Raw genomic sequence first — 72,089 nt, forward strand, 5'->3', positions numbered from 1 at the left:
GTCTGTGTCTCTCTCTTTCCCTCCACACTGCTCATTCTCTCTCTCAAATAAATAAATAAAAGCTTCTTAAAAAAGTGAGATTACATGAAATATTTTATTTCTCTATGCACTAAATAGAAAAGAGATATTTTCCCTATTGATTTTATTATACAATTAGGTCATAAATCAGTGAATTACAGTTTTGTAAACTCAAACAATAGGAACATCTGAAGCAACATCACCCTTGCCATCTTTATTTTATTTCTTACAACAAAATGTAACCACCAATTAGTGGCAATGATTTAAGAAAATGACAAATCAGGAATAAGAAGACCAGTTTCTAAGATATTGTAATAAGTCATTTATTAGAATCAAATTAATAGATAAGTTACTAAGCACAGTAGACATTGTACATTAACTGATTTATGACATACCCATTACCACAGGTGCTCTTTTCTAACCTTAAAAACAAGCAAAAACACATGTATAATCTCATGAGAAGGGCCACTGTGCTCATTTTTATATGGTAAAGATGGATTTTGCCAATGGAAAACATTTACGTGAAGTACATGTTTAAAGTACAATTATTCAAGTTACGTAGTGTGTAGAATATATCCTGTGTAAATACGTGAATTGTTATATCGCATTTATTTATTTATTTATTTATTTTAAAGATTTTATTTATTTATTTGACAGAGACAGCCAGCGAGAGAGAGAACACAAGCGGGGGGGTGGGAGAGGAAGAAGCAGGCTCCCAGTGGAGGAGCCTGATGTGGGGCTGATCCCAGAGCACTGGGATCATGCCCTGAGCTGAAGGCAGCTGTCGAATGACTGCGCCACCCAGTCACCCCTGTTATATCACATTTAAATAAAGATATATTTTGCTACTGAATAATGTATTTCTATAAGGTTCATGTTTAAAGTATAATTATTCATGTAACAGACTATTTAGAATATATGCTGTATAAATATATAGTTATATTTTGTACTTGCACTTTTAATGGAGCTTTCTTTAAAAGAGAATTACTGTTTGCATTTGAAATATTTTATTTGGTTTTGTTATGGAAACATTCCTGGGGGTGATGAGAGAGAGCGAAAGCAGAGTATATTTACCATACTTCCTTCCACAAGAAACTTTCTTCCATGTAGAAGTTAGACTTAAATTGAGTAAATCATCTTCCTTACTTCCATTTTCTAGGTTCAAGGGCATAGGCTTTAACATAGTTCAACTTCATGGACATTAGCGTGAAAAATGTGTTCTTCCCTGAGGCTGATGAGCCCTGTGGAGGCTGAAACCTCATTTCTGGCTGGATGACTACTGGCTCCATTTCACAGTCTTAGATGGAGAACTCAGAACGTCTACTTGTCAGGGTAGGTTTTTTTGTGGTATAAGTTGGGTGTGGTCATGTTCCTACGTAGGGGCAGGAATCACTGGAAATTGGCTAGAGACATGTATCAATGGAAATCCAAATTTATGAGATAGATAGATAAATAAATATGTAAACAGAATAAAGAGCTTATGCCTGGGAATGACAACTGAGTGGCTAAAAAGTAGATTGTATACATTGAAACAAGTAAGATATTTGATGATTGTAAGGTTTTGTAGGATGATGTCCTAGGTTTTAGGAAATACACACAAGTATTTATGGGCAAAGGAACATTATATCTGCAACATACTCTAAAAATTTTCATAAAAAAATAATATATGTATATATATGTGTGTGAGTTTGTATATGCATGTGAGGGGTAAAATAATATAAATGTGATGAAGAATAACATTTGAGAAACCTGAGTTCTTTGACCCCACACCGAACATGCAGCCCATGATGGGCTTGACCCCACGACCATGAGATCATGAGCTGAGCCAAATGAAGGTGGGACACTTAACTGACTGAGCCATCCAGGTGCCCCATGAATCTCTGATTTTCTGATTTTAATGAATTTATCCCAAAACTATTGGCATATAGCTACTTGTATTAATTACTAGATCCCACTGGCTTGTACTTTAGTGGATATTGCTCAAAGAATGCTTGATATAGAAATGTATAAATCTTAGAAGTGAGAGGATATTGGGGCGCCTGGGTGGCACAGCCGTTAAGCGTCTGCCTTCCGCTCAGGGCGTGATTCGGAGTTATGGGATCGAGCTCCACATCAGGCTCCTCCGCTGAGAGCCTGCTTCTTCCTCTCCCACTCCCCCTGCTTGTGTTCCCTCTTTCGCTGGCTGTCTCTATCTCTGTAGAATAAATAAATAAAATCTTAAAAAAAAAAAAAAGAAGTGAGAGGATATTAACATAGATGGGAGATAGGAATTAAAACACATGCTTACCATTGAAATTTTCATATATTGGAAGTGCAGTTTAATAAGTCCAATGCAACTCTGCTGAAAAGTAGCCTGTTTTTGTAGCAGACTTAGACGAGAGAAAGGTTTTTCCTAATCCAAATCCAGTTGATGTATATTTAATTTTTTCTAATTCTTTTGAATTATTTTCCACCACCACCAAACACATGAACTGGTATATATCGGTTATAGGAGGAATTTTTATAAAACCCCTAGAAAATACTATTTTTCTAATCTGTGTTTGCTACTAGAATGTATGCTGTATTTACACATAATTTTATCTCTCACATCCCTCCAAAGGTGATGATGATTATGATAATAACAATAATAATAATATCATCTATAGAGGATTTACCACATTCTAAGCTAAGTGATAAATATTTAATGTGAATTGCCTTATATAGTTTTTACAGAAACCATGCAGAGTTAAGTCACTTGAGAAAATTGAAGTTAAAATGGGTTAAAGAACTCGTCCAATTTCACAAGGAAGATAAATGTTAGAAACAGAATTTGAATCAGGGACTTTTAATTCCAGAACCTCTGTTTTTAACTACCTTATCCTGTTCCGGCTTCTGGCCAAAAAATACATTGTATGGCAAGTTTGAGATTGTTTAATGCTACTTCTAAATTTGGCAGTGATTCCCATATTAGATTTACCTTCAGAGTCAGATTTGCAACAACTTTGCACATCTAAATGTTACTTTGTATTTTGGTTCAAACTTAAGTTTCAAATAACTTAATTCTTGAAAAAAAATGTGTTCATGTTTACTTAAAAAATATTGTTTGGGGCTCAGGAGAAGATATTACATGTCAACATGTAACAATTTTCTTATCTAAGTATGTTCTCCAAATATAACATGAACATCTTTTAATCAGTTAGTAAACTTAAGATGTTATTTAATAAATATTGATGTAGATATCACTTATAATTCTTGTGGTATTTTAAAAACATACATACTCCAATTGGATAAAAATCTCCCTTTGTATAGGATATCATTACCTATTCGTGAATCTAATCATAGCTCTTTCCCAACATATACTACCAGAGATAATATGCATGTTCTTTCCCTTCAGCTTACAGTGTTTTATTCAAGATGATGGAGTTAGACTCAATTTTCCCATCTCTTAACTCTGCCCCTGGGGAATCTGTCTACTTCCACTGGAGTTCCCTTTCTGTCATTCTATTACAGAAAGTTCAATGAATTGCATAAAAATACTACTAGTTTTCATTTGCTGTATGCCTACTAGTTCTGGAGCTCCGTTGAAATGTGAAAAATCACTCTCATAATGCTACAGTGCATTTAATTACTGTCTTGCTGGTATAGTTTTTTTTTTTTTTAATATATACTAGAGTTAATCATAGTTTTAGGGTTTATAAAAAGTTCATTATGGAGGGGTGGTTAATGGTTATCTGCTAGCATTTTTAAATGGCATAGTGGTAATCAGCCCTCAAAGGACTGTGTCTACCTAAGATTAGCTGAAAAACACAGCAGCCTGATTAGCATCCCAAATCACCACCCAGCCATCTGTTATCTCTAAGCAAAGCAGAAGAAAATGTAAATGTCTAGGAAATAAGGGCTCTGAGTGAAAAGTCCAGATCTTTAATTTTTAATTTTTTCCCATTATCCTCATAGTATTTGTACAGTCTTTGTATGGCAGCATAGTATGCTGCTGATGAAAAGTTTTCTTTTCTGATAGCCTTCTGTTTTTGACAAGTGCGTATAAGGAAAGGTGTCAGAGATAGCAGAGTCGGGGAATCATAACACACACATATCACTTCAGTCTATTTTTAAAGATCAAAAATAGGATGCAAAGTAGGTGGACAAACAGAATTTCACTCCCTAGAGCTGCCATCTGACACCTTGTGCTGACATAAACTCATTACAGAAATGACACATTTTTCAAATAGGTGACATAGTTTGTTACAAGATTTGAAAATTACACAGCTCTTATCTTACCAGGAACCGCTATATATATTTTTCACACACAGTTCAGTTTACATCAAAACAATCTGTTTTGATAAAAAACAAGTGAATGGTGTTACAATGTTCTGGCCTTTTGGGGGAAAAAATTCTTTTTTAAACCCAGTATTACTCTTCGTTGTCCTGCCGGGTTTCCCTGATACCAAAGACGAACCTAAAACTTCATTATGGCTATGCTAATGAAACATTGGAGATATAAGTGACTAAGCGGTACACAAAATAGCTTATAATGACAAAAAGGTAATACAACTTAAACCGCTCTCAATCTATTTTCCTATCCTACCAAGGCAGCTACTTTGAACATCAAAACCATTTACAAACATTCTATGCTGCATCTCAAGAAAGTGCTATGATTTGATCTAGATAAGAAGGTCATTTCGATCTTTTAAGGTACATCAGAAATACACATCAATCAGTTAATAGTTAAAATATTTTAGATAATGTAAAGATTCTGTTGTCCAAGAAATTATATTCAAATACAGCTAGAAATCTTATGCTATTATATAGTCATTGTTATGTAACTTGGAAATGACCTTGTTCTTATGCATTGTATCGCAGCAATGTATGATAATATATTAAAATAAGACTATGAGAGAATAAAATATATCTTTATTACAAATTTTAATACTGAACTGATAAAATATTTTATTGTTTTAGATTACCACTTACTCTCATATTTTATTATTCTGGGGTAGTAGTCTGCATCAGACTTAGCATAATAATAAGCATTGAAATGTACTTTCTTTTGCTGGCTCACTTACTCATTCAACAACAGATTATTGAATACCTATTAAATGTTAAGCAGCATCTTATAGACTAGGAGTATATAATTAGTCAAACTTCTTAGTCCCATAGTGTATTAACTAGTGTGTGTGAAAGATAATCATCAAATAATGACATAATGGAAGGAAAAACACAAAACAAAGCAAGTAAATCTATGTGGATCTATAATGGAATCTGACCTAGCCTGGGGAGAGGTTGAGATTAGACATAGGAGAAAGCAACCCTTGACATGAAGTCTGAAGGATAAGAAGAAATTAATTGAGCAAAGAAAAAGGGGGAAAAGATGCCTGGGAGTATGAACCTCACATGTAAATACTCTGTGTTACGGGAAAGTACAAAATGTTTATGTAAAAAAGACCAGGGAAAGGAAAAGTAAGTTATACAACATGAAGCTTAAAAGATAGTCAAAGGGAAGTTCATGCAGTGTGCACTGGCCTCAGTCCTAAAAACACTGGTTTTATGCCACAAAGTAATATAGTCAGGTGTGTAAATTTTGAAAAGAACTCTATGGCTGTGGAGGGCATCTACAGTGATGGTAATGAACATGGTCTAGGGGCTACTGTGCTAGTCTATAAAGAGATCATAATGATTTGGACTGAGTTGGGAGCACTGGATAATGGGCCGAGTGGACGGAGTTAAAAAGTTATTTGACAGAACTTAATAAATTGCCACCTGCTTGGTAATTTTTTCAATTATATAACCCTGTAGAGACTTTATTTCTTTATACATAAAGTCACAAATATTAATAATCCATTTAAATATGATGGCTTGATCAGATTGATCAGTGAAATATGATAGATGATCTTATGGGTTTATCCCCTTTCCTTCCAAACACATTCTGTTAGTCATCAGTGCCCCTCCCCGTCCCATGAAAATTAAGCATGGATACATGATTTATATCAACTATGACGAGACTAGAGATGGAGGTCATGGAAATCTTTGATGACATAGCAAGGAAGAAAAGGGAAACCGGTCCCATTGCAACCATGCAAATCCAAAACCATCTAGCAAGTTAAATTTCATTTGATCTTTTTCTTTTTTTTTTTCTCTAAAGAAAATCTTTTTTTCCATGAAGGCAGTCTGTTTACTCAGCCATCAGCCATCTGGGGACTGAGTACATTGCAGAGTCAGAAAGAACACTTTCCCTCAATTCAATATACCCCTCCTGTAAGCAAGCAAGTCTTCACTCGTCTACTTAATCACATTAGAATCTTTCAAAAGATCGTTTAATGCCTTGAGTGTCCATTAAGATCCTTTTGATGAAAACTCATTTGATGTTATGGCTCCAGAACAATCTTTTTCAGTTCCCTGCTCTGCCCTCCAGGCCCACAGGGGTAGCTGCAGCAGCCCTCTGTGCTCCTCCCATGGCTCTGCCACTTCAGCTCTCCTCCAAGGCCCTGCCCTCCGAAACTGAGACTTGCAACCTTGCTCCTGGGGCCTGTGGTGGGAGTGATGCTCTCTGAATCACCCTCAGGGTGATTTATCCCTGTTCTTGTTAGCAGCCTTTCTTCATTCTGTCCCTTTGTCTCTATTTCTTTTATTCCCAGTGAGCAGTGTTTCGACTGGTACAATTCCAACTCCATCCCTGGCTTCTACTGACACAAGGGATTACATTCCCAGTTTATACTCATACTAATTTCCCCACCAAATGGTTGTTCAACCACACTCTCAGTGTCCTCCTCAGAATAAGTCTTCTCATTTTTTGCAACATGGACAGGCTGAAAAATGTCCAAATCTTCAAGCTCTGGTTCTTGTTGCCTAATATTTCCTTCAATTTATCTCTCTCTTCTTATATTTTAATGTAAGTGGTAAGGAGTTGGTCCTTCAACACTTTGCTTAGAAATATCTTCAGCTAAATATCCAATTTCATTGCTTGCAAGTTTTATCTTCCACACAACACTAGAATACAATTCCACCCAGTTTGTTGCCGCTTTATATCAAGGATCCCCTTTCCTCCACTTTGCGATAACCTATTCCTCATTTCTACCTGAGACTTCAACAGAATGGCTTTTAACGCCCATATTAATGACAATATTCTCTTCACAATGATGTATCTATTTTCTACAATGACAGAGGCTTCCTCTGTAGCTCTCCTCTTCTCTTCCAGAGTCCTCAACAGAATTGCCTTTATTGTTTATATTTCTGTGAACAGTCCCTTCAGGGACTTCTCGGCTTTTTCTAGCACCTACCTCTAAACTCTTCTGTTCTTTACCCAGCACAAAGTCTCTTTCACTTTTCGTAGGTATCTGCTATAGCAGTATTCCACTTCACAGTACCAAAATCTGGATTAGTCTGCTTGGACACCATAACAACATACCATAAATTAGGTGACTTAAACAACAGATACTTGTTGTCTCACAGCTCTAGAAGATGTAAGTCCAACATCAAAGATGTTGGCTGATTTGGTTGCCTGAAGAGCTATCCTCCAGGCTTGTAGATGGCTACATTCTTCTTGCACCCTCACATGGCCTTTCCTTGGTCATATAGAAGGAAACAGAGCATGCATCGCTCTCTGGTATCTCTTTTTATAAAGACACTGATCATACCAGCTTAGGCCCCCACATTTGTGATTTCATTTAACCTTAATTACTTCCTTAGAGTCTCTACTCTAAATACAGCCACACTGGGGTTTAGAACTTCAACACTGAATTTTGGGAAGAATCTCAACATTCAGACCGTAACATCTGGGTTGCTTCTATCTCTTGACTATCACAAATAAGGCTGTGATCATGGGATACAAATATCTGGCTCAGTCCCTGCTTTCATTTCTTTTGGGTATGTGGATCATATAACAACATTCATTAGTTCTTTCCAACAAATATTTAAGTACTTATTATTCTACAGGCATTGTGCTGTGTACTGAGAACAAGTGACTGCCTTTAAAATTGATCTCAGACTCCTCTAAGCTTGTAAGGTCAAGGCTATCCCCTAAGGCAAGAGTACCATATATTTCAATTTCCCCAGTAGAAACTGCCCAGTTTAAAGTAACAACACATTTTACTCTCAACAGTGTCCCTCTTTGGGTGATAGGCACCATGGTCACGTTACCTAAAACCAATTCCTAAAACTCAGGTCCTTGAAATGATTCCACCTAATACATATGCTTATAACTCTTTTTATTCAAAGAAATGTTTCACCATCAGAGTGGTATTCCATTCTTTTAAATGATTATTCTACTTTTATCCTCTTTAGTATTTCAGAGATTTTTTCCTATTAATTAAAGATCATTAATGCTGACACTCTAAACAGGAAGTTATAAACTACAAATATAAGGAAGAAGAGAAAGTCAAAAGCAAGAAAAGGGGCAATGATGCCCATGTGATTAAGAAAAGTGCAGCTTGGGGCGCCTGGGTGGCACAGCGGTTAAGTGTCTGCCTTCAGCTCAGGGCGTGATCCCGGCGTTATGGGATCGAGCCCCACGTCAGGCTCTTCCGCTATGAGCTTGCTTCTTCCTCTCCCACTCCCCCTGCTTGTGTTCCCTCTCTCACTGGCTGTCTCTATCTCTGTGGAATAAATAAATAAAATCTTTTAAAAAAAAGAAAGTGCAGCTTGAGCATTCCCCCTCATCTGTCACTTCCTTTATCTTTCTACTTTACTGTTGTGATAAGACTTAAGAGAAAAGAGGGGCGCCTGGGTGGCACAGCGGTTAGGCGTCTGCCTTCAGCTCAGGGCGTGATCCCGGCGTTATGGGATCGAGCCCCACATCAGGCTCCTCTGCTGTGAGCCTGCTTCTTCCACTCCCACTCCCCCTGCTTGTGTTCCCTCTCTCGCTGGCTGTCTCTATCTCTGTCGAATAAATAAATAAAATTTTTAAAAAAAAAAAACTTAAGAGAAAAGAATCAGAAACATGATTTTGGAGGTTTAACATCATCTTTTCACATTATCAGTCATGAAAAAGAAATGAGAACTTCACTTTACTCCTACATCAATAAATGACAAATGAAGAAACAAATTAAAAGCAGAAAAAAAAGGCCAAAAAAAAGAAAGAAAAAAAAAAAAGAAAAGAAAAGAAAAGAAGAAAAGAAAAGAAAAGAAAAGAAAAAAGAAAGAACGAACAACGGTACAATTGCGCTGGGAAAATACCCCTCTAAACTTAGAATCAGTTGAAGAAATATTGCTAAAGAATGAAGATATGTGGCAACATAAAATTAGTTAAGAAGGAATAAAATAATATTCATTCATGATACCAGCAGTTATTGGACTCTGTTCTGCACCAAGACATCTTCTCTTAGAGGTGAGAAAAACAAAGATAAAGGTCACAGCCCTGTGTCATAGCATAAACTAAAGGGTAGCAGACATGGAAACAGCCATGTCTGATATCATGTGATGAGGAAGAGAAAGAGAATTACATATATCTGTACCTATATTTATATTTCATAAACACTTCTCACTGTAACTTCAAAGCAATACATTATTAAAAATGATGTTTAACACACAAACTTTATAGCTCATTCAAACTGCTACCTTTCAACAGAAAGGATATTTCCAGTTCTTTAAATAGATTAACTCTTTCTGACCACCATTTATGGATTAGGTTCTTGGTTCATCCCTCTATACATAAAGTCTTAGGTTTCAACTACTAAATACCTCTTCATTATAAGATTCCTCTTGTGACTTCAGTAAATTTAATGATATTTTTTCTTTCTTTTTACTATTTATCTTTTTAATGGAAGCCATCTCAACATTTGATTTGCATGTTATCTCTTTAAATAAGTATTCTTAAATATTCTATAGAAATAAGAACAGGTTGATGCACATTTTTAAGATTCCTTTTATTATTAAACTACATTCTTGGTTTTATATACTATAGTAATAAAAGGTGACTGTGATTTTGTTGCTTTTAATGCTTTTTGTTTCCATTTTGCCTTGTTATTGGAGGCAATATAATATAATGAGGAGAACTTTGTCAGTACATAAAAAGACCACACTTGAATTTTCACTTTACAATTTTTCACTGTTTGTTAATACATTTGATTACTTTTCTCTTACACTAACGATTAATAAAACAATATGGGTAACGATATAGTTATGTGCTCAGAGGAATGATGGTATATAAATTCAAATAGGTGATATTATTATTATTATTTTCCATTATGTACTTTTTAAAATAAATGCAATACATATCTTTGCTCTCATGATTTATCTTGCAATTCCTCCAAGTAATGTCTATAGCCGGCCCAATATTATAATGTGTTTGTGTATACGGCATATCTTCCGTGAGGGAAAATTTTTTGGCAACGCTGTTTTCCAAAACAATTCCTTCTCATGTAATCTGTTTCATATTATAATGCCCTAGACATATTAACCTGTATTTGTGCAAGTTAATCTAATTTTGTTCAGTTTATCCATATTTCTAGATTCCCAGCACCTTTAGCAAGAACTCCCAATGAAATAGCATTGGCAGCATTTCTAAATGGGTAATAAAAGTTCAAAAAATTAATTATCCTCAAACAAAAGACTTAGAATACTTTCAATACAGATGCATCTACTAATCCACTTAGCTTGTTTTCTTTAATACTTTTATTCCCAAATAACTTGATATTTTCAAAACAATATTAAATATTTATAAATATCAAGAAAACTTCTTCTCTTTGGGTTAGCTATTAATCTATTTTGTCTTGGAATGTTCTTCATTTAAAGACATATTTATGTTTTATTTTTGTTTTTGTTTTAAGCATGGAGTCTAACAAGGGGCTTGAATTCATGACGCTGAGATCAAGACCTGATCTGAAATCAAGAGTCAGATGCATAATCGACTTAGCCACCCAAGCGCTCCAAGACATATTTATGTTTTAGAGGCAAGAATATGCAATGGGGAAAAAAAGTCTCTTCATTAAATGGTGTTGGGAAAACTGTAGAGCTACATGCAAACGGATTAAGCTGGACCACTTTCTTATACCATACATAAAAAATAAACTCAAAATGGATTTAAGATCTGAATGTGTGACCTAAAACAATAAAACTCTGAAAAGAAAAAAAAAGGCAATAATCTTTTGGACATGGTCTTTAACATTTTTCTGGATATGTCTCCTCAGGCAAGGGAAACAAAAGCAAAAATAAACTTCTGGGACTATATCAAAATAAAAAGTTTCTGGACAGAGAAGGAAACCACCAAAAAAATAAAAAGGCAACCTACTGAATGGGAGAAGATATTATAAATGATACATCTGATAAAAGTTAATATCCAAAATATTTTAAAAAACTTATACAACTCAACACACACACACACACACACACATAGACACATATCCAACTAAAAATTGGGCAGAGGACCTGAACAGACATTTTTCTAAAGAAGACATACAGTGGCCAACAGACATATGAAAAGATGCTCAAAGTCACTAGTCATCAGGGACACACAAATGAAAACTACAGTGAAATATCTCTGTATCTCACACCTGTCACCTCACACCTGTCAGGATGGCTAGTATCAAAAAGAAAAGAAATAACAAAATAACAACTATTGGAGAGGTGGAGGAAAGAGGGCCTTGTGCATGCTTGGTGGGAGTGTAAATTGGTATAGGTAGACAGTATAGGCAGTTCCTTAAAAAAGTAAAAATAGAAATACCTTATGATCCAGTAATTACACTACTGAGTATTTACCCAAAGAAAATGAAAGCACTAATTCAAAAAAATATATGCACCCTATGTTTATTGCAGCATTGTTTATAATAGCCAAGATATTGAAGCAACCTAAGTGTCCACTGATTGATGAACGGATAAAGAACTAGCAGAATGTTACTCAGCCATAATAAGGAGATTTTGAACCTAGAACATATCATGAACCTAGAACGTATCATATTAAATTAAATAAATCAGGCATAGAAAGAGAAATAACATATGATTTTACTTATATTTCAAATCTAAAAACAAAGCAAATGAAAAAAACACTCACAAATAAAAAAATACTCAAACACTCATAAATATGAGAAGAGGGGGAGAAGAGGATGGGAGAAACATGAAGGGGATTAAGAGGTATAAAGTTCCAGGTATAAAATAAGTCACAGGGATGAAAAGAATAGCATAGGAAATACAGTCAATAATATTGTAATAACATTGTAAGGTGATTATACTTATTGTGGTGAGCATTATGTAGTATATAATTGTTGAATCACTATGTTGTACACCTGCAACTATATTGCATTGTATGTCAGCTATACTTAAATAACAACAACAAAAATTAAAAAGAATTTTAAAAAGGGGCACCTCGGTGGCTCAGTTGGTAAGCATCTGCCTTCAGCTCAGGTCATGATCCCAGGGTCCTGGGATGGAGCCCCACGTTGAGCTCCCTGTTCAGTGGAGAGCCTGCTTCTCCCTTTCCCTCTGTCCCTCCCCCTTGCTCGTGCTCGTGCGTTCTATCTCAAATAAATAAATAAAATCTTTAAAACATATTTTAAAAAGAATTTAAAAAAGAAAAAGAACATATTTATATATTATATAAAGTTTTTCTAATTGCTATTTGTATATGATAGGACTTTTTTAAATTTGAAAATAACACAAATCCACTCCAATAAAACTTCCTCAGAAAAAATGAAATTTTATTAGAAGGTATTAGAGATAGCTCAAAAAAAAATTAAAGAAAAATGTAAACAGCAAGACTGCAAAAATTAAGGCAGTGGCCATAACATCAGTCACAGATGTCAGATGTCATCATCCTTTACTCTGAAGTTTTAGCATTAACGTGACTCATGTCCTACCTCCACTTCTCTGTATCTCACTCTGAATTCTCAATAAAGAAACTGTTAAGCTAGATTAGATCCCCTTATCTAATCAAGCAGGATCAAGAAGGAAGTATCATTTGAAAGACATTTATAGCCCAGGAGTTCTACTTAATTGAATAAGTATGTGAGGCTCTCAGAAAAAAGGTCCTGGCAACACTATCACATCAGGTACCAACAACTCTCTCCCAACATAAACGTACATATGACATGCTTGAAAAATGTCATGTAATTTTTTTTCAACAAATCTGGGTTGAATGTTTTCTATGGGCCAACTGCTATGAGTGAGCAATGAACAAGATCTGATCATCTTTAAATTCTAACTAACAGACTGTAAGGGAGTACCCAGATAATTAAATGGGATAATTACCTATTACAAGAAGTGCTGTACAAGAAATGAGATCTAGAGAACCTAGGTTGGGGACTTAGGTTTCCTTTAGATAGGTTGTCAAAAGAGGCCCCTCTGAGAAATTGACATCTATTCTGAGACATGAAACATGAGAGGAAGCCAGCCATGGGAGAGAGAAGTTTCTCAGGCAAAGGCAATAGCAAGTGAAAAGACTCGGAGCAGAAAAGTGAATTGTGTTTTTGCACAGAAAGGAGGAACTGGCCACAGCAGAATGAATGCCAAAGATAGAGGTAAAAAGAGTTTGGGAAGGTGAGCTGAAGAAAGATGGTGCAAGACTTGTATATTTATGTCAAAATTTTAGCCATAAATCTAATGAACTATGCATTGAGGGAAGAATTTGAAGCATGTTGAGGTGGGGAAGAAGGCTAGGTTTCAAAGAGTTTTTTTCTTCCTAAAGTGTAGGGAATTAGAAACAAGATATATGTGTCTATTGCCACAGTCTGGATAAGAGGTAATGGTGGCTTTACCTAGAGAAGTGACTGTGAAGATAGAAATCTTTAAAAAATATTTAAAAATTAAAACCCAAAAAACCACAAAGATGTGAAATTTACTTTGGAAGAGAAACTGATATTTGATTAAAATTGGAAGGGGGGGGGAATCAAAATTGACCCAGATAATGGGTTAGTGGTATCCTTTGCTGAGATAAGGAAGACTTCTTAGTAGCTAAATCATTGTGGTGCTTTTTGTTGTACGCCCAATTCAAACAATCAATCATGACCCAAAGGTATATTTTCCTTTAGAAAGGCTTTTACCCATCGTTTAAAGGAAGGGATCATTACAAGCATTTGGCTACACTTTTTTTTTTTTTTAAAGATTTTATTTATTTATTCGACAGAGACAGAGACAGCCAGCGAGAGAGGACACAAGCAGGGGGAGTGGGAGAGGAAGAAGCAGGCTCACAGCAGAGGAGCCTGATGTGGGGCTCGATCCCAGAACGCCGGGATCACACCCTGAGCCGAAGGCAGCTGCTTAACCGCTGTGCCACCCAGGCGCCCCTTGGCTACACTTTCTGAATGTTGGTTACATTCTCAGAAATGTTAACCCCTTATGTTCCCAAGGCAGAAACCAGCAGCTCATGGAATTTACTGCCCTCTTAATCTGAATTAGGAGAATTTTCAAATGTCCTCCTCTTGGTAGGTTGTCAGAGTTCCAGAACTGAATTCTGTTGGTTCTGTTTTTTTGCTTCCTTTTTTTCCTGGTTTATCTGAGTTTGGGTATGTGTGCATTTCTGACCAATTACTGTAGCTAGAAAGATTGTCTACACTGAATAGCTTTAGGGTAAGAGAAGCAATTAATTCAGTCAGTAAATATTATTAAATGTCCATTATATGATAATAGGCATACAGCAATGAGAAAACCAAGCAGCAACAACAAAAACAAAGCCATAATATTCTATTGAATTCCCTTCTTACTGCAAAGCTGTGAAATATGGAATGCTATGAAGATAAAAAGGTAATGGATATTAACGAATATCCCACAAGTATGAGACATGCTGTCTTCTAACAACTATATATATTACACAGTTACAATGGATATTAATGAATATCCCACAAGTATGAGACATGCTGTCTTCTAACAACTATATATATTATACAGTTACAATCCAAATTAGTGAAAAAAAATTCAAAACCAATCTGACCTGTATTATCAATTTTTAAAAATTTCCCAATAGGAATAAAAAGTAGAATAAAAATTATATCTTTTGAAGGGGGCATTTCCCATGAATTATATATAAATAGTTATGCTCTAATATTAATCAACAATGTTTGATTCAGTGACCTTATTTTTTGCATGTGTAATTTTCAGTTTATGAGTTTTTGATTTACAATCAATTTTTGTAAATTGACCATCCATGTTTACCATTTTACAAAAGTAAAATGATTCGTATGTTTGCTGCCTTCTCAATACATCAATTTATAAGTTAATTCATTTCTAAATAATTAATTTCATCCTCTTATTTGTGGTTAATGAGACTTTTTCTAATATTTATTATTTTCTTTTTTTAACAATTATTAGAATACCATCAGAAAATAATAGTAAACAATAAAGAAAGGCAAAGGAATTTTGCCTTTTTCATCTTCTTGCCCTCTAATCACTATTCCCCTCCTATGCATTCCAACATTGTTTGACTTTAGACTTTCCAATACAGGTGTAGTTTTGTGAAGTTGTGAAACTACAACTTTTGTATGTGACTTGTGGGATGATTGTGGCGGTGGTGGTGGTAGTTGTGGTGTGTGTCAGTAAATAAGATTACTTCAGATAATATTTTGGCATTAAGTTAAATATATAAATACACTATGCCAGGTAATTCCATTGCTAGGAATATACAATAGAGAAACTCTTGCAAATATGTCTCACAGCAAAAGATGATAAAAAGAATTTTCTTAGAAATAGCTCAGAACTGTAAGCAACACAAATGTTCTTCAAGCTTAGTATGAGTAAATAAATCATTGGTGTATTCATGCAATGGGATAATATAGAGCAAAGGACAAAAATAAACTACAGTTGCAAGTATCAACTTGGTAATACTCAAGAACTTAATGTTAAGGGAAAGAAGCAAATATTCATACAGTGTTATACCAGTATGTGAACAGATGAATATCCATAGAGTTGAATATCAGTATATTTACAATACATGCTGAAAATATAATAAAGAAAACTAAATAAATATTCACCACGGAACTCAGAATAACGGTTAATACTGGAAAGTGAAAGAAGAAAGGTACACAGAACATTTCTAAGAAATTAGCAAGGGTGTGTTTTATGATCTGAGTTGTCCAAAATTAGTACTTGCTTTCTTTTTTAAAAAAAGATTTTACTTATTTATTAGAGAGAGAGTGAGCAAGAGAGAGAGCATGAGCAAGGGGAGGGTGCGGCAGAGGGAGAAGGAGAAGCCTACTCCCCTGCTGAGCAGGGAGCCAGACTCGGGACTCGATCCCAGGACCCTGGGATCATCACCTGAGCCAAAGACAGACCCTTAAATGACTGAGCTACCCAGCCACCCCATGTTTGCTTTCTTTTGATTAAATCAGTAATACTATTGCTATTAATATTATTAAATCAGTAATATTATTAAAAGATCCATATGGAGACTGAAGGAAAATTTTAGGATTCCCACTGACTTTTTTATTTAGTCTTAGCAATGTTGAAAATTCATTTCCTACCCATGTCTCAGCTCATCATCTCTCCGGTATTTTGGCAAAGTCCCTCTGTATCCACATCATGCAAACATACAAACACACACAGCATTTATGTTCTGTTGCTGCCTCTTTAAAATATGGTGCTGAGCCAATATAAATCTTTGATTGTCCCAGAGTCTGTCATCAGTTTTAACATCGGAACCTAACTTTGGGAGGAACTTTCCTGCATCACATTGGTATTGCTATAAAAGATAATTTTTTTTGCATTCTGCTCTATGATGTAGTTTTGATGTGACTAAATCTCAATTTACAAAGTAATTATTCACCATAACCATTTTTTGTCAATTTTTTTTGTCTTAACAAGTTTCTTATAACCCAAGACCAAAAGAGGTGTTCGGTGTCACCAATGCTACTTTCCAAATTTCCAAATTTACAAATTTCCCACCCTGGCGGCACTATGAACAAAAAGATCTTTTTTTTTTTCCTCAGAAATGATCGTCTCCTCTTCTGCCTTCACACAGTGGCAGAAGTGACTTATAACAGCTCAGTCTTCTCTGTTTAATTGCATTTTAACTTGGAACCAAGTATAAAGGCAAAAAAGATGAAATTGTAATGACTACTAGTCCTCGGGTGACCTCTGCTGAATGTACCGGTCAGCCTCAGAAATGTGATGGTACTCCAGATGCTGCATCACTGTTATCTCCTATATGTACTTTGACTGACGTATGATAATGCCAAGATCATGATGGCTATGTGAAGCAAAAGATAACAACAATTCTGTTGGTTGAATGTGTCACTCTCATTTTAATACTCATTTATAAATTTTCATTTTATTTAGACTTAGAAATCTTACCTACAAGTAAATAAAGATTGGCAAGGTTAAGCTTAAGGTCATCTGGTGATTAATAAAATCACATGCTAAATTCAATGCCTGGACCATAAAATCAATGTGCATTTCATCACAACATACTTATCTTATTTCTAAAATCCCACAATACCCATAGAAAACTTACTGTGAGAGGTCAAAACTATTCTGTCTTACTTAGGTGATTTGGCTTTAGTATATTCAGTACTTTACAGAACAAATAATGTGCTATTGTGATATATTCAGATAGCAATACAGAAATTACTTGGAAGTGTTTGAAAATAAGTTCTTGCTTTAAGAGTTTCTGCTTAACAAACCTAAAAGTCTATCATTTTTTTAATGTCCACATTCTTTGAAGGATACTTAGATATTTTAACAGTTGTAAAGTTGGAAATAATTATAGCTGTATAAATAAAAACTCTTCTCATGCTTCAGTTAATTTTAATAAGTATAATTCATAATAAGTGTAATATGGCATAGGATTCTAATAATGTAAATTCATGCCTTCTTGCCTAGGAACACTAAAAGGCCATGAGGCAGTGGGAGGGGAGCATTTATTAAAATTGAAAAGAAGATTGGGAATATGAATCGGCTTATATGTATATGCATTACAATGCTGCATATTAGCAATTATATCAACCAATACTATTTTATCCATAAGTGTGAGAGAAAAGTGCAATACCTGAACCATTATTTTTATATTGGGAAGAAAAAAAATGAATCCCAATTAAAGGTGAAAATAACTGACTTCAAGTTCTAGTCGTGTTGCTTACTACCTCCCTAAATTTCTGAATCCTAGTTTTCAAAACAATGAATTAATTTTACTTGCCTTACCTATTGCATAGTGTTGTATTAAAGATTGAATAGAATCATGCCTCTGTGATTTGTTACATAAAAACACCATATAAATGCATTACTATCTATTGTGTCTCTGAAATAACGCATTCAAACTTAGTATATATATTTTAATTTTAAATATAGTCAAGCCATATTTGAAAGCTACAAAAATCAACTTCAAAATACTTCACGGAAGGAGTGTCTAGGTGGCTCAGTTGGTTAAGCACCCAACTCTTGATTTAGTTCATGGAAGAAGGGGAGAAATAATCAGAAACAATGAAATTCTAAAAATTGAAAGATATGAAAGCAATTAATTTCTATTTCAAACTTTGTGAGATTCAGCTTAACAGTAGTTAGAGGCAAATACATAGCTTCTGATGAAAATATTTTAGCACTAAAAAAACTGAAAATTGCTAGGTCAACAATTCAAATAAAAAAATGTTTTTTTTAAAGATTTTATTTATTTATTTGACAGAGAGAGAGACAGCCAGCGAGAGAGGGAACACAAACAGGGGGAGTAGGAGAGGAAGAAGCAGGCTCCCAGTGGAGGAGCCTGATGTGGGGCTCCATCCCAGGACCCTCACGCCCTGAGCCGAAAACAGATGCTTAACGACTGAGCCACCCAGGCGCCCCTCAAATCAAAATTTTAAAAGATATTAAAATAGGGGCGCCTGGGTGGCACAGCGGTTAAGCGTCTGCCTTCGGCTCAGGGTGTGATTTCGGCATTGTGGGATCGAGCCCCACATCAGGCTCTTCCGCTATGAGCCTGCTTCTTCCTCTCCCACTCCCTCTGCTTGTGTTCCCTCTCTCGCTGGCTGTCTCTATCTCTGTCGAATAAATAAATAAAAAAAAAAATCTTAAAAAAAAAAGAAATTAAAATAAAGAAATAATAAAGATAAAGCCATCAATGAAATAGAACACAAAGGAACAAGAAAGTAGAGCAATATGGAAATTAAATTCACAGAGTAATGCTGTATGATACAGATGAGCTTTAAGTTTGGAAATTGGGGGATGTCTTTTTTTTTAAACTATGATTTAAATGAAGTGAAGTGAGAGAAACTATAAGAGGTCAGAAATAGTAATAAAGTATAATTTATTTATTCAGTTAACAAGTCTTTATTGCACACCTAATATGTGCCAGGTACTCCTCCAGCACTTGCGTACAGCAGTTAAAAAAAAAAGGAAAAATATCCGTTAGAGATTTTATTATAGTAGAAAAATGTTAAGCAAAATTAAAAAGTAAATAATACATTAGAAGTAACTCAGTGAAGCATGGCAAGGTTTTCTGGGGAATGGAGATTATAATTTTAAACAAAGCAGTAAGAAAGGCCTTATCTTTCTTGAGTCAATCTCATTCTGAAAAATGCAAAATAACTCTTAGGTTCATTTTTCCATCAAAATCCAGACATAAATATTCAATGGCCTACTTGGCATTTCCACCTGTATTTTTAGCTCATATCTCAAATTTAAAATATCCAAATCTATATAGAATTAAAACCAAAATTTGTACCACTTTGCCACTAAAACTGCTTGATCTGCAGTCTTCCTTATCAATGGCAACCCCAGACTTTCAGTTAGTTAGAACAATAAATAATAGGTAGATAAATAAATAAACAAAATTCTCCAGAAATCCTTGTTTTCCTCTTTTTCTAACAAAGGACATCAGTTTGTCAAAAAAAAAAAAAATTCCCTCAGAAGCAAAGTCAGAAATATCAGAAGTACTTATACGAGTATTTAAAAGGATTACACATATATACATACATATGTATATGAGTATGTGCATGTGTATGAATATGTACATAAATACTTACTATTTACTGGATCAACAGAAAAATAGCTGCATGTTTCTATTGCATAAGATATCACTGTATTACTTGTAATTATTTACCTCTTATATGCACACATAAAATATGTATGTGTGTATGTGTAATGTGTGTGAGTAAATATAGGAAATATTTGAGCAATCTAAATTATAGCATTGTTTGAACTCATTTGAATAGACATCTTTAGGGCACTGTGACAACCTCTGAAAATCCCTGTTCTTTCTAAGCACATGTGTAATGCTTACAAAAATTGCAGTAATGCAGATCTAGACTCCAGAAATGTGAGAAAATAAATTTCTGCTAAGAAAAAAAAATTGCAATAAATCACATTTCAACATGTTTTAAAGAACTGATAAGAAGTAACATTAAAGAACATGTATTTCAAAATTTTAAATGAATATTTAATTTGTCAGTGAGTAAAGTCAAAAATCATTAAGCCCAGTAGGAAAGACAGTCACTGAATAACAGTCACTGTACCGGAACAAGTTAAATCTGTGCAATGTAGCTGAACTACAGGAAATGTATGATTTTGAACACTTACATTTTTAAGAAGAATCAGTAAGTTTTACAACATCTATACCCCAGGGGTGCCTGGGCGGCACAGCGGTTGGGCGTCTGCCTTCGGCTCAGGGCGTGATCCCGGCATTATGGGATCGAGCCCCATGTCAGGCTCTTCTGCTGTGAGCCTGCTTCTTCCTCTCCCACTCCCCCTGCTTGTGTTCCCTCTCTCGCTGGCTGTCTCTCTCTCTGTCGAATAAATAAATAAAATCTTTAAAAAAAAAACCAATAGCTATACCCCAAATAAAAAGCAGAATTAATCTGTAGATACAGTACTATAAAAAAAAATTAAGGACAAGACATACCTCAGCAACTATAAAATATGGATTCAACAGAAAACAAAAACGGAAGTTAACTCTTTGAAAAAATATTAAGTTTGAACAAAACTATAATGATAGCGTACAGGCAAGTCACACACATAAAAATAATGTAAATATCCTCATCAAAATATTAGACTTTATTCAGGAATGATTAAAGGAGATAATTCCTTATTGGACATTATTTCAAGTATACAAATTTATTTCAGGGTTAGGGATGTATATTGTTCAAATTTAGAAAATTAGGAGTGCCCAGGTGGCTCAGTCAGTTAAGTGTCCCACTCTTGGTTTCGGCTCAGATTGTTATCTCAGGGTCATGAGATGGAGCCCTGCATTGGGCTCTGTGCTGAGTGTGGAGGCTGCTTAAGATTCTCTCTCCCTCTCCATCTGCCCCCAACCCCGCTGCTCATGCATACATCTCTCTCTCTCTCAAAGAAAATAAAAAAATCAGGAAATTAATGTTATTCAGCTTATTACCATATTAAAAGAGAACATATTAATTGCCAAAAAACCTTTTGGTCAAATTTAAAAGTCTTTATAAATAACTCTTTGTAAAACTTTTAGCAAACCATAATAAAATGGTACACCTTAACTTCATAAAGGGTATGTACCATAAACCTCCAGCAAACATCATCCATTTTTCCCTTTTTTTCTTTCCTTTCTTTTTTTCTTTTTTCCTTCTCCTTTTTTTTTTTTTTTTTGATGGATCGGTTATTTAATTAGGTTCTTTGTAAGAAATTTAGAACACCAATTTGTGAGCGAAAACACAATGCAGATAGCCCTGAAGCTGAGGAACAGCTTTGATTGTTGGCACAATTTGTGAGTCCACAGCTTTCTGATCAACCTTGGGCTGCTCTGTAATCTCATATTTCTCTTTCTCTGAGTCAAAGATCTTGCCTTCCTGGTGTCTGGGTTTACACAGCTTCTTCTTCTTGAAGTAAGCATCAGTGAGATGTTTTGGTATTTTCACACTGTTGATATCAATTTTGGTGGAGGTGGCAATGATAAATTTCTGGTGTGTTCTACACAGAGGAACTTACTGAGGGCCAGAGATCCAGTCACAAGTAGCCAGCCACTGCTCAGTCACTTCAGGAAAACCACCCTCTTGCCTCTGTGACGCCCAGTGAGGATGACCAGAATGGTCCCAGGAGTGGTACTTGCACACAGTTTTCTCGCTTGCTGCCTGAAAGGTTTTTTATTTTGGCTCTATAGCTTTCAAGGCACATCTTGAGCAGAATAATATCTAGGCATTTTGTGCAGTTTCACCACTTGGGTACCACCATTCTTGTCACCAACAACTGGTTTTGTGACAGTGGCAAGAACCTTCTCTTTTTCTTCTCAAAGCTGGATTTAGGTATTGACCACTTGCTCTTGTATACGGCCTTTCTGGAATACATAGCCGTTCAGGAATATTTTCCCATTTCTCTGACTAGGACATGGTTTCAGCTGTAGCGGGGCTTCCCCTTCTTTGGCATTTTAGCCTCAACGTTACCCTTCTTAACCTTGGCACCAGGATAAGGCTTCTTGGCTTCAGGTTTCTTTTCCTTAGAATCCAGCTTCTCAGCTTTTTCACTCACCATCTTGCAAGATGGGAAAGAGCAAATGTCATCCATTTCTAACATTAAACATCTTCCTTTAGGATGAGGAATGTGACAAGGACACCCCAAATAAGTGATTCTATTTAACACTGAAGTAAAAGATCTAGAGAGCCCAAGAAATAAGAAATATAAATAAACTATTTTAAGAATTAAGAATTGGGTATCAGCTTCAAGCCATGTTGTAGTAACAGGTAGAGACTTGCCCATCCACCCTGGAAGCTAGAAAGCAAACAAAATATTTGAAACAATAGTTTTCAAACATAGGACAGTGCAAGATAGTGGTCCTTGAGAAAAGGAAAATAAATAAATAGAGCTCTAGGGTTGTTCAAGATCACTGTGTGAAAAGAATTTCTAGTGCATAGCACAGAGATAAAGAACCTAAAACAGTTAAAATTTGATATTTGCTTTTCATAATTATGAACAGGAAAATGTCAGTCACCACAGTTGCTATTCTATACTGAATTGTAGACCATAGTGTGCAGTATTTTGTAGAATATGTAAGATTTGGAAAAGAGGAAACAAAATGCAAAAATAAAACAAAACGAAAATAAACTTAAAAATATAAAATGGAACAGAATAAGAGAAAAATATAGCAAAACAATATTATTCATTAAAACCAGCTATGACTCATTAAAAATAACTAAAAAGTAAATATGTCTCATTAATCATATGTACCTAAGATAACCGTAACAATATATATGCAAGGCTTCTCTATAAAAATTAGTTAAACTTTATTGAAGGATATAGAAGAAAAAGATGCAACATTAATGGATTTTAAGCCCCAATATTGTAAAGAGTCAAACCATTCTCAACAAGTCAATGCAAATAACAACCTCAAGATGATGCTCAAATTTATAAGGAAAATTCATAACAAGGAAAAGATCGTGGGAGAATCAAAATACTTTTTCAAGAAAAAGGAGAAAAGGAAAATCAATATTTAATTACTGTAATAATTAAAATACTGTGGTGTTTGCAGTGGAATAGAAAAAGAAATGTAGATAGAAAGAATAGCATTAGAGTTTCCAAATCAGACCCAGGCACATATGGAATTTGACATGTAATAATATGAGCACTTCAGATCTGTAGGGGAGTGTAAGAATTATTTTTCAAACTATTCTTGGACAACTGGCCATCCAGCTGGAAGGAAAAAAAACACAAAAATGATCATTGCATCTTGCTATTCACACACACATACACACACACACACTCATTTATATACCTAGCTATATAAATGTATATAATCTGGATAGATTAAAGATTAAATGTAAAAAACAAATGCAAATTTAGAAGAAAATATGTTTATGCTAGTGGGATAAGAAAAAATATTTCAAAATTACAGAAATTCAGAAAATTTTTAAAAAGATACATTTGACAGCAATTAAAATATATAAGCGTAAATATATATATAAGCTTTAATATGACTAAGAAAACCATAATCAAAGCTTAAAAATAAAGATATGTATGATCATGTATATGTATGTATGTCATAGTAAATTAGCATTTGAATTGTAGGTAGAAATATATAACAGAAAAAATAAATAATTGAAAACATATGAACAGATCATTTACAGAGAAGGAAACCTGACTGGCAATAAACAGAACATTTGCTGAACCACATTACTATTGAGGAAATGCAAGTTAAAACAGTGCCATTTCATTCCAAATCTACCAGACTGCCAGTAATCAAAAGTTTCATGAATATCAAGTGTATAGGTGATGCTGAGTGATATCTGAAATTGGAAAGCAACTTGGCAATATCTGGAGTAGCTGATTGCCCATGTCACATGATCCAGCCATGCCACTTCTAAATATATGTTTTAGTAAAAAGCTTGAATATGCATCTAATGAGACATGCAAAGGAATGTTCGCTGAACCACTATTTACATGGTGTGGTACTTTAAATGTTATCACTAGGCAAGTAGATAAAGAAAATATAGTATATAGCATATTTCAATTCAGCAATTAAGATGAATGAATATAGTCTGCATGTATTAATGTGAATTTATATAAAAATGTTGAATGAAAAGCATATTACAGAAGGAGCTGTGCAATATGAGAGGACTGATGAATATTTCAAAGTACATTGTTTTTGCATATGTGCATAGCTAAAATATTAAAGCCTGGGTGGAAATGTCACACATAATTCTGAGGAAATAATTATCCCTGGGGAGGAAAAGGGGGGAAGGGAATCAAGTAGAGCTTCTAAGGGGGCTTCAAACTCTATTGTTAAATTCTGTTTCTTTAAAGCAAAAGATCTGAGGCAATCCTGGCAAGTTTGTTAAGTTTAAATGCATTTTTGGTACGTTTAAAATATGCCAAATTTTTTAAAATGTGTTTGATAAATATCAAGGAGCTTTCCCCCACAAACACTCAGGCAGTTAATCCTTTAGCCTCTGCAAAACCATTACAACATAATGTCCTCATTTACTATTATAAGCAAGAGGATAAGGGAAGACCTAGCTTGTTTGTCATTCATCTTTGTACTGTATCTAACTTAATTTTTTACTTTGTATTTTTTAAGTGGAATGAGACCATTCAGTAAGAGTTCCTTAGCTTCTCCTAAGGTAAGTATTTCAAATATTGTGGAAAAAATCAAGTAGAATAAAGAAGTTTAATGTCAATAAAAATATGTAGAGGATAAATACCACAGATGGAAACACAATTTCCACAGTAAAGTCATAAGCATTCCTGCCAAGAACTCTTAAGTAAAAATTATTTTTATATTTTGTATTTATATACACATGTACATACTGATGGGTCACAATACTATTTAAATAATGAAACAGTAGTTGTGCTACCACTGATGATTAATTGCCCTGCTTATATATCTCAAAATTCCAATGCATAATTTTGTATATTTCATGCTACTTTTTAAACTAATTATCCCTCAGCTACTTTGAAAGATCCTTGAGAGCAGTATCTTATCTTTGTGTATATTCAGCACAGTGCCTGGTACATGACAGATGCTTAATAAAGAGTTTTTACATGAGTGTGCCACTGTGCAATGGATCGAGTAAGTGCCAGTGCAGTTCAGCAAAATCCCCACACAATAATTCATAACACTTTATAAAATTTTCATTCTCAGGAGCTCTGGCTTTGTGTTTGGTAAAAGAAAAATAATATTGTTATAGTACCCCAAAGTAAGCCTTTAGAATTAGTATCTAATTTAAGATTGTAAATATTGAGTTAAGAAAAATTATAATAGATTATATAAAATGAAAGAAAATATCTTAATTTAATTTTACTGATAACGTTTCTTTTATATTTTCCATAATATCAAAAATAATATTGTTGCTTTAGGTGTATATTCACATAACTGCAAATGTTTGAAAGCACATTTGAAATCAACCCTTATGTTACTATATCAATGCCTCTAGCACAGGACACAACAAATAGTAAACATGGATCATTTGTTGACTAAGTGGTTAAAAATCATTAAATTCATTAGTTAATGGGAAATCTCTAACCCTAGGGTGTCTGTCTCCTTAAATAAAACTACCTGGATAAGTTAAATAACTTAACTATCCCATTAACATAGTAAGTCTCAATTTAGGTATTGTATTATTGGTTCAACTTGGAAAATTATTTTTAAGTTATTTAATTTGCATTGATGAGCCTCATTTCCATGAGGTTAACAGCATTATACAATCATTATTTAATCCATTGATTCTTGTAGGCTTATTTTGCTAGGTTCACTCTTAAATTGATTGATTCTTGTGTATTTCTCTATTGTAGAATCCAATGAATTAGGGGTCTGAGTTATTTTCACGTAATATAGTTATCGGTTCCCAAATACAATCAATTTAAAAGATTATTAAGTTGCCTGTGAAATATTGCATTTTAATTTTTATAATATACTAGAAAATATTTGGAATCCTTATCTATATAACCCACTATATCTTTGAAGGAAAGGGAACATGTTTCCACAAATATCACTACCCTAACCAACTTCATTTTGAAAAGTTTTGGTAGTTTTAGGGACATTTTCTCAAAGAAAATTTGGAGTTTAATTGAATACTTATGATAATAGAGATCATTTTACATCTTCCAAAGTAATCTTACTTAACTGTCTTGTTTAATACTCAAAATAACCTGTGGGAATAGATGAGTAGGAAATTCTGAAGGCACAGAAAGAAGAGGGGAGTGCTCTGAATGGTCCTTCCTGAGGCTTCTTCAGAAGTTGGAGCTAACTTTAACTAAGTGCACTGGCAGGTTCCCTGCCTTCCAAATGGCCTTCTAGAAACCATGAAGGATTTGTAATGGAGATGGCTGAAGTGTTGCTATTACTCTCCAGGATTCCACTCCTTACTGTGCTGATTGCTGAATAATTTTTGCTCCTCAGTGGGTCCACAGTAGTATGTGTTGGTTCATATCCAAGTCCTTAGGCTTAGGATACTAGAGAGAGACATGAATTTATTTATACTTGGCATTTCACCATCTGCTCTCATGCTTCTTGGCTTGGTCTGCCCATAATGACAAACTTTTCAGTAAGAAATTGCAGGGTTTGCCAATGATTCCCTTGATTTGTTTCTTAGCCTCAGAACAATTTCTAGAGACTAGATCCTGAACACAGTTTATGCTATTGATAGTGGAAAAGAACAGTACTGTATCCATTTCCCCATCACCTATAATATTCTTATTAAATATTTCTTAAGTGAATCTTTTGCCTAATGGTTGTAATAAATAGCACCAGTTTCATGGCAATCATTCTGAAGTTTTCATGCTGGAAAGGATCCAGATGAAACCTGAATATCAATCTATTACCCAAATGTTTTCAAAATTGTCTGGCACTATCTCCAGAATATGTAACTGAATCAAAATTTTAACCATTTGTTGTCTACTTTTTCAAATACACTTATTCATTTATTCCACAAATTATATATACTGTGTGTTTCTATATACTAGGCACTATGCTGGGACTGAAAAAATATATTCTACATCAATTTATTGAAAGCAATTTATTAATTACACTATAACTATAGTAATATCCAGACAGTTCACAGCAGGTATCGAAGAATACAGTGCTTGTCAGTACCTTGAACTTTTTTTTACAACTCTGAAATTCCTTGACTTCCTTTTATGAAATAACATAAAAAATAAATAGCCCTTGATGGAATTTTTAAAAATTTTCCCATTTAAATGGAACAACAGCTTGCATCTTGGACTCAGAAATCATTCATTCTTTGCCCAATTACCATATGCAAGCAAGATCTCACCTTTAATTAAAGTTGCATTGCTACGCCTTTGCTCCATATAAATATAATCTTAAGGTTTCAGTTCTTCTTATTGACATTATGTGATAAACAAGAATGGATTTGGAAAATATCAGGCAAAACTTGGAAGGTGGTATAGAACAGATTGCACTTTAGAAGTGGAATTTACCTTTTATAGCATCTAATTCAACCTTCTACACCCTCCTCTTTTCACAGATGAGAAAATTTAGGTTCAGAAAGGTGAAGCAGTTTAAAAAGTCAGTGGCAGAACGTGGCATATAACTCAAGTCTCCTAAAACTAAACTCACTGGTTAATTAGACTGAGTTGCCTTCTGTGGCATTTATCTATCATATTCTTGGCTAGCCTAAACCCATCCCCTCACCCCACTTTCAACTTCCTCTCAATTTCCACATCTTCATTTGGAGGTGATTCCTTATTGTATGATCTTCTCAGTAGAGTGATTCTGGCCACCCTTTTCCACTGCCTTCCATAAGGAAAGCTCAGGGCATCTTATCGTTAACTATCCATGGATACATTTAGAGAATAGGAATAGGACCTTCAAAACTTTGTAAATCAACACACACTACTACAATGTAGCTTAAGTTACTAATATAAAACTAGAAGCAACTTTTGGTTGTCAGATTTAATGCAACACAATCCATTGTCTCAGATTCTACACAGCACGCAACCAGCACTGGGTCAGATGATTCCTTTGAAAGAACCCATGGATGTGAAAGACCATAATATGTACTGCCAATACCAGAACGCTTCTTGGTTCCTATTCATATTCCAGGTATGGACAACTAGCCTGCTGTGCAAACTCTACATCCTATTCCATAATTTCCTCATAGTGCCTGAGTCAAATATGCTTTAAAAATCTCTCTTTTTTGTTTAAGATTTATTTATTTATTTCAGAGAGAGAGAGTGGACATGAGTGCATGCAGGGGCAGGAGAGGAGCAGAGAGAGAGGGAGACAAGCCGACTCCCTGCTGAGCAGGGAGCCTGATGTGGGGCTTGATCCCAAGACCCGGAGATCATGACCTGGGCCGAAATCAAGAGTCAGACATTTAACTGCCTGTGCCACCCAGGTGCCCTAAAATATCTCTTTCTTAATGGTAAAATAAACACAAACAAACAAAAGAGAGAGTGCTCTCAGCAGGAAGTCTCAAACATTAGAAAAACAGAATCCTAATATTCCAGAGAGTTAACTATTTCCTTGCATTGGAATCATCCATTTTTGTCTGATTTTAAATAAAACATTGTTTTTAAAAAATTAAGAATTTCTATGGGTTATAGCAAATAATCAAGCAGCATAAACACTATATTATAATAAAGATAAAAATAATTCTTTATTCATATTTAATTTTCTTTTAATTTATTTGCAATACCATGTATGAACATTTGTTAACTTTCCAGTGCATGTAGCCATTGTCCTAGGCATGCAGAGGTGAATGAGGTCAGAAGTTCCTAATAAAATTCCGAGTTTTCTTTCTGCCAATAAGAGCAATGATAAGAAAATGAAATTAATGCTCAAGAAAGATTTATAGTAAGGTTCAAAGTGATCTTTCTCAAAGTGATCCTTCTCAAGAATCAAGACTCTTTAGAATACCTAGGACCATGTTGATATGGAGATGTTGGAGTTCAGAGTCAAGAAAAAATTATTGAGACGTCTTTGGTATAGACAGGGTGATTTTATTAAAGCATGGGGACAGGACCGGTGGGTAGAAAGAGCTGCACTGATGTTGTGACAGGTGACTGATTCTATACTTTCAAGTTGGGAGGGGGGTTAGGGAAGTACGAGCCTCTAATGGAAACAAAGTTTCCAGGACCCTGAAGGGGCTAGCTATTGTGTAGTAAAACCTCAGTCAGGAGACCCCTTCAGATGCATAGCAGTGGGCTATGTACTTGGAGGATGATTGCTAACCTATATTTTGGGGGGTAGAGATAGAGGAAGTTTCCAAAGGAATTTCTATATGTTTTAAGTAGACTTAAGGATCCTGAGAGGTCAGGATAACGTTAAGCTAAGATTGCCTTTTGCTCTTAGGGAAGTGTCAACATTGAGGTAGCTGAGCTCCCACAGGAAGGTCGCTCTCCCTGTTTCAAAGACTTGTTAGTGGGCTATAAGTAGTAAGGAAATTTAATTTTTTTCTTGTAATTTTTTCAAGGACTTGTCAATAGGCTGTAGGTGGTAAGGAAATTTATTTTTTTTCTTTTGCCTTTGTTTCCCACATTGACCAATGTCAAATCTAACTGAATGTCTAGCATCACAGACTATCCATTAAAAAAAAGCATGACAAAAGATATATCTATTGTACGATATTCATACTAGATAAAACTTCACATTATGCATCACTCTGTGAGGTCCCTCTTGATATATACAACTTGATTTTAAAATATATTATAAGATTTATGGGCCCATATGTAGTACGGTACAGTATCAATGAGGATTTAGAATAATGGGAGAATAATAAATAAAGGAGAAGTAATTACCTACTTACTTTTTATCTTAGTAGAACCCATGGAGAGTTTTCATACCATCCAGGCACCATCTCTTCATAATAAGATCCACAAACAACTATCTCTTTATCTTCTTTATTAATAAATGTACCATTTTTGGCTAAGTTCATATCTCTGATTTGAGAAAAAGGTAATGAGTCTCTTATTATGATATGACTCTTAGGAACCAATTTGTATTATAACAATATAGATCCATGCCTCAGAGGTTCCCATATGTTTCATGCTAGATACATAATTTCTTATTACTATTTCATTTATTATGCTGCCAGAAATAATGGATTCCAATGACTCTCAAAAAGAATAATTGTACTCCTTTGATGGCAATGACAAATACAAGTCTTATGCAGATTATGCAGGAAAATGTGAATGGTGATTCTTCTTATTTTGTTAAATTTGTCATTTGGTAATTTTGTAGTGTAAACATAGAACAATACATCTTCCAATCATCTTTTTCTCTTGAACATTTTAAGCTGTAATCACTTCATTCCTAGAGTGTCATCTCCAGTGATGACTACATCTCTGCCTTCTCCATACCACCACTAGAAGAGAGCTGGCAAAGGGCTCACAAGTGGAAAGGCTGTCACACTTGCTACAAGAGTGTCTGACATGCTTAAGACCTATGTAGTAGAGCATGATGTTACCGCATAACAACATAGAAAATCTATGGGAAAAGTCTGTTGACTGTGAAGTGAATGTCTTAGAAGCCATAGGAAGTTGCACAGACACACAGGAAAACTGCCTGACACATGGTGCGGGAGTTGTAGAGGAGTTGAGGGGATAACCCTTGGTACCAGTCGCTGACACACAGGATAAAAGATTTCTGGCATCACTCCCATTGCTCTGGGGTGTTATAGATTTGAGGAACATTTCAGTCAAACCACTGACAGCTAGAAGTCCAAGTGTTTTTGGTAATTGGTAGTGAAACATGGATAATCAGAGCTCTGACTCACCCTGAGTCCAATGAGAATGAGAGATACTAAATCAAGTCATCAGCACCATTCTGGAAATTTAAAAAAAAAAAAACCAAAACTCTAGTCAGGAGAAAATAATTCCACATCAAGCTTGCTCCTTGAACCAGAGGTAGACACTAGACCTGGAGCCCCGCTTTGTTACCAGATTAACAAAAGGAGTGTGTGGGGTGGTCAAGGCAAGGCAGTGTAGTCTAAGACCAGAGTGCCCCAATGAGGAGAAATGGGCACAGGTGTACCCACAACCCAATCTGCATTTAGAATATGCCAACCAGATGGCATGGTTGACCACAGGATTCGCAGACACTGGATAGAAACTTAGATAAATTTGAGGTAGACATTTCTATCAACCAGAACCCATTAATGACCAGGTCTAGACATGGAGTACTTTCGACACACTTTTCTAATGGAGTTGAGGATATGATAATCCAGACAGAAAATTTATAAGGAGATACCCTAAATGAGGGGGTCAGTGGGGGACACACAAACTTGCCTGGCTTAAGGTATTGCTCTGTGGAATATGTTATATATACCTATTTTGGTATTTCAGAGTACATATTTATACATTTAGTTTCCTTCCTTCCTTCCTTCCTTCCTTCCTTCCTTCCTTCCTTCCTTCCTTCCTTCCTTCCTTTTTTCTCTCTCTCTTTCTCACTTTTTCTTTCTGTCTAGATATGATATAACAATCAACTAATCTAATTCCCACTGATATATAGATAAGGAGAATGAACGATGATGTTACTAAAATGAAACTTTATACAAATGGTAGATGTAGCAGCTCTGAGAAAATGGAAGTTGTAGGAAATGTCAAATTCAGTCTACAACTCCAAACTGGGCAGGCAAATAAAATGACTGATAGGCACTGACCAGGCATGGTAGAAGGAGATAGATGTTAATTTATATTGCCTTTGAAACAAAATGAAATTTATTTCCTATAGCTTTAATGCAAAATATTTCACAGATAATTGCACGCTTTATTTAAAATTATCACAAGAGTAAAAACTATGAATTGATAACCCAACAGGGAGTAAGAAAAGAAAAACACTAAAGCTGCCGTTCAGAAATCAAAGTTGAACTGAATCTTCAAGCATTTGAAATGGATTATAGATTTCAGGTTGTTTCAAAGATTAAACGTATTTTTCTTTTTCAGAGAAAGATATGAAGATGATTAGATGACAGTCTGTGACAGTCTGTGAAACTAAATGAGGAAGTGTTTCTTAGAGTCTAATTTCCAGGAAGAATGAATTTAAGATTTTATATATATATATATAATTTATGTTTCAGATTGTATTTAAGATTATATATATGAATAATATTTATAGCCTCAAAATATTGTTAAATGATTCTTTTACCATCAAGCCTTGACTCTCTTTTATAAAAGAAAAAGAAAACAAAATTTTATGAATATTTTTGGCATTTACTTACATGTTGGAAATTTTCCAGAAGTAGGTAAGTAGGCTTTCAGTCACTATGTTTTTCCAAGTAATTCTCACTAGTCAGCACTCAGAAAAAAAAGTCACCTCACTTAATGCCATTAAGTGGGCTTTAATCCACAAGCAGTTTTAAATTTTATGATATCTCAGAATTTGTAGGCCTGAATACAGTAATCATCATGTAAACATTTAATCCCTTTGTGTACATATGAGTGAGTATTTAGTAAAGAATGAATTGGGGTCATAATTAGAATGTTCTCAATTTATAATGTCCACTAAAAATTTTCTATACAGATATGAAAAATGAATTCGTAATTATTCATATGTAGGCTCCATTAACAGAAAGACTTAGAAAGCGATTTTATATCATTGTTAAATCCTTCAAATAGAAAATCAGTGAAGTTAATGGAATGCCTGCATGACTCAGTCAGTTAAACGTCTGCCATCAGCTCAGGTCATGATACCAGAATCCTGGGATCGAGTCCCACATCGGGTTCCTTCTTGCCCAGTGAGCAGCCTCCTTCTCCTCTGCCTGACTCTCTCTCTGCTTGTGTGTGTGATCTCTGACAAATAAATAAACAAAACCTTTTAAAAAATCACTGAAGTTAATTCAATAAAGATTTGATTTCTCAACCAATTTACTGAAACAAAGATTTCTGAAGTTCAGTCTTTTGATGGTGAAATATTTGACTTTATATGAGTGTTCTCCAAATTCAACTAAAACATCAGCATTGATGACAGACTTCTGTGTGTTTTCCTGTAGTGTAATGAATACATAGTTTGGTGGACCTTATTTTTCAGGGAAATAACTATTTAAAGTAATGTATGATAAATTAATCTATACTAAGAAGGCAAGACTATACAAGAGGGAAAAGATGGTTTCTTCAATAAATGGAATTGGGAAAACTGGATAGCTACATGCAAAAGGATGAAACTGGACCACTTTTGTTCACCTTACACAAAAAATAAGCTCAAAATAAAAAAAAAAAAAAAAAAAAAAAAGCCACAAAAATCCTGAAAGAAAATATAGACATGAATCTCTTGGTCATCGACCTTAGCAATTTTTCTGGATATGTCTCCTCAGGCAAGGGAAACAAATGCAAAATAAACTATTGGGACTACACCAAGATAAAAGACTTTTGCATAGTGAAGAAAACCATCAACAAAATGAAAATATGATGTGTCCAATAAGGGGTTAATAACCAAAATATATAAAGAACGTATACTCAACACCAAACAAAACAAAACAAAAAAATCCATTAAGGAGAACCTGAAGAGAGATGACATACAGATGGCCAACAGACACATGAAAAGATGCTCATTGTCAGTAATCATTAGGGAAATGCAAATCAAAGTCACAGTGAGATATTACCTCAAACCACTCAGAATGGCTAGTATCAAAAGACAAGAAATAATAAGTGTTGGTAAGGGCGTAGAGAAAAGGGAATCCTTGTGCACAGTTGGTGGAGGTGCAAATTGGTGCAGCCATTATGGAAACAGCATGAAGGTTCATCAAAAAATTAAAAATAGAAATGCCATACGATCTAGTAATTCTGCTTCTGGGTATTTACTCAAAGAAGAAAATAATACCACCAATTTGAAAAGATATATGCACTCCTGTTTATTGCAGCATTATTCACAATAGCCAAGATACAGAAACAACCTAAGGGTCCACTGATGGATGAATGGATAAGAAGATATGATATGTGATATGTGTATACACATACACAATGGAATATTACTTAGCCATAAAAAAAGAATGAAATCTTGCCATCTGTGGGGCACCGGGATGGCTCTGTTGATTATGCATCCAGCTCTTAATTTCGGATTAGGTCATGATCTCAGGGTCGTGAAATGGAGTCCTGTGTTTCTCCCTCTCTTTCTGCACACCCCCCCCAAATAAATAAATAAAATCTTAAAAAGAAAAAGAAAAAGAAATCCTGCCATTCATGACAACGTGGTTGGACCTAGAGGGTATTATGCTAAGAAAAATAAATCAGACAAAGATAACTACCATATGATTTCACTTATATGTGGAATATAAAAAGCAAAATAAACAGACAAACAGAAACAGACCCATAAATATAGAGGACAAGCTGGTGTTTGCCAGAGCGTGGCAGTGGGAGGATGAGCAAAACGGGTGATGGGGATTAGANAAAAAAAAAAAAAAAAAAATTTAAAAAAAAAAAAAAAAAAAAAAAAAAAAAAAAAGAAGTACAAACTTCCAGTTATAAAATAAGTAAGTCAGGAGTTGAAAAGTACAGAGTTAATAATACTGTAATAACTTTGTATGACGACAGGTGGTAAATACACTTACAATGGTGAGCATTATGTAATATATAGAATTGTCAAATCAATATGTTGTACATCTGAAACTAATGTAACATTGTATGTCAACTATACTTCAATCTCTATATTTATGTATGTATATATGTATACATAAACACACACATATAAATTGTGTCAGCAATGTACTTGGAATTGGTAATGGTGTATACATAATGCATGACTGCTATCAACTAATATGGGATATTTTATCAATCTAAATAGAAGATGAAATTTTGAAAATTTACAATTTTTAAAATATTCACACAATAATTCAACCAGAAAATTATTTGCGATGAATCTGATGCTAAATTAAACAGATTTTAGAAATGTTTGACTGAGCCGCTCAGGTGCCCCAGATTTTAGAAATTTTAAACTCTTTTCTGCCCCATCATTAAGCAGATTTTAGAAATTTTCAGGATTTGTGGGGTGACTGGGTGGCTCAGTCACTAAGCGTCTGCCTTTGGCTCAGGGCATGATCCCAGAGTCCTGAGATCGAGCCCCGCATAGGGCTCCCTGCTCCGCTGGGAGCCTGCTTTTCCTCTCCCACTCCCCCTATTTGTTTTCCCTCTCTCGCTGGCTGTCTCTCTGTCAAATAAATAAGTAAAATCTTTGAAAAAATTTTTTTTCAGGCTTTGGAGAATTATTTTCTTAATTGGTAGTGTTAGTCCACTAACTGTTGGTTGCATCTTATTTATCATCAGTTGAAAATCCTTAACGAGGGGGCGCCTGGGTGGCGCAGTCGTTAAGCGTCTGCCTCTGGCTCAGGGCATGATCCCGGCATCCGGGATCAAGTCCCACATCAGGCTCCTCCGCTGGGAGCCTGCTTCTTCCTCTCCCGCTCCCCCTGCTTGTGTTCCCTCTCTCGCTGGCTGTCTCTCTGTCAAATAAATAAATAAAATCTTAAAAAAAAAAAAAAAAGAAAATTCTTAATGAAAGTAATCAATAAAAGAAGTCCTAAAAGCATAGAGTTTTTAGTGAATTGTAACTATTGAACTTCTAAGTTTGCAAATAAGAAGACATTAAAATTTATTCTTTTAAAAGCAAGGGCAAAACTGAACAAATTAATGTTGAGAATTCCAACAGTTTACAAAAGTTCATTTGAGATTCTATAATTAGCTTTAATATTTCAAACTATAGTAAGAGGGAATTCCTGTTTTTATTGAGAAAATTTATAACTAGAACCTGAAAGAAATTGAGAAAACCTATGATTTTACAGTGTCTTCATTATTTTAGTAACGTTTAAAAGACTCATTAAGAAACAAGGATTTGAAGAATTTTGTTTCTGATAGATACTTGTGAAAATATTGGCCTAAAATATTTATAAATTTTAATACTGAATGGGAATAAAATATCATCCATTTAGCAGAATTTGCTCAGCAGCTACAGAGAAAATGTTATCTCAATTAAGATATTATGATATTTCAAAAAAAATTAATTGAAGATGTCAAAATGTCCAAATTTATTTTATTTATTTACTTATTATTTATTTATTTATTTTTAAAGAGAGAGAGAGAGCACACACATGCACATGCATGAGCGGCTTTGGGGGCAGAGGGAGAGAGAGAAACTTAAGCAGGCTCCACTCCCAGCATGGAGGCCTCAATGGGGCTTGATCTCAGGTTCCTGAGGTCATGACCTGAGCTGAAATCAAGAGTTGGATGCTTAACCAACTGAGCCACCTGGGTGCCCCAGAACTTTCAAATTTATTAACCATAAAATAAAACTCTGAATAATATTGTAGGAAATATTTTCTGAAAATAATTAAAAATAATTTTTCATATTGGAAAAAATACATTCTTCAGCTAATACCATTGGAACAGTACTAGAGACAGATGTGACTAAGATACTGATTAAAGACATGCATATGTCCTAAGAATAAGTACGTATTCTGCCCTTGTTCAGAAAAATCAATATAAAGTTTTATTTTTTATTTTCCTTTATGTCTACAGACATCTGATATTTTTATTTCTTTAGAAATAATTTCATGTTTAAAAGTGTTTTAAATTAAACTATCTTAAAAATAAATCAATATATTGTACCTATACTCAATGATACTGTATTACACACTTAGATTTTGTTGTTAGAAACTCATGTTAAATGTTCTTGTCATACTAATAATAAAAAAATCAATCAGTAGTATAATGAAATTTGCCAGTCTCTCTTTCTTATTCACCCAGTATTTCAATATTTTTAACAAATCAAATCCACATTCTGAACAAAATACTTAATTCCAGTCACACATAGCTTTTCAGAGACTTAGCATTCCCATTTCCAATATTTATTTTCAAGCACTATTAAGAGACAAACCTAAGATCTCTTGTCTAATGACAATAACTGCTACTTCAAGATTATGAACAAGGGGCGCTGTCCTGAGTGCTTTACAACTTGATAAGATAAGCACTCTTGTTACATACATCTATAGATGAGGACATCAAAGCACAGAGAAGCTAAGTAAATTAGTCCAAGGTCACATAGCCTTCAGGTGGATGAGCCAGAAGACGACCAAGGCAGTCTGCCTCTGCTTTATAGATGACCACAGGATACTATTCTTTGCATAAACTAGTCTTAGGGCTCTGCCTTAAATTGTTTCATAATTATGTCATAACTTTATCTTAATTTACTTGATTTTAAGCTTCATAATATATGAATCAGGCTTAACAACTTTTTATCATTTTCCATTTCTCTTTCATTTTACAGTATCTAGTTATATCTGTTTCCCATTGTAATCTGGCACATCTCAAAGCAAGTGGATAATAACTATTTGTGGAATGATTCATTGGCCTTTAAAGCTGAAATATAAGTAGGCTCATGTAAATTATAAAAAGAGGGGTTTTAAAAATCTAATTATTTAATAATTATTTTTCTGGTGCACTTTCAAAGGTTCAGTGGGGAATAGAAGATAAAATAAAAACAGCTACCTTTCGAAACATTTCACAGTTTAAGGCATAGGCTACCACAAATCTCTAAACTGTCTATTAATCATAAAATACTAGCCTTCATTGAAACACAAGAGGTCATTTAGCCTAATCTCACAGACGCAGTGTCATTTATTTTATAATTGCTTTACTCATGTGCATAATTGTTCCTGCTATGGTAGTTTTTAAAAATCTTTAAAATTACAGGGGTAAAAATTCTTCCTTTTCTAATAACTTTCCTTCTAAAAAAAAAATTTCCTTCAAAGTCATATACTTCTTTTTAAATAAGGACCCTAAAGGAAACTTGCTATAGAATAGTATTTTTTTTTTCTTTTGATCAGTCTTGCAGCATCAACATTTTTCCTAGGGTTTTATAAAATGCCTGTCCAGTTTCAGAGTACTAAGCTCAATAAGGCATGGCCAAGCCTCTATTTCATCATTTTTTTGAACATTTTTAATATCTTTTTAATCTATACGACGACTCTGGGATATTTTTAGGGTAGAATAGCTGCACATTCATATAGTGGAAGTTATTTGTAAAATTCTTCTAAATGAATACAACTTTGGACTTCTATAAGACAAATAATAACAAGAATTCTTTTCCAAATCATTTGGTCTTTTATATCATTAACTCATCAATTTTGGTAAACTGAGGGCTGATTATACCTATTTGTTAAGTGCCTGAAATCTAGAGATACATCCACTTAGCCGGGTAAATAAGAGACAATCTCAAATGCTCAGCCCCTGAGGGAACCAGAGACCCGTTGGCCATAAAATAGTAAAAAAATAAGAGGTCTTAGTGAGACTGAGCTTGGTTCACCATATATCTGTTTCACTTACTGGGGATGATAAGCAAACTATATGAATTACGGGTGTTGAGTCCACACTTTATTTATTTATTCATTTATTTATTTATTTATTTATTTATGGATTGGAGGTCACTATACTGATATTCAGGTCCATGTTAGCTGTGAGAAATGTACTCAGAGTTTGGGGATTCTAGAGTAGAAAGCTTATTCATTAAATTACTGACAATGTTAATTTGTATGAGATCATTGCTACCTAGAGAACAGGATAAAATTTTAAAACCTGACAAGTTAAAGTGTAGGAGGATATCAACAAGATAAGTTTTAGTAATTGAGGTCTAAAAAATCTAATTCACTCAAGAGGAAAAGCAAGCTGCACAAATACAAAAAGAGAAGATAATATTTGCAAAGATGTGACAAAAAATGCATATATATATATATATATAATATAGAGACAATGTAGTATAATAAAATGTTTTTATATTTTTATCTTTTTAATGATTTTATTTATTTATTTGAGAGAGAGAGATAGAATGAGCAGGGGGGAGGGGCAGATGGAGAGGGAGTAGCAGACTTCCCGCTGAGTAGGGAGCCCCATCTGGGCTCGATGGGGGGCTTGATCCCAGGACCCTGGGATCATGACCTGAGCTGAAGGCAGATGCTTAACCAACTGAGCCACCCAGCCACCCCAACAAAATGTTTTTAAAAATGTTTTATAAGTAAACAAAAACACTTTCTATAATTAATATTTACAGCACATGATTGAAACTAAGTTTTTATTGATTTATTTCTACTAAACTTTATGCCCAAATGTTTGCATCATCCATCTTTTCATCCATTCATTCATTTATTCATTCACATGTTCAGGGTTATGGGCCAACATTTAGTCAGTAAATATTTAATGAGTAAAGAAGCATTCTTCTTTTTGCAAGAGGGCTGCGGTAAGGGGATAGGTAAAATCTAAGTTACTCACTTTTCCACCAGATTCCCTATATGACTGTAAGAAAAGATCAAACTAAAAATTTGGAAGACCTTTATTCATTCTCTGACACTGATTGAAAATCTCTTCTGTCATGAACTGAATGTTTGTGTACTCCCCAAAATTCATTTCAAAGCCCTAGTCAGTGTGATAGCATTGGAAGTTAGGACTTTTGGGAAGTAAGTATATTAGACGAGGTCGTGAGGGTAGGACCTCTGTGATGGAATTCATTTCTTTATAAGAGGAAGAGACCAGATCTTTCTCTCTCTCCCTCTCCCTCTCGTGCTTTCTCTACAGTACATAGGGATATTATGAGAAGGCAGCAGTCCCAGCCAAGAAGAGGGTTCCACTAGGAACCGAATTAGCCAGGACCTTGATCTTGGACTTCCCAGCCCCCAAGAACTGTGAGAAATAAATATCTGTTGTTTAAGCTATCCAGTTTTTGATATTTTGTTATAGCAACCTGAGCTAAGACACTATGATAATAATAAATATATATTTGGCTTTTGTCCCCAGTTCCTGACACAGAGCTTCTAAAACCCTTGGAATTTCCTAAGTGATAGCATTGATAAGGTGATAAGAGCATCTTTTGTTATTCATAACAAGTTTGTTTCTACCATACCTGAATTTTTTTTTAAAGATTTTATTTATTTATTTATTTGACAGAGATAGAGACAGCCAGCTAGAGAGGGAACACAAGCAGGGGAAGTGGGAGAGGAGGAAGCAGACTCATAGCAGAGGAGCCTGGTGTGGGGCTCGATCCCATAACGCTAGGATCACGCCCTGAGCCAAAGGCAGACGCTTAACCGCTCTGCCACCCAGGAGCCCCTACCATACCTGAATTTATGCTAATAATGTGACTGTTGGTGGGTCTCTGGATAGCATCAGGATGGGGCCTGATTGCCAGAGGAACCAACCTGTGGTTAGAGGGTTGGAACTTTCAACCCCACCTGCAGATATCCAAGGAGGGGAGAAGAGCTTAAGGTTTAGTTCAATCATCAATGGCCAATAATTTAATCAATCATGCCTACATAAATGGGACTAACACACACACACACACACACCCCTAAATGATGGGGTTTAGAGAACTTCTGAGCAGTGAACACACTGAGGAGTTTGAAGGGTGGCATGCATAGAGAGGGTGCCTGGTGTACCCCTTTCCTAGACCTCGTGCTATGCATTTCTTTCATTGCTATTCCTGAGTTGTATCCTTTATAACAAACCAGTACTACTAGTAAAGTGACTTCTTGAATTCTTTGAGCAGTTCTAGCATATTAGAAAACCTGAGGAGGTTCTTGTGAGAACCACTCATATTGTGCCAGTTGGTCAGAAGTATGGGTGACTCAGACTTGTAATTAGCATCTGAAGTGGGGGCAGTCTGTGGGACTGAGCCCTTACCATAAGGGGTCTGCACTAAATCCCTAGTTGGTATTAGAACAGAATTGAATGTAGGACACCCAGTTGGTGTCAGGAAAGTCGGAAAATTAGCTGTTGGGTGGAGGAAAAAACATTTGGTTTCATTAGTGTTGTCAGTGGAGTTTAGAAGACACTTTACTCTTTGTTGAATTAATTAAACTTGCTTATTCTTTAGAATTCCACACAATAACTACCAGAAGTTGAATTTTCCACTTGAAGAACAATGTAAGTCAGGAAGCTGAAACTGAATTAAGTTAATATCATATAATAGACAATATCTTTATGATTTTACGTTCTCTTTTGTCATAGGTGAAATATATCAGAAACATTTGTCATTAAGAAACAAATACTATTTTAGACTTTAAAAAAATAGGAATGAAACATTTTGAGTGATAAATCTTAAACAAAAAAAGTATGATGAATGTTATTTAAAATAAGATGCATATTTTTGTAATGCAGTACTGCATTAAACAATGACTCTCAGATCTTGAATTTATTAGATGTTTTGTCTCAATAATACTAACTTTTCACATTGAGGCCTTGGCTCCACCATTTAAGTAACTTGTGCAGATGAAATAAGGAATGAAAGACCTCCTGAAATTGAGGCATATTTTCTGAAGGATGGTGTTTGCAAAGAGCCTATAAAATGAGTCATGGCACAAGTATCACCTCCCAGACCCACAAGCATCAGGGTTAGACCCACATAACACAGGTAAGGACATTACAGGAGCCAGTCAAATAAAACCTTTTTATCCCACTTTTCTTTTCTCTCCTAGATATCCCACACCGTGCCCCTCCCTCCCAGTGCATATTCCTTACTTTTGTCAGAAACTATAGTATGCAACCTGGAAGAAAAGGTTCAGAAAAAATAAATGGTGAAAAGGAAGAAGGCTATCCTACCCTGCTTCTACTTAAGGCAGGACTAAGCTGGAGAAAGGGAGAGGTTTTAACTTTAAATCAAGAGCTATGTCAGGATTAGTAAATGAAAACAGATAGTTAATTACTGCCTGGAGAAATGCCACCACGACCACACTGATGGGGTTTGCCTAAATTTCATCAAAAGTAAAGGGAAGGGTTAGCCCTAGAGAATATAAAGGTGCAAAAGGAAGAAAAATAAAGCCCCTTTATGATTACAACCCCAGAATAGTGCTTGCTTAAGTGAGAATTACAAGAACTACCTTGTACCTGGTATTGTCCAAATACTTTCACATACTCTGCATGTGTGTGTCTCCTCATAATTTCTGTTCCTTTTGGTGTGATTATTGCCATTTTATTGTAGATGAGATAAGTGAGACTTAGAGATATTATATAATTTGCCTAGGTTTAAGGTCATCAGATTATCAAATAAAAATAAAGTGCCCAGTTAAATTTGAATTTTAGGTCTACAATGAATTGTATTTAAGTACAAGCATATCCTGTGCAATATTTGGGACATTCTTATACTAAACAATCATAATCAACTGGTTAATTGAAATTCAAATTTAACCGAATGTCCTACATTATCAAGCAACTTTACCTAGATCACACAACCAACAAGGAAACTGTGGACCTAGGATCAGAAATCAGATCTGTAGGACCTGTATACACTTTGTCCTCATATCTCAGTATTCTCTTTTCAGATGAGAAAAAAAATGGCAGGCAGCTTGATTGTTTCCTTGCACTGTTAAATCTCAAGATGTTTCCCTATAGCTTTGACTTGATTTATTCCTAGTATCAAATGCTGAAATCTACTGTCACTGGCTCTCTGTGTGGTTCTTATGGACCCGATAGAATAACTCATCCCAAACACGTGAATCATGCAGTCACCCCTGTTTCTGTGGTTAGGTTTATTATCCCCCCTATGTTAAAAGCCTCCAAATACTTTTGGCATTTCTCCTAACTCAACACAACACTCCGCTTCCTAGTGCTTACTCAATTTGCATTTTACAAGCCTCTCAGCTTGCCCTACCAATCACATATTCTGGGCCAGTTGTTTTTCAAGCTGCTTTTACAGAAAATGCTTTCCTGGAAAACACACACACACACACACACACATTTTATTTGTGAAAATATAAAAATCAACTCTGGGCAAGATATAACTGAATGAAACATATTTGATATATTATATTCTCACTGTATTCCTTCAAATAAAAAATAAAACAGATGCAATATTGCTTAGTTTTTTCATTGGTATTAATCTTGTTAGTTGGGACTAAATTGTCAAAGAATTAAACTTTTGACGCCTCTCTCCCTTAAGTGTGTATTTTAAGGATAAAAGCCACAATAAACAGGGAAACAGGAAGTTCAGAGGTCAGGAAGCAGATAAAATGAAGGAAGACAACGGCTTTCTTTGGAAATGTTATTAATTTTTCTGGGGACTTAAATAAAGACTAGAACAGAGAACTAAAAACCTAGATGTTTAGGAAGTAGACTTATGGACAACCTTATTTTTTTTCGCCTGGTAAAGGCAATGTTAAAGATGCACTTAGAGAAAATCAGGCAATTATTAAGAATTCCCTTGTGTATACAGCAGAAGGCTATGTGCTTGGAAATGTTCTAGCTGAAGGATACTTGCCTTATGAAGTTTTCATCAAAGAAAGAAAAACAAAATAGATTAAAATAATACATGCAAAGCATAAAGGCATAAGCATATAGCATATTTCTATGTACAAATGCCTCAATTTTCTTATATATAAATATAACGTACAGAAAGTTTTCTTATACATAAATATAATGATGTGACAAAGTTATAAAAATAAACTAGTTTTACTGAGATACAAAAGTGCTATGTATTTTAGAGGGATAAGGAAAAATAATGAAATTCCTAAAGTGATTTGGCAAATAGAATAAATACAGCTGTCTAGAATGTTTTCAAGGAAGGGGTAAGCTTAGAATTTAACTTTGAAAATAGGAAAAGTCGTGGATTTGGGAGGAGAAATGGCAATTCAATACATCAGAAATGAGAAAAAGCAAAGTGAAGATAGCAAATATGCTTATGTCGCCTAGTGCAACAGTGTGTGAAGGCACTATGTCAAAGAAAAAACAGGTATCTGGTGAAGAAAAAATGCCAAGGACACCTGGATTGATACACATCTACATTTAATGTTGATAAGAAATTTTAGGTTAGATGGTGGCAAACAGTGGTATGTGTTGAGATGGCTATTTTGTGCAAAATAGCTGATGACTTAAACGTTGGTGTCTTTAAATTGGCAATGGTGGGAAAATTTACTGTGGAAACTGGCCAATGCTACAAGTCAGGATTTTGTGTGCTTTTCTGGAAAACTGGCTTACCAGCATACCACACAAACTACTGTTAAAACTTGAAATTAGTTTCCAAACACGTTTATAGAAAATACTTTTTTTGGTATACTTTAAAAAGAGTGCTGTAAGAATCATCTTTTTAAACTGTCCTTATTCAGTAGGTCAAAAGTTAAAACATTGTTTCCTCAGTAAAATTGTACCTGTACTACTTAGTTTCTGAGGGAAATTTTTTTAAGTTTTCTTCTTAGATTATGATATATCTAGATTTTTAAAAATAACGTTAGAAAATGTCAATATTTCTTAGTGAAAGGAAGAGAAATAAAGCTGGTATCTATTTTACGAAGAGAAAGATGTCAAATGATGAAAATGTGACATTGGAAAAAAGGAACAAACCTCTATAAAAAAACATACTTCCTAATTTTAAAAAAATATATCCTTTCCCCCTTGTTACTTATTTAAATGTTAATTTATGTGAAAACTTTGAGGCTCAAAATTTATGTTTCTTTGCCCTAGTGCTTTAAATGTTAATTATGTAGATAAACTTTATTAGATTAGGAATAATTGGATGGCAAAACACTGTGTCAGCATCTTAAGTGGTTTTTGAAATTGTACCCTTCAAAGTTCGAAATGATTAAAAACATAGGACATAAAATGGCTTGTCACAGATAAAGCATTTACACCGTACTGCTTTGTCAGTATTCACTTGCCTGAATAAATATCCTAAATGAATATATCATATAAAGCAAAATGTTGCATTTCCTAAAATAAATACACGTTCAAATGTGCACAGATACAGATGACTATGGCTCTTAAGAGAAATAAATAGGGCTCAGTCTAAAACGAATGTAAAACATTGAAAGAAGCATAAAACAGTTTTACAGAACATGATAAAATGAATACTGCACCATTTAAAACTGATTGACAGGTAATGAACTATAAAATCTATATTGAAATGAAAATGACACTGAGAAAGTAGCACATGGCCTTATCCCTACAGTCTTAGGGTTGAAAAATGGGAAATTTTCTAAACCACCAGCTCACAAAAATTAAGCAAATTAAAAACTGATGAAAACTATATGTGCTATGATTGAATTAGCCAGTTGCTAGAAAGAGAAGTGCAATGCAATTTAACTTTGCGGTATTAGAATGACATTTCTACTCATATTAGATTGAATTGGCAGCTAAAAATGAGATGTTTCCTGTATATGTGTGTGTTTATTTGTGCATCCTTGTGTTTCTAGATAATTTTTCATCTACCAGAGGATTTCAACATATGTTAGAGATCTACATTCTGCATCTTAGCCTATCAACGTGCCCAGGTAAACCTTTATTGCTAGTTTATAACTTAACAATCTAAACTATATAGCCATAACTCATAAACACTGGGTTTTCCTGTTAGTTGATATCATTGTTTGCATAAAATCTGAACTGCCTCACTCCAGAAAGGATGTCTTTGTACACACATGAACTCCATATGTTTTTTTCCTTGTCTAAAGGATCTGATAGGAAAGAAAAAAAATTGTCAGTTTCTCATGAGTAGCATAATAGAAGTCTACATCTTATATTTAAAAATAAGGAAACTATAACTGGCCATATGTTGGAAATGAGAAACAATAATTGTGAGATTATGGGAATATATTATCAGCTTATTTCAGGATACATGCATGTATATATACACATACACCTACGTGTGCACACACACATACACAACAGCCATCATTCATTGATAACCTATCATTTGCCAGGTTCTACTCTAGACATTTTGTGCATATTAAAACTGTTAAATTCCATAGTGTAATCTAATAAGATACATAATGCTATTAGTCTCAATTCACTGATGGCAAAGTTAGGGCAAAGACATATAAGAGACTTTTCCAAATTTGTATGGGTAGTATATGGTTATAACCTGGTTTCAAAACCAATAATCTCACTCTCAAATGTTTTCTTAACCATTACACAATCAAGTTATTTTTTTTCAAATATTTTATTTATTTATTTGACAGAGACAGCCAGCGAGAGAGGGAACACTAGCAGGGGGAGTGGGAGACGAAGAAGCAGGCTTCCAGTGGAGAAGCCTGATGTGGGGCTCGATCCCAGAATGCCGGGATCACGCCCTGAGCCTGAGGCAGACGCTTAATGACTGCGCTACCCAGGCACCCCACAATCAAGTTATTTTTTGACACATATATTCTAATAAACATTTTAGATGACAGCTTATTATTTGAGTTCTGCTAAATATCATGTTTTGGCTCAAGGATGAGATTATCAGATGCGTAATTAACAGGAGATGCTAACTCTTTAATATAAAGGAATTAGAGCCAGGAGCATTACCAAAGGGCATCCTTCAAATAGATTTATTGCAGAAAAAAGAGACTGTTATCCATAATGATTATGCAGTTGGGAAACTATGTAATGTATCTTGACAAAACTAAATTGATTTTCATCTTATCTCAGCTTTACTTACAATAACTCATCAATTTCTTCAATTTTGGTCATTATAGGGTAAATTTCTTCTCTTGCTTATACATTTGAAATCTAGAGCTCCACTTATAGAGTAAGGAAGAGATTCTGAGTTTCCTGAAAGCTTGTATTTAAATCTCTTGGCTTCAAGGAGGTCAGTAATGCTCTGAAAAAGTGTGCACCTATTTATGTGAATGTGTATTTGTTTGTAGAGAGAACCTATGGCTTTTTTTTTTTTTTTGGAGCATCAACCCAATAATTTGGAGTATAAAACTCAATACTCTCTTAAACTTACACAATTTTAGAGCTGTCAAGAAGGCATGGATTAGTGGAAAGAGGAAGAGGTTGAAAAGCTAGATTATGTAATGGTCAAGAAAACATATTTGGGAGGGAGCCTAGCAGTTTTGAATCTGGGCTATGGCCACTTAACAACCTTTGCAAATTTGGAGAATTTGCCTCAACTTCTCTCAGCCTTACATTTGTCATCATGATATTGGTGACAATAGCAGTATGCATCTTTTTGGAGTCCTGTATGAAATTAAATAAAATATGTAAAGTGTTGGGGTGCCTGGGTGGCCCCATTGGTTAAGTGTCCAACTCTTGATTTCAGCTCCGGCCATGATCTCAGGATCATGAGATTGAGCCCCACAATGGGCTCCATGCTCAGTGCGGAGTTGGCTTGAGATTCTCTCTCTTCCTTTCCCTCTGCCCCTCCTCCTGCTTGTCCATGCTCTCTCTCTCTAAAATAAATAAATAAAATCTTTAAAAAATATGTAAAATATTTAGAATTATAAAATTTTACTCTGAATCCATATCTTTACTCAGTTAGCATGTGAACTTTGGAAAAGCCAATTTATTGTTCTAAAACTCAAGCCATTTGTGTTTAAATTGGTAAATATAATGACTACTTTAGTCATCTGTGACAGGGTGGCAAACCACCCCAAACTTAGTGGCTTAAGATAATAAAGATTTATTTTGCCATTTTGGCAAGGTTCAGTAAGAACAGCCTATCTCTTTTCCACAGGACATCACCAGCTGGGTTGACTCAATGGCTTGGACAGAAAGAGTCTGAAGGCTTTCTTTCTCTCATGCCTGCTGGTTGTATTGATTGTCACCAAAGATGTCAATTGGGCTCTCAACCAGAACGCTTACACGTAGTGTCTCCCTCTGGCTATTGGACTTTCTCACCATGGCTGGGATCCAAGAATGAGCACCCACCCAGAGAAAGCCAGGCAGGTATAATATTGCTTTTACGGCCTAATCTCAGAAATCACAGTAAGTGTCATGTTTGTCATAATCACGAGCACCCCCAAATTCAAGAAGAGGAAAAACCACAGACCCCACTTCTCAGTGAGAAGGAAAAGAGTGTCACAGTCTCAGTGTAAGAAGAGTATGCGAGGTAGAAGGCATTAATGCAAATTTTTTTTTAAAAATACAGTCAACCAAAGCTATCTAACACATAAGGCTGTTGCCAGAATGAAATGGAACTATGTATCTGAAAATGTGTTTCAATATTTTAATTTCAGTAATCAAATTAAATTATGTGTGTTATATGCTGTACAAATAAGGAGCACTATTACACAATTAAATATTATCATTATTATCCAGAGTACAAAATAATTGTTAAATTTTCAGCATGTTGATAAGTTTGAAAATTTCACTATAACCATGAATTTCCCTATAGCTCAGATTTAAAACAGTATAGCTTAAAAGGAGGGCATGAGTGTTGTAGAGTTCAGAATATTTAAAACATTTATAGCCTGATTACAAGGTTATATTTAAATTAGCTATAGTATACAGTCTAGATTAGTAATTAATATTTTGAAGGTTAGAAACCCTCTGAGTATCACAACCCAGCAAAAATAGCTGAATTTTCAACAGTCACAGTGGAGGCCAGGGACAGAAGGAAAATATTTCTCCATACTGAGTTAAAATAACTTTCAAAGTAACCTCGGCAAAATTATCCTTTAGGAATAAAGGCAAAATAATGATTAGACAGAACTGGGTCTTCCCTAGAGGATTTTCTAAATATGTACCTCAGAAAGAAAGAAAAGGCTCTGGAATGGAAGGTCTAAAGTATTAGAAGGAATGGTAGCAGAAATACTAGAAAACATGTGGGTACATATATAAATTTATATTGATATTGATATATTGATATACTGATATCAATAAATTGATATATATATATATATCAATAACAAAATTAGCTAAGCTGTGAGTTAGAAACAACTACAGAACTAAAATATCTGAATATGGCAGCATAAAAGCAGTGCTCTATGGGAGCATAAAATTTTTCTGTACTTAGGACAGGTGGTATAGGCAAACTTATTCAGTAAAGAGCTGGACAGTAAATATTTTAGGCTTTGAAGGCCAAAAGGCAAAATACAGGATATTATGTGCATACGTTTATAGTGAAAGAGAAACACATTTGCACCACTTCCTTTAATTCATGAAGTTCAAAATATAACAATAATTATTGGCAATTGTTCATGTGGTATATGCGTGTGTGTGACACAGATCTACCATTGAGAAAAAAATTGGAGGGTGGGTAACATTTTGCTTAACTAGAGTTCAAAGTTAATGTTTTCTATCACCAAAATTGATTGTAAATGTGCATCTGTTAATGCTTATCTGTGATGAGACTTTACATATTTCATGTTTGGAAATGTCTTTTCACACAGATAGGTAGTGCCAAATACTGATATCAACAAATGAACCACTTGGAAACTTACTTTGGACACATCCTCATTTCCATTCTGCTGTGGTGACAAATTCCGTCTTCAATTTTCTAATATTTATGGCTGTTGCTTTCCTGGGGTTGGAAATACTGTGAGGGGTGCATAGAGTTATAATGTTTATGTATATTTTACTCATTTAGCTTAGCTATGACATCATTGATTACTATCCTTTGCTGTCTAATTTGATAACAAATAACCCACACTGCACTGTGTCTAAATATCAATACATTTGAAGCTCTCTTTTCTTTTCTGTTTTGAGATCATGGGCATACACTGGGATTAAAAAGTAAAAATGAAAGTCCCAGAATGGCAATACATGTGGCACTCAAAATGCTTTGGACTTGTAACTGCATCAATAAAATCTGAACTTCATATATTTTCCCATGGCACAGAATTTTACTCTTCTTTGATTTTTTTTTTATTTAATATGGAAAAATCACTCTGAGGTGTCAGCGTGCATACACATTATGTGGCAAAAAAATAAATCCGAATTAATAGAAAACAAAAATAAGTCAGTAGGATGCATAAAACTACACTGGTAATCAAAATTAATAAAAGTCAACCAACTCCCCAGTTAAAAAGCAAACATATGTAGAATATTTAGATTGTATTAAAAGTATCCAACACAATTTTATTTATAAGAAAAACATCTAAAATAATTAAAACGTTTTACCAATTATTCAAGAGAATAAAAAAAATTGTTTTGTGAAGTTTGCATAAATTACTTCAAAACCAGAGGAGGACTGCTCAATGAATGGCTAAAATTTAGAACACTGAGACCAAATGCTCGTGAGGATGAAAGTAACAGGAACTCTCATTCATCGCTGGTGGGAATGCAAAATGGTAGTGTCACTTCGGGGGGGAAAAAAGTTGGCGGTTTTTTACAAAATCAAACACATTATTACAATATTATCTAGCAATTGTGCTCACTGGTATTTTATCCAAATGATTTGAAAACGTACGCCCACAAAGAACAAAACAAAACAAAAAACAAAAACCACACACATGAATGTTACAGCAGTTTTACTAGTAGTTGGGAATATCTGGGAAGCAACCAAAATGTCCTTCCATAAGTGAAAGGATAAATAAACTGCGGTATACCCAGACAGTGGATTACTATTCAGCGCTAAAAGGAAATGAGCTATCAAGCCATGAAAAGACATAGAGGAACTTTAAATTTGTTTTACTGAGTAAAGGAAGCCAATCTAAATAAGTTACATGTTGTACAATTCCAACTATATGACATTCTGGAAGAGATAACTGGAGATGGTAAGACGATCAGATGTTGCCAACGTTTTGAGGGAATGGAGGAATAAATTGGAGGCACAGAGGGTTTTTAGGAGAACAAAACTGTTCAGTATAATACTTTGATGGTGGATACATGTCATTTTACATTTGCTCAACCCACAGAATGCACAACACCTAGAGTAAACCCTAATGTAAAGTTTGGAATTTAAGTGATTATAATGTGTCAATTCTCACAAATGTCCCACCCTGGCGGGGGATGTTGATGGTAGAGGATGAGGTACGTGTATGTAAGCAGAAGGTATGTGGGGACTCTTGCTATTTTCCTCTTAATTTTGTTGTGAATCTAAAACTGTTCTAAAAAAAAAAAAAGTCTCTCTCTATATTTTTAAAAACCTAAAAATACTTGGAAGCACAATGAAAAATTTCTAAATAAAATGTAACCATATTGATCTCTATATCAAGAAATAATAACAATGATGATAATAGTTCTAGTAATAATAAAGAAAATGTGTTCTGATAAATGTGGATTTATCCCAATAATGTAACTGTTTTACCCCTAGGAAATCAATAAGTCTAATTTACTGCATAATGGATTAAATTAGGAGAAAACTCAAGTAATTACCTAATAAATATAGAAAACATGCTTGTAAAATTCAACTCTGAATTATAGTAAAGATTATTATAAAAATAATAAAAGTATCTGAATCAAAACTACAGTTAAAAATTATTTTATCTCTTCCAAATAAGCAAGAGTTTATAAACTTTCATAATATTAATTGTTGGTGGACAATGGGACATTTACAAATTGTTGGTGAGAGAATATGTTGGTTCCTTCTTAGAAGCAAAATAAACGCTATTAGAGGCTACTGGGTTTTGAGATAATTAGTTATGTACTACTGTGGCAATAGCTAACCTTAAAGACCTAATAGTATGTGACAACGAGATAGAAGTAAATGATACAAGTAGCCTAAATATTCTTGATGGGAGTATGCAAAGAGTACCATAGGAACACAAAGAAAAGTAAATAAACAAAAATAGCCCCAAGAGCCAAAGGTGTTTGTATAAAAGCCAAAGGCATTTTAAAGGAAGTAAGCCTTTAGATCAGGCTGGAGATGTTTCCAGGCTGGTGTACATGGTTTGCTTGCTCCAGAGTAAGGCAGCAGATTGAGGAAGGCATGAAGCAATAAAGAATAAGGCAGGTTGAGGATCAAAGTAGTTCAGAATCACAGGAATAAGAGGGTGTCTAAAGAAGAGGGAGTAGAAATAAGGTTAGAGAATAAGACAGGTGCTAGATTATAACTGGCTTTACTTGTCACAATTAGATTTCATACGAAGGTGATTTTTACAGTACTGTATTCTCTTGTGTCAGTCCCTTATGAGAGGGCCAGGGTCATAATCTACAATTTAATAAACCAGGTATGATATTAACAGATAATGAGTTCTCCCCGATAAATAACTTACCAGTATTTTTAAGTTATTAGTACTTCCATAGCATCGTTCTGAATGATGTATGTGTGTATACATGTACATTTACACATATACATATGTTTTCAGGCACAGAGAATTCCTTAGGTTTCTCATAACTTTGAGGGGACTAGAAACTTTCTTCCTCCTTAAAATAGAACTTTCCCAGTTCTGGAGAAATAAGCTTTTCTCTAGAAAGCTGCTTTTAGAGAGAGAGGTCTTCAACTTAGTCACAATTGTGTAACAAGAGCCACAATTACAGTTGGTATTCAGGTAAATGTTTCTTTACTGAAGTACAGCCATTTCCTAACTGGAAAGCACTTCAGATAGATGTGGGTTCTAATCTTAGTATTTCCACCTAAGACAACCTTAGAGTAATTAATTTCTTTCTGTCTTGTTTTCTCTATGTTTAAAATGAAAGTACTGAATTCCTACTTTCCAGAGGTGGTGAAAATATTTACTGTAAGGATACCATAAACTGACTAATACAGTACGTGGCATCTAGGAGGCCTTTAATTAATGGTAGCTACTATTATCATTGCTCTTCAGGCCCCCCACTCCATTACTCTTGATGATGTCCTAGCTTGTGGAAGTCAAATTCTATGCAACCACAAATAGAGACACATTTGCCACATCTTGTCAGAAAAGGTTTAATAAGAGTCTAGTCAAAGATATAGGATCAGTGTGATTTGGACTTGATTTTTAATATGCTTCAGTTGTACCACCTCTAAGGGGCTCATTAGCAATATTGCTTCATCAGTTGCTATAGGCATCAAACTAAGAAAGGTTATTTTTCATTCTTGTTCCTATTTCATCCTCTCTTTTGCTCTTTCCCAGCCTGCATAGAAAAGGGCATTTTCTCTGCTCTTAAAGAATTTTACAACACTCCACTAACTCTTTGCCATCACAGGAAAGTGAATTGGCCTTATCACATAGCAGTGTAATGCTACAGTCCAATAGCTTAAGCTTAATTCACTCATCAGTGAGAAATGCCGTACCTGGAGAAAGATAATGGAGATCTAATGTATATGCTATATAGCTTCCCAATAGAGTATTCCTTTTAAAAAAGAAATAATTAGATGAATAAATTAGATTTTAAGCACTGATCTACCTATATACCCCCAAAGAAATGTAATTAGAAATTTAAGCAGTCAGCCAGATATCATTAAGTCATTGGAGACATTTCTATCAGAAGCCAATAGCATTACCAAAATGTTAATTATCTAAAACCATTTTAAAATCCTTAAACATTGTAAAGTGTACATAAGGTTGATTGAACAAGCCAATTTAGATAAATATGTCAGATAAATAATGCTGTACTTACGGAAAGTACATGCTATACTCCATTTATTAGGTTAACTTGGTATTTAAAAACTATGCCAAAGGATGATGGAAATGATGTAGCAAAGAGTCATTTACCCTCAAGAAAACATTTTTCCCTTAAAAAAAATAACTGATAGTCACCTAATGATGATATTGTGCTAAGTAATAAGGGAAAATAGGCTATAGCCTTTCTTCTTAAAGGACCTACCTCCAAATGCAGTTATACTGGGGTGAGAACTTCCACAAATGAATTTGAGGAGAGGGGACACAATTCAGTGCACAATGTACGGATATTCAAAATGACCAAATGAACATAAATAGTTTTAACTTTAATGCTTTTAAGAAATTGACATCTAAGAAAAGATGACTGGAAAGTCATACATATGAATGAGACTGAAGTATGTAGAAAAAGAAAAGTCAGCCACATTTGGAACTAGATATTTCATTTATGGATGATTAGAAATTGTTTGCCAATTGCTCTCTTTATTTTCATCTTTACTTCTGAAATAATACACTTGTTTATTTTTTTTGTTCTAGTATGTCAATAAATCCTAAATTTAATTTTTAGAATTAGATTAATTCTAAATTGTGTGAACCTCTGGGATATCAACCTGTCTAGACATGCTCACAGTTTGATTGGATGAGTCTATAGAAATCCTATTTACATAAGGAACCAAGGAGTCTCTTGGGTTGGAGAACACATTCTAAGAGAAGTAGTCATGGGCCAGAAACTTGAGCAGTTTAAAAGAATAAAAAGGTCTTATTTTTGCAAGACCTTTTTGCATATATATCTTATATATGATAATTCAGTCAGAATTATCTACCAGCCTAGCCATACATGAACTTAGGTTTGATGTATATGGTACATTGCATGAAAACCATGATCAAATTTAGAAGAGGTGAGTGCCCAGTGTATTCCGTAATGACATTCAGAAGAAATTGTTCTCAGTACAGAGACCAGCATCATTTAGGGAACTCTGATCTCAGCAAGAGCGATCTCAGAGGAAAAGGAAGAAAATCATAGACGTTGGTGGGTGAATGACTTGAGATATCTGTAGCTGGTATAACCAAATGCCTCAGTCTGTTGGAAACAGTTCTGATTTACCTGATTTAATAGAACTTGACTGACAGAGTACTTATTAATGAGCCACTTTGCACTCTCCAAAATTTCCCATTTTGGTGATCAATTATAGGGTAACCAACCCCAGGAGTGGGGAAATTTAGAGGAAACTGAAGCACCTCAGCAAGATAAGGGCAAGAGTAAAATGTGAACTGTGCTTTCTGAAATTACTGAATTATATTGTACTATATTTAAGTACTATATTTAAAGTACTAAAAGATTAAAGGTACTCTCAGTCATGTTAACTAGCTAATTAATAATTTCTGCTAAAAGGAACAGAAAGTTCTATAGTTGCATAATTACTTCGTGTATATGACTGGGCCAATTATTTTTTCCTTAAAAAAACTTCAGTTCTAAGTGCATTTCTCTGCTTGGGCCTACTAAGGAAGCTGCTGGATTCTCTTGGGGGGAAAAAGTGACAATAATTGGAATCAATTTTGTTCACTGGAAGGAAGAGAACCTCCTGACATCTGCATGGGTTAACTTTGGGCACATCACATAGAAACTTACCTGACTCAAAAAAAAAAAAAAAAAATTAGGGAGGGTTTCAGACACTCCAGACAAAATGGGAATTAGAAAAGGTTTCCTTTGTTACGTGAGATACGTGTCAGGGATCTAGGGTCTAAATTTATTTTATTTCTGAGATGAATTAAAGATACAAATTACACAATATCTGAAAATTCTTCCTAGTACAAATGAGGTTTCACTAGAATCAGAATTATACTTGTCACCTCCTGCTACTATTTGGTGTTAGACTTTTTGAATAAACTCCAGAGAAATTGAGTCCATATGCAGTATGAAGTCTTTTCGGAGTTTCTAATCCTGGCACTATTGTATTTTGTGGCTGGATAATTCTTTTCATAAGGGTTGTCCTATGCATTATAGGGTTTATAGAAGCATCATTGGTCTCTATCCACAAGATTCCAGTAGCACACTTCTTTTACCCCGTTAACAACTCTGGAAATTGCCAAACTTCCTCAGGGTGGGGGAAGATGCAGAGAGAGGAAACGGTGCCCCACGTTGATATCTACTGGCTGAGACAATAATGTTGTGAATTCTTGAAATGGGACTCCATGTACATGCACTCCTTAAAGCAAAATTTAGAAGACTCAAACACAACCTCACTGTGTAGACACAGCCTCACTGTCTGGGCTTAAAGCCAGAATTAAAATTAAGTATCTCCCAATTCCCTAAGACAATCAGGAAACACATTTTTCTACCTCCCTTCCCTCTACCCTGACACCATTTCTTTTAGACAATTAAACTACAGTACTTTAGGCTCCTAAGAGGAAAGCTGCTGTGTAAATGCAAAGTAATAACGGATAGTGGCCAAGCAAAATAAAAGAAACTATACTAAAAAAGCTAACTGTCTGAATTGAGAAGTCAGTGCTCATAAATGAATATTCATGGACACATTTTCATACTAATACACAGAATTGATACCAGACTCCCGCTAGCAGATTAATTTGAAGCCAAAAGAGATATATATTTTTGAAGCTAGAGACATTGATCTTGTAATGATGATCTAGGACAATAACTGCATTTCTACCATAGAAGGTGAATGATATTATAATTTTGAAATGATGAATGCTGATGGTGTGGCTAGATGCAGGCTTATTAATTTGATTTGCTTTAATGGAATTTTTCCCCTAAGGGTCCCAGTAATAGGCAGAAAACTTATAATACATTAAAAAAACGGTTGTTCATAAGATTACTTTTATCACAGGAAACACAATCACTGACTATACTTCAGCATCATCATAAATATTCAAATACTAATATATTGCTGCCCAGTGGGAATTTGAGACTTTGGTGATGAAATGCACATTGTTGAATGGGAAGTTTCGTTAGTTCCAAGGAGAAAAAAAAATGAGGTATGTCTCTCCTGAAAAGACTAATCTTATTTAATTAGTTGTTGGGTTGTAGGCTTGATTTCCTTGTGAAAGGTAATGGGATAAGTAGTTAATTATACCATAAATGTATCTGGTTAATTTATTAGAGAATCTAGCTGGGTTGGCCAGCTGATTTAAGGCTATTGCCTTAATCCTGATAAAATGTAATAATAAACAGTAACTTGGAATAGAAGGCTAAGTGAGCACACGTGAATTTCTCTTGTGTCTACTAGGCTTCTGTCTCCCCACTACTTGTATCTTTGTCCCTGCCACAGAACCAGTCTGACTTGATCACATGCTGGCTTCTTCCTCATTTATCCATTTGAAAGCTAATCGTTCAGTCTGGAAGACTGTATCCCATCTTTAATAGCCTTTTACTCATTAAATAGCCTTTACACTAGGGGTACAGTGTCAAACCATATTAGGTGGTCTATATATTTTTATTTGATTACAAACCACTCCTACATGACTTCCAGAAATAAGCATTAGTATAATTTTTTCCAAGTTAAAAATTTTCAGTTGCTGCTAACTATAAGATTGTACCAATTACAGTCAACAAAATAACAAAGACCTTTTTTACTCATTTTACTGCTGACACATTGATTTTCTAATAGATTCTAGAGCTGCCACTAATGACCTCTAGGATAGTGCTATTTCTCCTTTACATAACTTTATATTTCACCCTAACTGATTTGCAAGACAGGGTTATAATCCAGGCATGCCAGAATCCTAGGTGCTAAATTTTATGAAATAGACTCAGACAATTAGAGTTTTGTGTCTTTTTAATCAATGTGAACATTTTATTACTAATGTATATTGTCTTTTAGAAATATATTATAAAATGAGTCAGTATACAGTTGTAAATATTCAGAATGTTATCTGATGATAACAGCCTGCACAGCCCCTGTATGCCAAAGATCATTGTGTAATTAATACCATTTTGCTTTTCTTTTCTTTTTTTCTTTTTCTCTCCCTCTCTTGATTATTATTTTCCTATCAAGTTAATCAAATGGACAAAACTCTACTCTCTTCTGCATAGACTTTTTGGAAACATATAGAACATAGATTATTCACTGGCAGAAGATGAAACACCCACCTTCAAGACATATCTAAATATTTTTATTGGAAGAACAAATATTAACTAAGACTCTTTATCCAACTCAGCGTGTTACTCAAAGCATGGCCCACAGACCACATCTATCAGAGTCACATGGAGTAATTGTTAAAATTGGTACGTTTTTAAATCTCCCCCAGAATCAGAATCACTTGAAGGATAGACATTTAAAATTGGTTTCTCAGATGAATTCTTTGCACACCAAATTTGGAAGATCACTAAGAAAAGATACAACATTCTGTTGGATAAAAAGCATTTCTAAATGAAAATGTGTTTTTGAGATGGGCAATATGAGCCCAACATCATATTTTTAAATATACATATATTCTAAAATAGTGTATTTTTTTTGCCTTGCACATTGTAGGCCTGTGAAATCATGGACAAAAAAGCTCACAAAACTTTCAGGATAGTATGTCAGAATTAGGGAAATGCTGGCAGAGTTAGAACCATGACAGTGTATAGACTGTCAATGTTGTCACAGTACAGACATTTTTCTGTCTTGATTCAAAAAATTCAAAAACATTTCTATGAGCCAGGCAATGCAAATATTTTTATTCCCATTTTTCAGGTAAGGCAACAGTGGGATTAAGAGTTTAAATTAATTATATAGCCATTTCCTAACTCAATGTGCCCACACATCATACACACTGGATTTTATCATCACTGTGGTTTGCTTCTGTGGCATATAAATGGAAGCTGAGTAGGAAGTAGGTTCATTTTTTCTTTCCTTTTCTTTTTTTTTTTCTTTTCCTTTCCCTTTCTCCCTTCCTTCCTTTTTCCTTCCTTTCTTCCTTTCTTCCTTACTTTTCCTTCCTTCCTTCCTTCCTTCCTTCCTTCCTTCCTTCCTTCCTTCCCTTCCCTTCCTTTCTTTCCCTCCCTTCCTCCTTTCCTCCCTCCTTCTTTCTTTTTTCTTTTCTTTTCTTTTCTTTTCTTTTCTTTTCTTTTCTTTTCTTTCTTTCTTTTTTCTTTCTTTCTTTCTTTCTTTCTTTCTTTCTTTCTTTCTCTTTCTTTCAATATAAATTCTTTCTTTCTATTCAATATAAATACTTTCCTCTATCCCTCATTGCCTTGTAAAAGGATTACAGTTTCTACTTTTGCAAAACAATCACAGGACTAGTAAACATTACTACATTTAAAAACCTTCAGGATTATAAAATAGGAGGATAAAACAGAACAAATTAAGGCCCAAAGGAAGCCAGAAAATTTTTTTCTTAAATTATAGACTTAGAAAAAACGTTTCTCTGTTCCTAAAACTACAACATCTCTCCAAGCTGCTATTAATTTTAAACTTACCTGAGCCATTTTAAACATATAAATCCATCCAATTAATTAAAGAACCATGTTTTCTTTATTTTTCTTTGCCTATAATAATTAATCTAACAAGTGCAACTATATGTTGAATATTATGCTTGTTTTATTTTATCCAAAATTTCTAGGTGTTTTATCATAGGAGCATTTATGAAAATATACGGGATACCAGTTTGAAAAAAGTAGGTGATAGAACAGTTTCTTTGCCTATATAATTATAAATATACACTAAATTGGTTGTTTCAAATGTTTCACATTAAGGTATTAATTTTGCTTTAATCCCCACTTGATCTTCATTTGCAGCCAATTCTTGAGTAGGAAGGTAAAGAGGCAGAGTCATCAATCATGCCAGAAATCCAGAAATTAAAAGGTCTCCCAGTCAGTAACTGTGCCTCGGAGGTCACCAGGAAACCATGCACTGTGGGCATTTACTAGGGAGGGAAGGCTAATACTTAGCTTCAGTGTCAGTGAACACTGGCTATCTTAGTGCCTAAGGAAATCACACATTTGCCTATTTCTCTGGATGAGAAGCAGGCAATTATCTTGGGATGTGTATTTTGGGGAATGAGAGCAGGGAAGATTCTGCTTTTGCTGCTGGTAGCGATTTAAAGAAATATCACCCTCGGCCCATAGAACAATACGGTGTAATGGAGGGATTTTCTAAAAAAATGCTCTAGACAAGGGAAAATTTCTCTAGAAATTCTCTAGAAAGGGGAAAGCAAGGAAGATAATAGGTATTTGGTGAAGATTTGTTCATTTTTTTTTATTTTTTGAAATTTAGTATTTCATATTGATTAAGTACAGAGTGCTCAGATTCTTGTGTGTTAAACTTTCGAAGTATAATCATACAACAAAAACTCCATAGATTTAAAGTGTGCAATTTTATGAGCCTTGATATATGTACATACCCTAGAATCATCACTAATTAAAATAATATCCATATATCTATCACCCCCCCAATGATATTTCTTGCTTGTTTTATGACACATTGTTAGCTTGCTGTTTGTCCCCCACAATGCTTGTGTCTGAGAGTGGAGAGATGATACAAGAAAATACACCTGCACCCCAAGCCCCACACTAACCATGAGCTAACAGCAGCCAGCCCACCCTGAAGTAATCTGGAACCAGCCCACTGACTAGATAGTCTCAACTCCCCATACTACTGGCCTGGCAGGAGAGGCGCACCCACTTCCGGATACAAATCCTAGCTCCCTCAGTCTCTGTTGTCTTCCCTATAGTTTTATGTCAATTAATTTTGAAATTTAAATGACATGGACAAATTTCTTTTTTTTTTTTTTAAGGTTATTTATTTATTTATTTGACAGAGATAGACAGCCAGTGAGAGAGGGAACACAAGCAGGGCGAGTGGGAGAGGAAGAAGCAGGCTCTCAGCGGAGAAGCCCAATGTGGGACTCCATCCCTTAACGCCTGGATCATGCCCTGAGCCGAAGGCAGATGCCCAAAGACTGCGCTACCCAGGGGCCCCAACATGGACAAATTTCTTGAAAGAAAAATAAAAGACCTGACTATCATGATCATTATTGAACTTTCTATACTCAAATATCCAAAAACGTCTGTCTTCCCTCTCCCATCTTAGCAAGACAAGTTACTTTATTTTTATATCTGGAATGGCCTCACTTTTGGAGTAACTATGATATTCTCTTTCAAGCATCCAAGTATCCCATTACTATCCCTTATTCCAGAGTATTTCCAATTTCATAGAAGGAGGATTCCACTTTCTGGATTAAGATACAAGTAACATTGCTCGGAGAAAGGAGGACTCATAAATGCTAACATTTCTTTCAGGAAAGACACATGTTGTGGCAGACATGGCTCATTGTTCAGAAAAAGTAATTTTCTCTTCTTTCTGAGTGCCTTACATTAGCTGTAGCCAAACAAGTGTGTCCCATAGAATAAAGATTTATTAATTTCCACTATATACTGAGCAAGCAAGGGAGTAACCTCTTATGGGAGATGGACACCCAGGGATAAACTGAAGGCCAAACTTATGGAGTTTAAGCTTCAGAGCCCCTCACTTTTTGCAGACTCCTTCCAAGAAAGGCTCTATCAATATTTGACATGATCATACATTTTTGTAAAATTCACAAAAGTATTTTGTAGTCTACTTTTTAACGACAACTCTTCTTCCCAATATTGCTGAGACTTTAGTCATCCTCAGCTTGTATATTCCTGTGGACACACTCCATGAATTTGTTAATTAAGATAATCACTTTTAATTGTTCTAGGAGAAGGTATATGAGCTTTATATCCTTATCAGATTTGAGTTCCTATCTCTTTGCAGCTTTGCAGGGCTTCCTCTGCAACCACAGACTTTTTGAAAAAGCAAAAATAGTTGGGACCAAAAATGGGTTTTGTACTTGTCATTCAGAATATACCTTGGACATGGACCATCAAAAACTTTTGCCATTTGTCCTCCCCTTCCAATGGTGCGCTTCTCTCTCTAAGGAGGAATCTTGTGCAGCAGCAGCTATAAGCAGCCTGGACATATTTTGTAACTAAAGTAATGGTGGGTAAACATACTTCTCAAGGTCAGCACAGGCTTATAACTCTCCCAGTTTTGCCAGGGAAAGCAGTTTACTTTTGGAAATCTGCTACAGACCTTTGAATTTCTGCATGAGAATACTAACAAAGGGGGGCATATAGAGCCAAATTCATGTTAAGAGAGATTAGGCAGACTGAGGGCTTCAGGGGGGAGGGGTGTGGGGGATTGGGATAGGCCAGTTATGAGTATTAAGGAGGGCACAAGCTGCATGGAGCACTGGGTGTTATACCCAAATAATGAATAATGGAACACTCTATCAAAAACTAAGGATGTACTGTATGGTGACTAACATAACATAATAAAAAATTATTATAAAAAAAAAGTTTAAAAAAAAGAGAGAGATTAGGCAGAAAAAGATATTGAAACAAGGGCAAGCTGAATAAGCCAATAACCACATGGATACTAAGGATTCTCTTGTCTCCTTTGGAGTCTCTTTGGCTACAGCATTGAGTCATAACTATGTCTTCATATTTATATTGTAACATTTACATGCAGACTCACTATTTTATGACAGTATCTGTCTTTTCCTGAGAGCTCAGTCATAATGCTCCCCCAAATGTAAGAAGACTAGAACAAACAGAATTAATAGTACAAGACTGTCTAGGTTATTGGCCATTCATCAGAGGTTAGGATCCAAAATATGGTTAATACAATAAGGTGCGGTCAACAATCAGACTCTGAAAATAGCTTTGCAAAACTTGAGCCTTGAAGCTGATTGGTCACTATCACCAAGTCCCTTAAGTAGCTGTGTTAAACAGAATAATGAGTCCCCAAAGATATCCATGTCCTAACCCCCAGAACCTGTGAATATATTACCTTACATGGTAAAAGGGTCTTTTTAGATGTGATTAAATTAAAGAATCTTGAGATGGAGAGATTATAGTGGAAGAAGCTATATTATATCATATCTAGGTAGGCCCGATGTAATCACAAGAGTTCTTAGAAGAGGGGGGCAATAGGATCAAAGTCAGAGAAAGAGAGGTTGGGATGATATAATTGCTGAAAGAGGTCCAAGAGCCAAGGAGCTGGCAACCTCTAAGAACTGGTAAAAGAGAAGAAATTAATTTTTCGCTGGAGCCTCCAGAAGGAATGTGCTCTGATAACACTTTGATATTGGCTCCATTTCATTCATTTAGGACATCTGACCTCCAGAGCTATAAGACAGATTTGTGTTGTTTGAAGCCACTAACTTTATGGTAATTTGTTACAGCAGCAATCAGACACTAACACAGTGGTTGTGCAATCTATAATTACCATTGGCTTAAGTGGTAGGTGTTCAAACTCACACTTTATAGGTGTCATTTCTCATTCATTTAAATATTTTTCTTTTATTTTTTAAGAATTATAGCTAATAGGGACGCCTGTGGGGCTAGTTGGTTAAATGGCTGCCTTTGGCTCAGGTCATGATCCCAGGGTTCTGGGATCGAGTCCCCGCATTGGGCTTCCATGGTCAGCGGGGAGCCTGCTTCTCCCTTGCCTGCTGCTCTCCCTGCTGTGTTCTCTCTCTCTCTCTGGCAAATTAATAAATAAAGTCTTAAAAAAAAAAAAGAAAAGAATTATAGCTAAAAGCTGAATGTTACTGAATACAATTAATAAGAAACAAAATTAAGTGACTAATAATAATATGACATGCTTAGAAACACTGAAATGCATTTTGTTCATTTTAAAAGTACATAATACAATTGAACAATATATGCATTTTTAATTAATATTGTATGGAATTTATATAAGCAAAATTGAAAAATAAGTGTGATCCCACAATATATTAACTTTTATACTAAAATGGAAAATAATATATGATTATGCCATTGACCCATTTTCCTGCTTAATAAAAATTTAAATAAAAATTCATTCTAAAAGTTAAATGGCTGAAGGAAAATGAGTGAAATAAAAATTCATCAATAGAAATGCTTTTAAATATCAGAATCATTGTTATTTGCACACACATATACACACATATATTATATATATGTAATTTTAGAACTAGTACAAAAACCAAAAGGGGGAAAGGCAAAAATAAAACTATAGAAGCCTCCAGATTCAGGAAAATCCCAATTTCTATTAAAACAACAATGTATTTCAGTGGAATTTTGAGCTAAGTTCTCAACTTGTTGTGCTTCAATTCCTGTTGCCTTTAGACATTTAACAAGGAAGAAAAATATATTTGAAAAGGTCAGGAAAATTACATTTAATCTTCAGATTAAAAAACATGATGAAATAATTCACATTGATCTAGTATGCGCACAAAGATATGATACTTTTCTGAGGAGTAGGGGTATCAGTGAGCATAGTACATAAACTTCCTGAACAGAGAACAGGGACTGATTCAGAAATTTCCTCTCACAAAACCATCACAGATGTGCTGTTTAAAATGATGCACATTTTTATAAGCAACAGATTTAAAAACCAGGCATGGTGTAAGAATTAATTCCCTTAATCTGAAATGATTTTTAATCAGTTTATAACATTAGTTTAATTGGCCTCTTCTTTATTGACATCTCAAGAGTTGTCATCTTTTCTAAGTCCTCAGAGTCAAATATCCAGACTAAATTTAGCTAATCCAACTCTGGTATCTTTTAATTAAGCCAACCCCCTCCAAAATTATTTTCCTCTGCTATTAATTCAAATTATTGGGCTCCAAATCATCAACTTTATTCAGTGTTTCAATTATTTAAGTTGTTTACTCAATTTCAACCTTGCTTACAACTCTCAATGGGTCACAGGGATCTTTTCCATTTTTATCATGCATTTCAAGCCTCTCTTGATAGCCCATCAAGAATAGCATTTTAAAAACATCCCAGACTTGACTGCCCACTACATTAGCTCTAATTGAGCACATCGTCTTTCAGCTTGGTCTGTTTTATAATACTTGATATTATGGGAAGGCATTGGGAAATTCTCAACAGCTAACCTGATAATTCTGGTTACTACATGTAATGGATTTTCCTCTCATGGACAACAGATGGAATAAGCAGATTGTGCCAATTATGTATTGTTCTTAAGCAAAGTTTCCAGTTCTGGAGAACAGTATCTACAAATACTCTGCTTAAATACTTTTGCTTAGAAACCATATTTTTTTTTCTATTTCATTTTCATAAATAGCAAAGGACTTGTTTATCAACATGCCAAATAATATAAGAAGTGTAATGGACGCTATGGTGTCACTATTTCTACCGTGAGAAAAGTTATTAAAAACAGCATTTCTTTTTCCCTACTTACTGCGCCTCCCAGTCACCATCCTCCACACACACTCACACAAACATCTTTCCAACGAGTTCCAGACCATGTTTGCTAGGGATAACATATATGTTCTATTTATTTCAGTATTTCTCAAAGTACCTAATATAGGACCCTACACATATTAGGTACTCAGTAAATATTTGCAGTGAAACACCATGCAAGAACAAAAATTAAGTAAGACAATGAAGTAATAAGAATGATTTTTAGATGATTCTTCTTTTTTTTTTTTTTAAAGATTTTATTTATTTATTTGACAGAGAGAGAAACAGCCAGAGAGAGCGGGAACACAAGCAGGGGGAGTGGGAGAGGAAGAAGAAGGCTCCCAGCAGAGGAGCCTGATGTGGGGCTCGATCCCATAACGCCGGGATCATGCCCTGAGCCGAAGGCAGACGCTTAACCACCGTGCCACCCAGGCACCCCTAGATTCTTCTTAATCCTATATTTGAATTACAAGAGTAACCCATGCTTATTCTTAAAAAAATAAAAACATATAAAAAAGCAAAATAAAAGTCAAATAAAATAATCCATTTTTAGGGCAGCAAAATATTTTACAAGATAATTCCTAAAGAGTAAATCCTCGGATGATTTTTCAAAATCATAGCAAATTTTTAAAAAGTACAAATCTTGTATAAGAATACGGCAGTAAATGAATTATAATCAAAAAACTTTAGCATAGTGTTTACTGTGGATCAAGAACGCTTCTTTTTAATCCTGATACAAAAAGGAATGAGAGCCTGTCTATAATGGAGAGGCTTACAAGGGTCAGACACGGTGATCAGTGATGTTGTAGGCAGATACACAGAGTGCTATGGTAAGCACAGCTAAATAAGCCAGGACACACAGCTGTTTTACTGCTTTGTTCAGTGTAAGCATTTGTATTTTTAGTGCCTCCTTTTCAGAAATAGACTCACAATCTACTCTGAATTTCTAAGTATTTATCTGAAATTGGAACTACAGGATCACATTATTCTCCTAGTAGAATTGCTTCATTTTCTGACCCCTGTCCTCCACTACCTTGTGAAGAAAGAAATATTCAAATATGAAACACAAGGTTTTTCTAAGACCTTTATGGACTCCATAGGAAAACACCATAACTGACTAATTAGTAAGATTTAACAGTCAGGAGGACACTTTATAATGGTAATACTACATACCTTGGAGAGAGAACTTTTAAAAAGAGTGAAAACTATGCAACCCCCACCCCCACAAAAAACTCAAAACAAAAAACAAACCAAAAAAGTCACTAATGCTTATGGGAAAATACTACAGATTATAAATGTAAAAGAGTATGCCTCACAATACCATCCTTAACTACTCCGGTTACTAGGTGCTATATAATATACACTAATTATGAAATGCTCTTTGGGAATGTTTACATTGAAATAATAGAATATTCTCAAGGATTAATCTTGCTTTGTATAGATGCAAGATAATGGATACATCTGTATTCTTCAGAGCTGAACTGGCTTATTAGAGTCTTACAAGAATAAGACCATTCCACATAAAGGTTAATTAAAATGACCAAGAAAGTAATAACTATTTATTGATAAATAAAGTTGGTTCAGTTATTCATTCAACAAGTAGTTATTGAGGACCAACTATGTGCCATGCAGTATTAGCTAGATGAAATTTGTGAACAAAATAAAGTCCCTGCTGTCATGGGGCTCACATCCTAGTGGCAAGAGACAAGTAGATAGATAATATGTTATGGAGAAAAATAAAAGAGGAAAGGGGTTGGAGAGCAGGGATTTGAGAAGGTGTTAGGAGACCCTGGTAGGAGAGGGTGGTAGTGTGAACAACTGGGGTGCAGTGGAGGTAAGAAAAAGTGGCCCAAATCAAGAACAATATGTAAGGAAGACCTAATAGAAGTTATAACTGTTAGTAATGAAATCTGAGAAAGGAGAAGTGAGGGATGACTCCCACATATTAGGCCAAGAAATCGAAAGAATTGAATTGCCTTTTATCAAGAAAGTAAAGACTGTAGGAATTGCATAGAGAATGGGCAAAATCAGACTTGGGGTTATTTATGCTATATTTGAGATGTCTAGTAGTCATCCAAGCAAAAATTATGTTTATACATTTGGATATGTGAGTCTGGAATTCAGACCGGCTATTCAGACTGGATATGAGATATTGACAGTTCTCAGCATGCAGCTGGTAGACTGCATGAAATCACCTAGGGAGTGACTAAAAAACAAAAAAACAAAAAAAAACCCCGAAAAACCTAAGAACTCAGTATTGAGACGCAATGATACAAGAGACCTGGGAAATGAAAAAAGACAAGTGAATAGGATGTTAAAATTAAGCAATACCACATTCAAAAGTAGGTGCTAGACTCTACGTGGCATACACGTAGATTACTGAAAACCAGCTCTATGACGCTTAACCGCTTCGCAAAATCAAGGTTACTGAAGAAGTAAGGTGATCCTGAGAGAACAATCCTCTCGATTAGGGACAGGGTGTTAAAACGGGATTCTTGAAGAGCACGTATGGGTCCCCTGGATTGACATACTGCCCATCTGGGAGGTCTAGTGAGTAAAATACAGGTGGACTAGCTGCTTTTATCATGGAACAAAAGAGCAGTGGCAATTTTCTGGGGGGGTTGGGGGTGGGCACAAATCTGAAAATATTTTCCCAACAGGGATTATGAATGCTTCTCATGGACCTGCTGTGAGTCATTCATGTGAGGGGAAGATTATGTTTCTCAAATCCTGTCAAAGGGGGCTTCATGGTAAGGCATTAAATCTTAATATTAAAAAAATGAAAGTGTCACTAGGATAGAAGGAATAATAGACATAATAATAATTTCATTAGGATAGAAAAAGTCACAAACAAAATAGAAACTCTTGATTCTTGTATAGTGAATAGCAGATGAGAGATTCCCTTTGGTCAGGGAGCCTTATGAAAAATCTGCAAAATACTTGTGGGAGAATGAGTCAATGTCAAACTCCTAGGGACTGCAAAAACCTCAACTTTAAATCAAATCTAGAATTTTGATTATGATCTAAGATTGGCCATTTTAATTAATATAGCGAGATTAATTTTGTGACTTGAAAGGACTACAGACTTATTCTATAAGAGAGAGGTGATGGGGTGCCTGGGTGGCACAGTCTGTTAAGTGTCAGACTCTTGGTTTCACCTTAGGTCATGATCTCAGGGTCCTGGGTTGAGCCCCAGATCAAGCCCGTCCCTGCTGTGGGCCTCCACTGGGAGATCAGCACAGAGTCTGCTTAAAGATTCTCTCTCCCTCTGCCCCTCCCTACTCAAAAATCAATCAATCAATCAATTTTAAGAGAAAAGTGCACTTTTTTCTTTTTTCTTTCTTTCTTTTTCTTTTTTCTTCTTTTTTCTTTTTTCCAACTTTTCTATATCTTGCTGACTGGATAGACTGAGACTCTAGGAAAATGTTTTATTAGGAAATGACAAACTTCTTATTCAAAGTGCACTAAAATTTTAGCAAAATATTGTCATACCTAATACTTAAACAAAACCTAGTAATTTAACAAATTGCCTAATAATTTAATTAAAAGCATCAAATAACCAACTTAGTTAACTGTGATCAAGTTTGTTCTTAGTAAGCTCACTACATCCTTTTCTAAAATTGTTCACACAGTAGTGACAACTCTATTTTTTCTATTCAACAATCTATATTTAATACAAGCCTTTTTATGTTCAGAAACAGGTCCCAGAGCCATTTATTATATATAAAGCTCTGCACTTCCTAGTATTAAAAAGTTAATGTGTTCAAATATTTTTACTCAGAATTTCTATGGATAAATATTCTGTGATCTCAATTTTCTAAGGCTATTGCTCTCAACACCAGCTTCACATTAGAATCAGCTGAAGAGCTTTAACACTAACTGTACCACACTGAATTCAAATATTTGGGATGGGGTACATCACTTGCATAGTTTTGTAGAACAAACCGTCTTAAAACTTGGGGGCTTAAAACAACAGGAATTTATTTGCTAATTTTTCTGCAACTGGGCCTGGATTTACCTGGATGGTTATTTTTCTGGAAAGCTAAGTATCAAGAAGTCAAAGAGTTGCCAAGAAAACATTGTTTCAACCAATGCCTAGAAAGATACAAAATCCAAGACCAGGGAAGGAGTGTAGGAAAAGGTAAACTGCAGGCTGAAACAGAGAGAACCAAGATATATAAAGTAACCATCAAATCAGCTACCAGAGTTCAAATATAGAGCATAACAATTTAAATTCATTATAGGACAATATAGCAATACAGAAGCTTGAATTTCTAATGATCTCAAATTATCTTAGAGGTTGTTCATTCCCACATAAGAGAAGAAATACACACATACAGACAAAATACCTGGAATAGAATAGAAAACAACTGATTCAATATTACCATGGATGGCTTTTCTAAGACTATGGAGAACAATCATGGTTACCTTTAAGAAATATTAATTCAAAAGTTTTGGACCATGCCACTCTTTCTAGAAAAGCTCATCTATTTGCAAAACACGTATTTTGATTTTAGATATTTCCCTGTTTAAATCTGTTTTCTCTCACTTGACTATCAGAACCAAATAGCTTGTTTCTGTAATCAATTATATTAATAAAATTTTTTTGCAGTTTTGTTAATTAGATATGTAAGAGATGAAAAACAATCGTATAACTAGAATTTCATAAGTGTTGAATTCCAATAATGTTGAGTAGGTGATCTCTTTTTCTCTTGAAAGACAATCTAAACTTGTTACGAAGAATCATTATATCATGTTTCTAGGAAAAATCAAATTTTATTTATCAAGAATATCATATTGTTACTTGACCACTATGATCTTTGCTGAGATAAATTTTTGTAATATAACTTGGCTGACTAGAATATTAGCAATAAGCAGTTATTTTGACTCAGCTCCTTGTTCTTTGTAAGAGATGGCTTCATTATAGAAGAATCCATGAATGATATAGACATTTTCTTGTGTACACTGCATTAAAAAAAAGTATGTTTTTCCATTCCCCTGTTTATTATACTAAAGGATTACTGGTACATACAAAATGGATATTTTCTTCTGGGTGTATTTATATGAAAGCCTTTTTTGTGGGTTTTCCACAACTACATAAGAGTTTAGTGGGGCATTTACTTTAAAAAATAAAAATATCTAGAAAGAATTATTAATATTTAAAATAGAAGAAACTAATTGTCTGTTTTAGCATGACATTACCTGTTAAAGCTGAAAGGAAATAAAAGGAAACCTCATATTTTGTTCTTTGTATTTCCTCTGGGAACGTTTACAACATTGTATTTCATTAAGAAAAAAATTAGTATATCTCTTTATCCAAGGCACTTTTCAACATGGAGAGTTTTGGTTCATGAAGTTTCCTTAATGCCAAAATAAACTGTAAATACTAAGCAACAATTCTTCCATTGAGCAAGCTTCAGCCAATAATTTGTGTGAGCCTGTGAAAATTATCCAATTTTCTGAATAATAATAAAAGGGTTTTATTTTAGAATAATCTGTCCCTATACATACAAGACTGTGTTTCACAGGTCTGGTGGCATCTATATAACAAGCAACAAATGAGAAATCGATTTTTAAAGGGATAAGATACTTTGGAAAGAAATTTGTCCTAGTAGACAAGTTTTCCAACAAAGTGATACACTACAGCTCCTGAAGACTATATTATATATATGCCTTATACTAGGCCATTTTATTTAGCAGACAGTTATAATACTCAATATATTTCAAGATCCTTAAGTACTACCTTACGTTTTTGAACAGGAGACATTATATGGTATAAAATCATGGAGAACAATGATACTGAAGAATAGTGATGAGCACATAGACAAAAGAAAAACACTATATCCGTTATTGAAAGGATGCAAATCGATATATGGCCTTCCTGAATACTCATAACTGTCATTTGCAATCAAGAGCATATGGTAATTTTCAAAGAAATGTTTATTGAGTATAATAATCATTTGAATTTGAAAATACAAATTATCTCTCTGGCAAGTTTTGTTAAATGGTTGTGTCTGATATTTTCCCAGCAGGCTTACTTATCAAGGAAGGAAGAACACATTTCAAGAATATGCAGACAAAAATTAACTATAATTCTATCTATATCAAACATAAAAAATTTTTTAGGGGAATTTGGAAGTTTCCATGGAAATATATCTTTGAGAAAAATGTAAAGGAAATGAATATTATAAAATGAGTTTGTCAGGGTGCCTGGGTGGCTCAGTCAGTTAAGCGTCTGCCTTCAGCTCAGGTCATGATCCCAGCGTCCTGGGATCAAGCCCCACATTGGGCTCTCTGCTCAGCAGGGAGTCTGCTTCCTTCCGTCCCTCTGCCTGCTGCTCCCCCTACTTGTGCTCTCTCTCTCTCTGTCAAGTAAATAAATAAAATCTTTAAAAAATAAGAATAAATAAATTAATGAAATGAGTTTGTCCAGTGGTTACTGTGAGTTCATTATAGAGATCTCATAATATAAAGCATTATAGAATATATAAAAATAAAATACAAAAATAAAGCATTATAGAATATATAGATATTCTTTTAAAATATCATTTCAAAACTGTGTCTTTGAAAAGGCATGTGTAGTTGACTAGAGAAAAATGAGGGGACTTACAGAAGAGGCAAAGTGACTGGTTGATTGCACTGACACACCAAATTAATGGCTTCACCATGTCTAATAACCTTTGCTCTATAACTCTAGTCCTTGCCCCATTGATTCTGGACTGGCTTTATGGTTTTGTTTAACCAAAAGAATATGCTAGTGTACTGGTGTGAAAATGATGATATGGTAGTTTTGAGCTTGCATGCTTCCATTTACCCTCTCAAAACTCTGAACTGACCATGAGAACAAGCCCAGGGATGGACAGCTGGAGGAAGACCAAGTGAAACATACATATCATGTCAGCTGAGGTCCTTCTAGTCCAGCAGGTACCTGCCAATCTGCTAGTTGACCACAAAAGTATAAACAAGTCCAGCCAAGAGTATCCAAGCTGGTTTAATCAGCAGATCCACTCAACTAAGCTCAGATTCTTAAAAAGTAATAGTTGTGTTAAGCCACTTTTGTAACACAACAATATTGTGGTAATAGATGATATACTATAAGTATGTTATTTACTATCCAAAGCAAAAGTTCTGAGAGTCAAAGGGGCTACTATCAATAATTATACTGGGAAAAGAGGCATTAATTGGCACTGCTCAGGCAAAACCTGGCAAGTGAACATCATATTTACATAACATTCAGTATCGGTCATTATCCAAAGTGTGTTTTATTAAACTTATGATATTTTTGTTTTTTTATTGGACTAAAGGATATGAAAACTCTAGAAAAATGAAATGAAAAAATATCACCACCTTTCATAATATATGCATTCAACTTTCAGCTGTAAGTAGTAATACAACTCAAAATGACTTACAAAATACAAACATTTATATCACATAAAGAGTTAAGATTGGTTGGTCTACTGGCTCAAAAATATCAT

At 34.7% G+C, this 72,089-nt stretch overlaps 1 pseudogene; it reads right to left on the bottom strand.

Moving 5' to 3' along the window:
- Positions 1–21,488: 21,488 nt before the first annotated feature.
- Positions 21,489–22,329, bottom strand: LOC100476178 (annotated as a pseudogene).
- Positions 22,330–72,089: the final 49,760 nt, after the last annotated feature.

Source organism: Ailuropoda melanoleuca, chromosome 15, assembly GCF_002007445.2.
Source record: "Ailuropoda melanoleuca isolate Jingjing chromosome 15, ASM200744v2, whole genome shotgun sequence".
Taxonomy (NCBI): Eukaryota; Metazoa; Chordata; class Mammalia; order Carnivora; family Ursidae; genus Ailuropoda; species Ailuropoda melanoleuca.